This window comes from Manis javanica, chromosome 6, assembly GCF_040802235.1.
Source record: "Manis javanica isolate MJ-LG chromosome 6, MJ_LKY, whole genome shotgun sequence".
Taxonomy (NCBI): domain Eukaryota; kingdom Metazoa; phylum Chordata; class Mammalia; order Pholidota; family Manidae; genus Manis; species Manis javanica.
In genome coordinates, this window is record NC_133161.1 from 139,102,909 (window position 1) to 139,165,445 (window position 62,537).

Genomic DNA, 62,537 nt, shown 5'->3' on the forward strand with positions numbered 1-62,537 from the left:
TAGAAGTATGATTTGTATCTTTTTTGTATTTCCCATATAACTACCTAACTTGTTGAACATATGGAATGCAGTTATATTTACCTTAAATGACCTCCTCTGCCAAATCTAACATTTGTGTCATTTCTTGGTAGGTTTCAATTGATTGATTTTTATCCTCATATTTTCCTGCTCCCCGACATTGCCTGATATCTCTGATTGGACATCAGTCATTTTGAACTTTACCTTGATAGGTATGGTATAGTTTTGTATTCTCATAAATATTCTTGAGCTTTGTTTGGGATCTCAGTTCAGTTACTTGGAAACCGTTTAATAGAAGTCTTGCGTTTATGATTTTTAAATACAACAAGAGTCATTTTGATATTTAGGCTAATTATCAACAACTTTAGAGTAGGCTTTTCTGAGTACTTGATTCTGTCAAATTCCCTGTAAATTATAAAATTTTCTTGTCTTCCTAGTGGGAACAGCCCTGCATGGATGCCAGGCACTTTTCCTGCCAGCCCTTTCAGATGATTCTTTCCCTGGCTTCACATGTGTGCTCTTAAAAGCCCCCTGCTCAATCCTCAAGGGGAAGCCCCTATAGATCTCTGGGATCCTCTCTCTATGTAGCTCATTCTTCTTTGATAGTCTGTCCTGCATCTTCCAGCCAAGTTGCACTCCCTGAACAACCAGTTCTGTTTCCTCAACTCAAAAGTATTGAAATAAGTATTAAATAAAAAGGAACAAAAATCAGTAAACATAGTAATAAAATAGAAGTTTATAGGAATTAAATAAAAGTGATAAAAAGAAGTGAATATAGTAAATATAGGGGGAGTTATAAATAAGCCTGGACTGTATACAACATATTGCATGTAGAAGTAAATATGAGTAAACATTATGTGTATAAAAGTAATAATGTATAAAACATTTAAAATATATAAAATAGAAAAGAGCATTACAGGGAGTATTGTAGTTTGAATTTTCCTGAGTTCTTTCACAAAGGCAGTAGAGGAACTAGGATACCAAAAGAAAAAATATGTATCTGTGGCCAACATTTTCAGAAAAAAGTTGACAAGATACTCCTACAAACCTCAGGCTATCAACCAGTGTGGCCAAGCCAAAGGTGGGATCAAGAGCGATCAGAATGCAGGGAGGGACAGAAGCTGTGCAGGAGAAGGTAGACGGATAATAAAAGGGGCCTCTAACAATCCTAAGATCCAGAGAACTGAGAAACTGCCAACTAGTACATATCCCCAAAAGGAAATAGGCTCAACTTAGAGAGGAGAGTTTAGCTCTTATTTACAAGAATGTGGGACAAAACTAAGAGAGGTTTTGAAATTCCATGTCACAAATGAATGCTTCAGGACTGTGGGACGGTCTAAGAGTACCTGGGTAGCCAGGACCCTCAGGGCACTTGGATGTAGCCCAGGAAAGGACTGAGCAGAGCCCTGGGAAGAAACTGCTGGAAACAAAACACAAAATGATCAATGTAGAAGCTCTGGCAGTAAAAGAGAGAAAGGGTTCCGATCATAGTTCATAGAGGAGAAGGGCAAACATAAGAATGCAATGAGAAGATGAATGAATGCATGCTGAAGAAATCTTTTTTAATATGTCAAAAGTGAACTTAAAGTGAAAACATCTGTAGACCAAGAGAGGGAGGGAGGGATGGAAAATTCATATGCAGCAGATGTATGAATGTAGCCACCATGCTGTACAGTAGATTCCCAGAGCTATTCATTTTAACACTGAAAGCTTGTCCCCTTTGACCAGTACCTCCCCATTTCTCCCACTCCATCTGCCCTTGGTAACCACCATTTTACTCTCTGTTTCTATGACTTTGACTATTTTTTTTAGATTCCACATATATGTGAGATCAGTGTAAGTTATTTCAATCTTACAGTTACCAAGCTGCAAAGAATAACGTGTGTGCATCTGTCTTTTCACAAGTGTGCAGAGATAATTCCATAGAATTACTTGGCTAAGGTCGCTGTATCTTTATTAATTCGACACTTATCGTCTACTTTTCCTCCTTACTGATGTATTAACTTACACTCCTTTCAGCAGCATATGAGCTTGCTTGCTTTGCTCCAACCTCCCCAGCAGTGGTGTTACCAAATGCGGATTATTGCCCATCTGTAAAGGAAAAGTGGTACCTGGGTTTACTTGCTGTTTACATTTCTCAAACTATGAGTAAGTCTTAGCACATTCACATATTTAAGAGCCATTTTTTTAATTCCTTTGTCTGTGACCTAATGTTATTATTAACTGCCTACCTTCCTTTCGAATTACTAATCTTTTTCCAGTTACTGGGTTTTCTTTGTATAATAGGGAGATACAGCACTCAGTCTGCGATGACTTGCAAATATTTTTTTACTGGTTGTTTATTTGTTATTTGGGCTTATGAATTAGTGGTGGGTTCCTCCCCACCCCTTGCATGAGATTTATTTAAAATGCAGCCAAACATAGCAGTCCTTTTTTTTTTATAGTTGGATATTTTGAGCCATATATAGAAAGCCATCTTCCACCACAACACTATAAAAACTCCTACCATTTTATCTTTGATACTTTAATGTTTATATATACTATCCCAGTGGACAAAGGGTCCAGGATACTGAAATTGGATTTCATCTATTTTCTTTGTACCTCAGTGTAAGTAGCAATATTTGCCATGTACTGTCTTGGGATCCTAGCTCAAATGTAGGAAATACCTTGTTTTCACATCCTTATTATAGTTAGAAAAATCAATCTGATCAAACTGTTGCTATGTGAGAATGGGCTGGCTGGAGGCAGAAGTGCATGTAGAATTCATTATCATTTATTCCATAAATGTGGATTGGGTGGCTTCTATGTTCCAAGCCTCCACATACAGGGTGAGCCCTGGTAAATCAAAGACAGCTCCTGCTTTGTTCCAGTGGAGGACTCTAACAAGTGGCCAATCAGATATGCAAGGTCCCATAATAAGAATCGCTAGTAAAAAAGCAATGGAGGGAGAATGGATATTGCTATGTTCTAGAGATTCACCAGGAAATGCTGCTCTGAGAAAGTGATGTGTGAGTGAGCAAGGGGAATGTGGTAGACAGTGAGATTGGAGGGTGGCCATTGCTCAGATTTGGGAAGATTTTGCAGACTACGTACGGGAAGAGATTTGGATTTTCTTCTGAGTATTATGCAAACTCACTGGAGGGTTTTGAGCATCTATGCGTATCAAAGGGTCTCTGGTTGCTTTAAAGGAACTGTCCACAAAGGGGCAAGAGTAGATGCTGGGAGGCCAAAAAATAAGACTATTGTCAGTCCAACCAAGAGATGATGATGGGTTGGGTCACAGTAGTGGCAGTGAGGCTAGAGAAAAATAAACCCATGTGAGGAGATGTTAACAGCAGCATAGATAATGCTTGCTGTTAGATTCTCTTTGAGGATGGGCATAAGGGATCAGTAAAAAGTGATTCCCAGGTTTATTAGGACCCTAGACACCCAAGTTGGAGCAGGCTTAGTGATCGGGAAGGTTAAGTTTCATTTACAGACAGTCTGAGATTGTGCTACTTGTGAGCCTGCTAAAGGGAATAGGTATTTGTAGACATGAGTCTGGAATGCAAAACAGAGGTCTGCGATGGAGATAAAACTGGTGGTACCTTGAGCTATGAGAATGGGGCCCAATTCTCAGCCAAGCTCAGTGAATCAGAACCCAGCTAGTTCCTGGCTGCTCACCCACCCAAGGCAAATTAGACAGTTTGTTCTGAATGTGACTTTCTGTCCTCAAAGCCTGTTCTAGAAGAGACTGTCATTACCCTTCCCACCTGTAAGCCCTGGTGGAAGTGAACACTTGGTGTTGCTGACACTTCACAGCCAGGCTCTTGCCCCTTGAAGGCCAAAACCACAGTTAGAGCCGGTCCCCTCTTGGCCCCCCTTCCTGTAGGCAGTTCTCCAAGGCTGATGTTTCTGACGGCTGCCCTAGCAAAAGGGCCCAGTCGGCTCCTGAAATTGTGAGCACCACACAGGGGGTTCGTGCTTGATAGTTTTCAGGACCTTAATGAATATGAGCTTTTTCCTTTCACAAACTTTAATACTGTCCCAATACCACCCCGTGAGATATGAAGACCATTCTCAACATCAGTCGCTCCTCCAAAGTCACATAGTTGGCAAACGGCAGAGCCAGGATTTGAACCCACATATGTAGCAAACTTAAGTTTGCCATAAAGATGTCCTTTCTAGAATTCAGTATTGATGCACAGAAATGGCTGCTTTAATATCTTTCCCGACCTTGGGAAAATGACTCTTGTCATTGACATCCTGCTATTGCACAATAGTGAGCGAGAAATCCCATCCTACATGCAAAGAAATCTCAGCAGCAAGACCCGTGCCTTGGTCCTCTGAGTCTCCTCTTCACTCACATGCCATGACCTCCGAGAATAAGCGTCTCTCTCTGTGCTTGGGTTTCTCGCTCACGTGACCTGCCCTCCTCACCGGTTGCTCGACAGCTCTGTCCTCGGACATTCGCTGTTCCGCTGGGTCCCGGTCCCTGCTCACTCTTTCTCGCTCACACGCTGCTAGCCTGCAAAGCCCTGCTCAACCACCCCTTCTTCAGGGAAGCCTTCCCTGATCAGGCAGTCAACTTTGAATGCCCCTCCTCTGGGCCCACACAGCCAACTGCGCTTGATGCCTCGGGGGATCTTAAAGAGACTCTGCCCTCTGGGAGGCCACTGACTAGTGTCCTGGTTTGCTTGGCATCTTCCCTTCCTATGATCTTGGCATCTAGTATGTGGTTAGTAAATTTTTTTTTTTTTTTTGAGAGGGCATCTCTCATATTTATTGATCAAATGGTTGTTAAAAACAATAAAATTCAGTATAGGGGGGTCAATGCTCAATGTACAATCATTAATCCATCTCAAGCCTAATTCTCGTCAGTCTCCAATCTTCTGAAGCATAACGAACAAGTTCTTACATGGTGAACGAATTCTTACAGAGTGAATAAATTCTTACATGGTGAACAGTACAAGGGCAGTCATCACAGAAACTTTCGGTTTTGATCATGCAATATGACCTATAAACCATCAGGTCAAATATGAATATTCATTTGATTTTTGTACTTGATTTATATGTTGATCCCACATTTCTCCTATTATTATTATTATTTTTATTTTTAATAAAATGCTGAAGTGGTAGGTAGATGCAAGATAAAGGTAGAAAACATAGTTTAGTGCTGTAAGAAGGCAAATGTAGATGATCAGATGATCAGGTGTGTGCCTATGGACTAAGTATTAATCCAGGCTAGACAAGGGCAGCAAGACATCCACGGATGCAGAAGATTTCTCTCAAAGCAGGGGGGGTGAGGTTCTGAGCCTCACCTCTGTTGATCCCCAAATTCTCACCTGATGGCCCCCCTGCGACTGTGCCTGTCTTAGGTTGTTCCTCCCTTGAGGAATCTTACCCGTCTCTGGCTAACCAGTCATCTTCCGGGGCCATACAGGGAAATGTAAAGTTGGTAAGTGAGAGAGAAGCCATATTGTTTGCAAAGGTTAGCTTTTTATTTCTTTGCAGATTTATGCCCTGTGGCTTCTATGCCCAGCAATTGTCTCGAGGTATCTTTACCACCTGGAGGAATTATGATACTCGGTAAATTCGATATGAGGCACGAATTCTATTTAAGGTTTGTAATTAGGAAGGAAGAAGAAAAGCTATAGATGTAGCATATGAAGGAAACTTGGGAGGATTGATTATTTCTTTGACATATCTTCTTGTATAGTACCTTAAGTATGTATAGGTTTTAAACTACTAACTAATTTGCACACACATATTAACATAATAGGAATACGGTGACATAAACAAAGCAAATCTATAATTACCAGCCATCTCCAGTGAAGCCAAGAAAACCATTTAGGCACCCTAGGCATTTGTGAAAATTTATCTATAATATGATGGATATTGTCCAACTGTACTTGAACCATCAGACAAATTAAAGCAGCCCATTTCTGGGATCTGTTCACATCCCATATGTTCTTTTAACCATAGATAGTCTATAGTCATGAGATTTTGGGGTGCTACAACTTGCACCCCTCCCAACTCCTGGTTGAGTTCCAACAGTACAGATCCAGTCAAATTCGTTGTCTCACTGTATGCACATGCCAGCCTAGACATCTCCCTCCTCCTTCTTATGGCAAGTCCAGGAGACGGTGGGCTGGATGCAGCCACAACCGCAGCATCGTCCGGATCCCTGGGGAGGCTTTTTGATGATCATCCCCCGGCACGAGTCCTCCAGAGAGTGCTGATGCCGGAAGCTCCTCCTCATATCGTATCTTAGTTCATTTTCTGGGTATCCAAGCTAGGCCTTGATCTTCTGCGTAGAAACAAACAGACCCTTTGCCCACACTTTGACATGCCCTCTATATGTGGTTAGTAAATTTTTAATTGGAAATAAGTCAGTTAGTTAATAACACCTGAAGGCAAACTAGACAGATTTCGCCTCTGCTCACCTTTTTTTTCCCGAAACCTCCTTTCCTGCACCGTGTCAGGGGCACTCCAGTGCTCCCGCCACATTCAGACCACGCCTGGAGAGCCCGAGCTCAGTTCCTGGTGCCTCTGCCTAAGTGAGACAAAGACAGTTCTGAGATGATTGTGAGGGGGTGGCTAGGTTGGTGAAGGGAGCTACGAGGAGCGTAAGGCATCCAATCCAAATCTGGCCTTGAAAGGTTATAAAGCGGGAGAGAAAGTTCACTAGTAGTGCTGTGTATATATATATATATTCTTTTGGCTCATCATGAAGGAGAATTTTTAAATAGATGCCTTAGAGGTAGGGAGACAGTAGTTGGTGGCTCGATTCTGGGAACACTGAGGTACTGTCTGTCCCTGAAATTTTATGATGATCTGATTTAGATGACTAGCCCAAGGACATATCACCTGGAGATCAACCAGCACCTTCCACAGGAAACCACACAAGACAAAAACCCCAGGATGTTTGCTCCCTTTCTGGTGAGTGCGGTCCTTCTGGCTGGCACGACTAAGGGTAAGTCCTGGAGGCACAGAGGGAGCTGGTTGTGCAGTAAGAGGGGGGTAGATTCTGGGGGACAGGAGCTTTTCCAAAATTGGCTCTTGGGGCTTTGGCGGATGCATGTGAGATTATGGCAGCATGATCCCCCACCCTCTTTATTCTTCGTTCTCAGGATTGCTCTGGCTATTCAGGTTCTCTGTGGTTCCATACAAATTTTAGAACTATTTGCTATAGTTCATTGAAGAATGCTGTTGGTATTTTGATAGGGATTGCATCGAATCTGTAGATTGCTTTAGGCAAGATGGCCATTTTGAAAGACTTTTTTTTATATTTAGGAGGTTTTAAACAGTTGATCTTAGTTGTTTATTTTTAAACCTTGCTTTGTCTTTACAATTTACTTGCCAGAAGTAATTTATCTATTTATTTATTTATTTATTTTATTTATTTTATTTTGTTATCATTAATCTACTATTACATCTCTTCCAGGTGAATTTCAGGAACATCTAACAGGTACAACCACGGCTAGTCTAAATTCCTTGGCAAACAGGTCATTTGTGATATGTTTAGGAGTAAACACCCCCCACCTTCCACAAACACAATCTTCAGAGGGGCCGTAACCCATTTTCACTATGGAATCCTAGGGGTTTTCATCCTCTCTCAGACCAACTTAGTTCATTTCTTCAAGTCAAGAGGCTCAAATCCCCTTCTCTCCTCTCTTTCCCCCCCTTATTGAACAAAATGATCAGGCTAAATAAGGGGTTTGTTACTTGGGGTCCACAGATAAAATGTACAGGAACTCTGATCTCTTGAAATCATATACAACATCTGATTTATGTCTGTACAAGTTTTTTTTCACAAGATTTTCAAAGGAGTCAATGGCCAGAGAAAAGTTAGGAACCACCAGGCAACAGTCACTTTCTGTAGAGAAGCCCCCAGGCCAGGAGAACCTTCTCTAGACTGCATCGTTTAAGCATTTCTTTCTGTGTCCAACAGTGCCTTCACTAATTTGCTATAAATGTAAAAGATACCATCTTGGCTTATGCTACGACGTCATGAAGTCCTGCAGCCTGAAGTACCAGCAGTCCTGCGCGGTTGAGAACATTTACATACTTACAAAAAAAGGTCACACAGGGTCTAGAGGAGCCGAGAAGTAGCCACCTCCTCCCCTTACAGACAGTGGTGTCCTTTTGCCCTGGGAGGGCAGGGGAGGAGGAAGGGGTAAGAAGGGGGTGGTCCTGTGGAGGGGACAGCAAAGCCAATATTGAGTGAAGGAGAGATCGGTGTCCCTTACCAGTTAGGGAATAAACTCCATCCTCTGGGTCAGTAATCAGTAGACTCAGCCTTGTCGCTCACATGGGCTTAAAGGAAGTTCAGTGAGCGTCTGAACAGAGGTTATTTCTGGGAATAGGGTAGCAGGAAACCATTATTACAGTTGCATGCTCTCTCTTTCATCTCCTCAGGGCACAGTATGTATTTTTATTCAGAGCTGTCATGTAAGACCAACTGTGAGGACATCAACTTCCTGGGTTCTGGCAAGAGGACAGAGCTCATCTGCTGCAAACATAGTAACTACTGCAACCTCCCTGAGGGTGTCTAGTCCGCACCTCTCCTGGATTTTGCGTCATTCTTATCTCACCATTCCCTTTGTTCCCCCAAACCTGTATTTTGCTCTGCTCTTCTAACCATTTGTAGAGAGTGAGGAAGCCACCCGGGAGGGGAAGAGTGGCAGTCATGAAGAGAAGCAGCAGAGGGGAGCTGAGTCTCAGCGATGCAGCACTAGACTGAATTTTTGCAAATCCCTTTTGCTTACATCTGACAAGGGAATTTTTCCTTCTGATGGTGCTGCCACTCAAAGGATTGGGTTTAGAATCGGTTGTTTATTGTCTCCTATATGGAAATGCAAAGACTTGGATCAAAATAATTTCAAATTGTACTGAGAATTCTGTGGCCATACTTTATCCTCGTCTATACCCACTCCTCTGGGTTGAGATTCTCTTCGGATTGGCCCCGATACCTCCTGGCGCTCTCCTTCTGCCCACAGGTTATGGAGATAGACAAGAACTAGCTCCAGCTTCCCAGTTTGCTGGCAACACTGGTCACATCTTTCCCTGTAGAGTTCTTGGGGGAAATTGCAGGCCAGAAAAATCTGGACAGGCACAGGGGTGAGGCCTTAAGGAAAATGTTAAGGGCATTCCAGTTTGTGGAAACTAAGATTTGGGAGACAGTTTGGTATGGGTGGCATTGGCTTGGATTATCATGCCCCAGCTGACCAAGTGGCCAGGTAGCAGCTGGTTGAACCAGGTGACTGAGTTGGGAATAGAGACCCTGTGCAAGGATGGGCCGTCGGTTCCTTCTCATATGAATGAGGGGAAAAAAGTTTATAATAAAGCAGTGGCATGGTAGTTGAAGATAATAGAATAGATGCCACGAGGTAGTGTTCTAGTTACAGTGTCCTCTGTCAGAGGAAGTTACGAGTGAACAGGTGAGGAAGGTAATAACGGGGGCAAAGAGGCAGGAAGGCCCTGGGTGACACCCACAGGCAGGGAGAGCCTGAGCACCGCTGACGGGGAAGCAGTGCACCTGCGGCCAAGGTGGCCCAGGACCCTTGACGGCCTCATAGCCCCGGCATCTCTCTCCTCGTGAGGCCTGCTGCCGTTCTGGGTCCTGCATCGCCGTGAGCTTTTCTCTCCTTTATTATGCCACATGGACTTCGTATAATAAACCAGTCGCCCTTCTACTTGATAGTTTGGTATACTCTCTGTTTTTGTCTGCATCTGAGAACATAATCCTTTCTGAGAAATTACCAGTTGGGATTTCACAGAGCCAGAATGAAGAAAGACATGAAGACAACTATTCCAAAATAGACAAGCAGATTGGAAAAGCCAGTGTAAAATGGGTATTTTGAATTAGGGAAACACATTTTTAGTCCTAGTTGCACAGGAGCTCTCTCACCCATTGAATCATGGAGATGGGAGACGCCGGTCTTAAAGAGATCATTGTTTTGCCCTGGGTTTTCAAACAGACTTTCAAATATTTGTGAATCGATGTTTAGACAAAACTTGGCTTGGTTGAATGAGAAATAAATTCTAAAATCTTTCCTGATGTTTCAAGAGCAAACATTGACATCTTCAGCAATAGAGCATTGAATTTTAACTTTATGTAGTGGATGATTTTGATTTGATTTTTGGGCCCTGCCCAAATCCTCTTTGCTGATCAACACATCTGCCACTCAGCTGGGTTGAGGGTTGGCTACGCCAGCTCACAGCTATTTACTTCTCTGGATATCTGCCCTCAACCGAATGGGAGCTGCCTGGCCCAGATGCTAAGCTCCCAACTTGAGCAGAGATCTCCCCCAATGAATGGGTGACTCCCTGCATGAAGGGGGGACCAAGTCTGTAGTAGAGTTTGTGCTCCAGAGCTTTTCCATGGGATCCAGCTCAAGCTAGTCTCCAGCTGAAACCAAGTTCTTGTATCGTTTCCCCCTGACCTCCCCTGCTTCCTTTATTTCCCTTCTAAATTTTAAGCTGAGAAGACCAAGTGTTTCCCACCTTTATTGGAAATAAAGCTCTAAAACAAGATGAAAAGCTTCTGGACAGCAACGAAAACCATCAATAAAAATAAGGGATTAATATCCAAAATATATAAAGAACTCATACAACTCAACAATGAAAAATAAACAACCCAATTTAAAAAATGGGCAGAGGATCTGAATAGACTTTTTCCAAAGAAGATACACAGAAAGCCACAGGTACCAAAGCATCGAGGAAATGCCAGTGAAAACCACAATAACACCTCATACCTGTTAGACTGGTTATTATAAAAAAAGAAGTGTTGACAAGGATGTGGAGAAAAGGGAATCCTTTTAGCCTATTGGTGGGAATGTAAATTGGTACAACCACAAAGAAAAATACTATGGAGGTTCCTCAAAACATTAAAAATAGAACTAAGATGAGACGCAACAATTCCACTTCTAGGTATTTATCTGATGAGAACAAAAACACTAATTTGAAAATATATAAACATCTCATGTTCATTGCAGCCTTGTTTACAATGGCCAAATATAGAAACAACCTAAGTGTCCACTGATGGAAGAATGGATAAAGAAGATGTGATATTCTAAGAAGTGACTAGTGGTTACCATGGGGGAGGGCTGGGGTGGGTGTGTAGGGAGGGTGAGGGGGATAACGGGGCACAAAATTTATCAATCATAATATAACTTGGTCACAGGGATGGTAGTACAGCATGAAGAATACAGTCAATGTTTCTGTAACACCTTTCTGTGTTGACAGATAGTAACTGCACTACTGGGGGTGAGGATTTGATAATATGGTAACGAGCCACCTTCATGTTGGGAGTCTTAAGTGTTATATACTTGAAACCAATATTTGGTGATACTTCAGTTAAATAAAGTAATGTAAACTGCAGAAAATCTGGGAAAAATGTGATCTCTCTCTCTCTCTCTCTCTCTCTCTCACACACACACACACACACACACACAGGAATATTATTCCACTGTAAAAAAGAATGAAGTCTTTCCACTTAACCGTAACATCCGGAACATGGGTGGACCTCGTGGGCATTATGCTAAATGAAGTAAGTCAGACAGAGGAAAACAAATACCGTATGATCTCACTAATACGTGGGATCTAGAACAAACAAGGCGAAACAAAAACCTAAGCTCATAGATACAAAGAACAGATTGGTGGCCGCCAGAGATGGTGGGTGGGGAAGTACACAAAAGGAGTGAAGGGAGTCAAAAGGTACAAACTCCCAGTTACAAAATTAATAAACCATGGGGGATCTAATGTACAGCATGGTGCCTATAATTAATACTATTGTGTTGCATATTTGAAAGTTGCTAAGAAAATAAGTCTTAGAAGTTCTCATCACAAAAAAAATTGTATGGTGATAGATGTTAACTAGACTTATTATGGTGATCATTGGGCAATATATACAGATATTGAATCATGATATCATATACCTGAGATTAATATAAAATTGTAAAATTGTAGGTCAATTATACCTCAGTAAAAAAAAAAAAAATATATATATATATATATATATATATGGAAAAAAGTTAATTTGGGAGAAATAATGAGACAAGATAAAAAAAATATATGATGTGAGGAAACAAGCTTCAAGGCAGCATTGGTATAAAAATCAAAGGTAGGAACAAAATGAATCAAGTGCGATACATCCATATACCGAACTAAATATCGTGCATCCATAAAAGTGATATAATGTCAGTGCAAATTTATTGATTTGAAAATACATTCAAATATGTTCAGTAGAAAAAAAAGGTTTAAAAATCACGTATAGTTGGATCCCATTTTCATTTAAAATATAATATCTATCTACATCTCTCTCAATCAACTTTTTTATTCACCAAATTTTAATAGTGGAAAATTCTAGGTTTTTAATGTATTACCTAATTTTTAAAATTGGGTGATGCTTTTTTCTGGCATACATAAATTTTTTCCTATAGAAATAAAGCCTTCAAGAAAGTTTTAGACAGTCAATATAAAAAAGACCTTGTGATAATCCAGATGTTAGAGTTAATAGAGAAGGGATTTTAAACAACTATTATAAATTCTCAAGGACTTGAAGGAAATGAAAGGTTATGAATGAAAAGATAGGGAATCTCAACAGAGTGATGGGAAGTATAATAAAGAACCACTTCACTACAGTGCTCCTGTAACAATAATGTTATAGGTAATTAACATTTTTGTTCTTTTGTTCTTTTTTGTTTTGATTTCTAAAAATGAATATAAAATTATTTTTAATAGCTTAAAAACTAAATAAAGGACATAAATAATTTAAAGAGTAGGCTTATCCTATAAGAAACACTAAAGGGAGACCTTCAGGCTGAAATGAAATGACACGAAGAGGTAAAATCTACACAAAAATAAAGAGAAATGGTCAAGGTAATTACAAGTGTAAAGACAGTAAAAATATGTATTTTTTTATTGGCAACTCTTTTCTTCTCATACCTGATTTAAAAGAAAGCTCCATAATCTTGGTAGACTCCATCTAGAGATATATGATAAATGGACTTACTACTTGATGTCATGTTTTTAATGGACTGGGGTCTAGAGCACCTACTGAATGTTTCAAAACGTGTCCTGTCGGTGTTCAACACATAACATGTGTATTGCCTGATATATGCAGGTAAGCTGCTGCTAATGGTGACAAAGAAAAACTGGGGAAACAAAAATTATTTGTATTCTTTCAGCCACTTGGGTATAAAGGTTTTCCGTGCGCCCCAAAAGCACAGTGTTCTGTGAAACCTTTCATTAACCAAAATGGCATAAATGAAGAAGCAATTATTATTAATTTACATGGAAAATTTTTTATTCCCAGACCAAAAAAAATAATCTCTTAGGCTTTTCTGATGTTGTGGGACGTATCTCTCTAACAGATGCACAAAATAACTTGCAAATAAAGCACAGATTCTCACAGACACAGTTCCAAACTATGGCCGCTTGCTGCTGAGATGCTGAGTTCTCCGGGAAGGAGCCTGGTGGGACCTCTCTCACTGCTCTGGGCTTGCTGGACGCTAGTTTCACTTTGCACATTTTTCCACAGAAGTGAAAATCCTCTTTGGATTCTCAGTTGGCAAGCGAAGGTACTAATATATCATATAGATGTTTTGTAAAAATCAAGTGGCACAACGCCAACATTTAAAAAGTGAGGGATACCTGTGTATTTGGTTGTAGCTGTAGTGCAGACTCAGTGGGTCAGGGAAAGCTGCCCCGTGGTCCTCGGGCATAGGATGCAGCCCCAGGAAGCATCTGAGAAGCTGCAACTGGGAAGAGGCTGTGAGTCAGGAGGCTGAAGGTACCTGCCTTGGTTTATTTAAAAGCCTTGATATTTTAAAGCAGAGCTTCAATACCTTGATGTTTTAAGGTACCAAATATATCAAATACATTGAATACTTTAATATTTTGAAACAAAGCTTTAAAATCAAGGTAGGACCATGGTCTTTCAGTTGGGATGAGTTGGAGACAGCAGCATAGTGTATGATCCTCCACAAATCCTCTTAGAAAAGGCAGAACAACTAATATAGCAAAGGGAAGTGCCATACAGAATATCAGAGCCTACTAGGGTGGCCTAAACCCTTGAAGATCTCAGAAATACAGAAATCTGCCGCTAAAATTCATTCCACAAAAAAAGTTCCATTCTGAGAAATAAACTGTCAGTAGAAATGAAATTGAGCAGGATATAAAAACTAATGTTTTAGGAGAAAGTTAAAATATTGGTGTGAGGGGCCAAGAGGTAGCAAATCTTGGAAATCACTGTGCTGATTGTCATATAGAGATGAAAAGATTTTAAATTACTTCCCTTTCAACTCCGTCAACAGATGAAGCGAGGAAAGCTCCTGTGGTCCACCTCCACCCTCATAGAAAATCATGTAATCTGTTATTTGTTCCTTTCCAAACTGTTTGCCTTTTATGGTTTTATTTTTCCTTGTTGCACTGCTAAGGACTTCTAGAATGACTTAAATGCAAGTAGTAGCTTTTTCCTGGTCTAAGGGGAAGAGCACTGAATTTTTCACTATTAAATGTGATATTTGCTATAGTTTTCTTATAGTTTGTATTTTATAAAACTAAGAAAATTCCTTTTTTTTGCCAGAATTTTTATCAATTTTTTTTCTGCATCTATTGAGATGATTGTGGTTTTTCTTCTTTACTCTGTTGATATGATAGCTATATGGGTTGATTTTTGAATATTGAACAAGTCTTGCATTCCCAGGGTAAACCTCACTTGTCATGATGTATTATCCTTGTTATAAAACGCTAACTTCAATATGCCAATATTTTGTTCTAGATTTCACCTATTTTCATGAAGGGTATTGGTCTGTAATTTCCAATTTAAAAAAAATCATGTCTCTGTCTGTCTTCGGTACAGTGTCATGGTGGCCTCATACAGTGCATTGAAAAGTGTCCTCTACTCTATTTTCTGGAACAGTGGAAGTGGAATAATTTCTTCCTGTTGTGTTTGATAGATTTCATCAGTAAAGCCATGTGGGCATAGATTTTATTTGATGGAGAGTTTTAAACTATGGATTCAATTTTTTTCTGATAGATTTAAAACTATTTACATTATTTATTTTTTCTTGAAATCATTTTGACTGTCTCACGGGGTTTGTCCATTTCACTAGACTTCCAAAATTGTTGACAGAAAAGTATTCACAGTATTCCTTATTATCCTTTTAGTCATTGTAGAATCTGTGGTATCATCTCTCTTGTTGCTATTATTAATTATGTGGGTTTTCACTTTTTTTAGAAATAGAAAAAGCCATCCTAAAATTCATATGGAATTTCAAGGGATCTCAAATAGCCAAAGCAATATTGTAAATCATGAACAATGCTGGGGGTCTCACACTTCCTGATTTCAAAACTCACTACAAAACTACAGTAATCAAAACAGTATGATACAAGCATGACAATAGACAGATAGACCAATGTAATAGAATAAAGAGCCCAGAAATGAACCTTTGCATAAGTGGTCAAATAATTTTTGAAAAAATCAATGCTAAGACCATTTAATTGGAGAAAGAATAGTACTTTCAATAAATGGTGCTAGAATGTTGACTGGACTTTTGTGGTAATCATTTGGCAATATATACAAATATCAAATCATGTTATTGTACACCTGAAACTAATACAATATTGTATGTAAATTGTGCCTCAATTCTTTAAAAAAGGGGAAAAAGTTTTCAAAACAAAAAAAATGGTGTTATGGAAACTGGGTATCCACACATAAAAGTACGAAGTTGGACCCCTACCTTATGCCATACACAAAAATTACCTCAGTATGGATCAAAGACATAAATGTAAGAAACCAAACTATAAAACTCTGAGAAGAAAACAGGGGGAAACTTTATGACATTGGATTTGGTAATTATTTCTTGGCTATGATATCAAAAGTATAGGCAACCAAAGAAAAAGTATATAAATTGGATTACATCAAGATTAAAAACTGTGCATTAAAGGACAGAATCAACGAAGTGAAAAGGCAACTCATGGAATGGGAAACCATTACCTAGGAGGGGTAATATTCAGAATATATGGAGAACTCCTACAACACAGCAACAACAACAACAAAAAACCAGTTAATTAAACAAATGGGCAAAAGGACTTGAATAAACATTTCTCCAAAGAAGACATCAAATTTCCAGTGAGCACATGGAAAGATGCTCACATCACTCATCATTAGGGAAATGCCAATGAAAACCACAATGAGGTACCACTTCGCACCCATTAGGATGGCTACTGTCATAAAAACAGAAAATAACGAGTGTGATGAGGATGTGGAGAAATTGGAACCCTACTACACTTTGGGTGGGAATGTAAAAACACTGTGGAAAAACAGTATGTCAGTTCCTCAAAAAATTAAACATATCTGATCTAACAATTCCACTTCGGGGTCAAAGGAATGAAGAGCAGGGACTTGAACAGATATTGGTACACTTACGTTCATAGCAGCATTATTTGCACGGCCAAAAGGTGGTAGCAACCAAGCTGCCCATCAATGGAAGAATGGATAAACAAAATGTGGTTTGTACACACAATAGGATATTTAGCATTAAAAAGGAAGGAAATTGTGGCACATTCTACAACATAAATGAAACTTGACGACATCATAGGTGAAATTAAGGAAAATTCTGGATGATTGCCCTTACATAAGGTTTCTAATGTGACCAAGCTCACAGAAACAAAGTCGACCAGTGGTGGCCAGGGGATGGGGAGCAGGGTTTGAGGGGAACAGAGTTTCAGTTTGCATAAAGACAAGGGTTCTGGAGGTGATGGTGGTGGTAGTAACACAATGTGAATTTACTTAATGCCACTGTATATTTAAAAATGGTTAAAATGGTAAATTTATGTCATGTATATTTTACCACACTAAACAACAACACAATGATAATAGCACGAGGAGCAAAGGGAAGTAAATGGAGTCGAATTTGTATAAGATTCTTGTATAGCTAATAAGGTGGTAAACATACTGATTTAAGGTAGACTGTAAAAAGTCAAATGTGCATAACTACTGAAAATATTAAAGGATGTATAATTAAAAAGCTAATAGAGGTGGTAAAGTGAAATAAATACTAGAATAATCTGAAAGAGTCCAAGGAAGAATAAGAAAATATTCTATAGCTGCATAAAACACATAATATTTTGTCATAAAATAGGTTCTGATAAGTAAGACATTGAGGATTATTGTTGCCCTCCCACCCAGGGGGGACTAGTAAGATGCCACAGAGTCCCTGTTCGTCTTCTCTGAGCTACACTGTTTTCCCCATGACCCCACACACACCATGTGCATCCATCATGATATCCCACAATCCCCTTCTCCCTCCCTCCCCACCCGCCCTTCCTCACCCCTCCCCTTTGGTAACTACTAGTCCCTTCTTGGAGTCTGTGAGTCTGCTGCTATTTTGTTCCTTCAGTTTTGCTTCGTTGTAATACTCCACAAATGAGGGAAATCATTTGGTACTTGTCTTTCTCTGCCTGGGTTATTTCACTGAGCATAATACCCTCTAGCTCCATCCATGTTGTTGCAAATGGTAGGATCTGTTTTCTTCTTATGGCTGAATAATATTCCATTGTGAATATGTACCACATCTTCTTTATCCATTCATCTACTGATGGACACTTAGGTTGCTTCCCTATCTTGGCTACTGTAAATAGTGCTGCAATAAACATAGGGGTGCATCTGTCTTTTTGAATCTGAGAAGTTGTATTCTTTGGGTAAATTCCTAGGAGTGGAATTCCCAGGCCAAATGGTATTTCTATTTTTAGTTTTTTAGGAACCTCCATATTGCTTTCCACAATGGTTGAACTAGTTTACATTCCCATCAGCAGTGTAGGAGGGTTCCCGCTTTCTCTGCATCCTCGCCAGCATTTGTTGTTCCTAGTCTTTTCTATGTTGGCCATCCTAACTGGTGTGAGGTGATATCTCACTGTGGTTTTAATTTGCATTTCCCTGATAATTACTGATGTGGAGCAACTTTTCATGTGCCTGTTGGCCATCTGAATTTCTTCTTTGTATAAGTGTCTGTTCATATCCTCTGCCTATTTTTTAATAGGGTTATTTGCTTTTTGGGTGTTGAGGTATGTGAGTTCTTTATATACTTTGGATGTTAACCCCTTGTCGGATATGTCATTTACAAATATGTTCTCCCATACTGTAGGAGGCCTTTTTGTTCTGCTGATGGTGTCCTTTGCTGTACAGAAGCTTTTTAGCTTGATGTAGCCCCATTTGTTCATTTTTTATTTTGTTTCCCTTGACCTAGGAAATGCGTTCAGGAAAAAGTTGCTCATGTTTATAGTCTAGAGATTTTTGCCCATGTTTTCTCCTAAGAGTTTTATGGTTTCTCGACTTACATTCGGGTCTTTGATCTATTTTGAAACTTACTTGGAACTTTCTTTATGATGCTTTTTATAACATCAATTAATCCCCCCTCCCAGGCCTCATCCTACCAGTTTGTTGGGAATCAGCCTCAGTCCTTGTAAGCATGCTGGTTCCAACCTCTGTTTGTCCCCAGGGTGCTAGAATTACACCAGCGGGAGGCCTGAAGGTGTGTGGACGGAGGTGGGGGGTGGGGAGTGGCATCTGTCATGGCGATGGCTCTCCACAAGGGTTGCTATTGAGACGTCCAGTGTCCAGACCCACGTGGCCCCCTCAGTCCCACACATCTGGGCTCCTTCCACGCCGTGCTTCAGGCATCTGTGTGGCTGCTGCTGGTCTCATCTCCTGCAGCTCCTCCTAGGAAGCATCCTAGAGGTTGATGCCTTCCTGTGCTTCGCCGGGGAAGCAGGCTGCAAGGTCTGTCTCTGGAATGCCGCAGATGCCTCCTCCCCTTCTCCAAGCCCCAGCCCCGCAGAGAGTCTCATTCTAGAAGGCAGCAGACCTTTCTCTCTTCCTGATTCTGGGGCAAATTCCTTTCTACATTCTACCCTTCCCCTCACTCTAGGAAGAGCATTCGTGAACAAAGTCAAGAAGACTTGTGCCCTCTCTTTTCACCTTGCATACCCTCCCCATGAGGCCAGGGCTCTGTGCTTTAACAGGAGTGGGATAAGAAGGACAATACCAAAAGAGAAAAACATTCAAAAAATATGAAAACACCCTGCCATGGAAGGAAGGGAAGAGCAGGAAAAAACACCGACCTACCCTCTTCTCCCTTTTCTGAAGCAACTCAGGTACACCGTGAAAGCACTAGGTTCTGCCACAGCCTGCGGAGTATGTTGACCTTGCTCTCAAGGTGTTCCCCCCAAACCTCAAACCCAGGGCTCAAGACAGAGAATCTAGGAAAAGAGAGGGCTTTTCTCACACACACAGAAGGCAGAGCCATGTGTTTGCAATCTGAAATGTGCATTTGGAGGAAATCACTGTGAAGTGGCCAAGGCAATAATGTCACGCCAGAGGTTGGAGGCACCTGAGGGCCAGCATATTCTAGAGGTCCTCGTTGCACAGGTCAGAGCCCCTGCAGCACCTGAAGTCCACCAGGTAGGCACTCCATTTAATGCGGTTCACATTCGCACAGTTCTTCAGGCAGCCCATGAAGGTCAGCCAGGGGGTACCGTCATCTGCAGAATGGAGTAGATACTCATCAGCAAAGAAGCTTCTGCAAAAATCACCTCTTTCCAGCCCATTACCAGCACAGGATGAACAACTTGGCAGATTTGCAGGTTCTGTTATTCAAATGTGAAGAACTGGAAGATACTGCAAGTCAGAAACTTCCCCAAAGAAAAGCAACGGTGGAAGAGTTTTTAAAACATTTTGAGGGGTGGGGAGGTAATGATAGCAGCAGTTTCAGGGCTGGCCAGAGCTGGAGGCCTCAATCGAGAATCCTAATGCTGGTTTAAGTTAAGGGTGATAAAGGCCAAGGGTTTGCTTAGCACCAAAGGTCAGAGAAGAGACAGGGCCATTTACCGGTATCTGTGCTGACACGTGCCCCTCCGTCTGCAGTTTAAAGCCACCCACATGGAAGTCCAGGCAGGGACAGACAAGGAGCTGCCTCCCCATCCAACAAGCAGCTGTTTTCCACGGGCCACATTGTGCCTCTCCTCTCCCCTCAATTCAGCCTCCCCTGTTGTCAGCAGGCTTTTCAAAATAGGTTCCATTGCTGCAGACCCGCACCTTAGTGCCCACTTCCGTTAGTTTTCATTATGGCCTATGATGAGCATAGAGATGTCAGTCGTCCCAGGGCTGAGGCTGCCTGTAGTGAAGTAAGGTCCCTCCTTTTTCACTGTGGCTGACACGTCCCCATCTGCTTCTCTCCCCTTCCTCCGTCCCCCAGCCCCCAACTTACTTTTGAAAATCCTTCCAGTGGTGCAAGCCTCCTCTTTTGCTGCAGCGCATATTCCTCTGCCCCTGGAACACTCCTCTCCCGGGAACTGGAGGTGGCACATCCTGCACTGAACGATTTCTGTCATTTGGGCCAGAGAGCAGGGACACAAGTGAGACAGGCCCACGTGGCACGGAAGAACCGGAAGTCCGCTTGGAGCCCGAGGGCTTTGCCAGAGACGCAGCAGGTACGGGCACCTGCCTGTGCAGGCAACAGACTATGCCAGGAGAGCGACCGGAGTGACACCTCTCGCGGCCTCTCTGCACCTCTTCTCTCCCTGCAAGGCCCCTCTGCTATAGGGCTCCCCATTCCCACAGGGGGCAGCACACACCAGGAGGAGAAAGATAAATACGCTTTCTCTTTTTTTTTTGCCTCATTCCTTCTTTATAATTGACCCGACGCAGCTTTTTCTTGTCTGCCTGTGCCTGGAAGCTGACCGTGTGGAAAAGCAGCTGAACTTCACGCAGCAGTTACACTGTACGGCACGTGTAAAGTCAGCCTGCCACCGTCTCCTTCCCTTTGGCTTGCCCCTTACTGCACACGCCCTCAGCCTTGTCAACCGCTGCTCGTTATTTTGCCAAATTAAAATCAGCTCCCAGCCCCGCCCCATCCTGCTGCAAAAGGTTGCTGAGGGTTGAAATTCAAGGTCTGTCTCTGGGTTTTTTTCTACCCCCAGTGCCCACCCAGTCCCTTCATCTCACGCCTCCGACTCTCCCCTTCCCACCCCACTGAGCCATTTCTACTCACTTGCATGTTCTTTGTCTGCAAATGAACCAGATAATGCTGTTGGACAAAAAGATACACTCTCTGCAGACTTCATTTTACAACCCCACCTCACAACTTCTGCAAAAATCCTCTCAATGCCTTTATAATCCACCTCTTTCCTAGTATGGCAGGGGGCGGGTGGGCATGGTAGAGGGAAGGCTAAGGCTTTGGTGATGGCTGGGGATATGATGGCTGTGGGTGAGAGGCATGGCTTAAGAGTGACAGCTTCTGTTACCATATGGCTCATAAGAGGACCTCTGCAGTGGGAACCCCAACCCATTCCAGGATCCTGGACACGTCTCACCAACTGGCAACCCTTGGGACTCACCTCTGAAGCAGTGGAGCAGGATGGGGAGTCCCAGCAGGAGGCACTTACCCATTTTGAAGAGGGAAAGGAGCGGGGCAGGGCAGGGAGCTGCCAGGGGCCTATTTATACATCTGCCAGGTTGGGCTGCCCCAGGAAGCCCAGGGGTGGGGACACAGTGCAAGTCCTTCAAGGGAAAACAGTGCCTCTGGACTTTCTCTTTCTGGCAAGCTGAGGAGAACAGGGACTGGCTAGGTGAGTCCTGGACCTGGTTTATTCCAGTCATACCACTTAGGGGTTGTAATGTCACGTTCTATGCTTTTTTCCTTATACCACACTGTGGGGGAACACAAGGGAAAGTCAGGGCTGGGGGTGGGACTCAGAGCCATCTCCACCAAGATGCTCATTAAAGCTGGGAGAGTACATGAGGGCAAGTAGTGGGAATGCAGAAGGCCCGAGGAAGGCTGAGCCTTAAAAGAGCCTGCCTAAGGGAATGGGGAGAGAAGGGAAAGGTTAGGCTCGCAGGCATGGACAGAGGACCATCAGGAGGGGGGTGGTCCCCCACTGTCAGGCGTCCTGGAACACAGCAAGCCCTGGGGTAGAAGATGAGAGCCGGGACAGAACTGCACCTCCTCGTTCTTGGAGTTTCCAGGTGGCTGAGGCTTAGACTTTTGTCAGGAGAGAGGTTTGAGGTTACTTCTCCTGGAGGGGGGTAAGCTGGTGTCTTCCCACATGATGCCAGGCCAGGTGTTACGGACTCCGTGTTCAGAGTCCGAGTGGGACTGAGTATTCAGCTGGGGGCAGAGGTGGCTGAATGTAAGATTCCCCTCGAGGGGTGTGAGTCACAGGAGTCTAAAAACAGGAGTCTAGGATCTCATTCTACGTATGCTGTGGTTTCCTTCCGTGATTCCCACACCTTCAGCTAGTTGTACCAGAAGTTGCAGCACAGTCTCTGCTGTCCTTGCTGGGAGCTGAGGGCATGATCTGTGCCCGTGCTGAAGGCACAGCCATGGCAGCGAGAAAAGCAGTAACTGGAAGGAAGCGGATTGCACCAGGGCACAATGTAGGTCTGCAGCAGGGGGTCCAGATCTAAGGCAGACGGTGGCCAAAGAGCGAGGGACAAGAGTGACGTATGGAAGAGATCTTCCCCATGAGCTATTGGGGGTCATATTACATGGCAGAAGAGCTAACTGGCATTTCCATGCCAGGAGGAAGGAGGAAGAGAGGTGTAAGTAGTTAACGGCTTACTTGGGGCGCCTAGTACCTGGTGAAGCTTTGAAATAACACCATTAGATATTCGTGTATTACACACACACTCACACACGTGTATTCATATACGCAAATGACATCACTGATTTTTGTGTTTTGCATAGTCACTAACATATCTTTCCCATTCCCTCTCCCATTGCCCTGAAGTTTCACATCTTCTCTTGCATCTTTACCTTCCTTTCTTGGACCTTTTGAGAACCCCCCTCTTTTCCTTTTAGGAATTCCATATTTAATCTTTGCTAATGTCAGCACACAAGGAAGGAGGAAAGGTGCTCTGCCTGTGCCCCATCAGAAGCTGTCTCCTCGCCTAATTACACTCCTGTGATATTATCACACTCCTTCTCCTAAGGCAGAAATTTCCTGCTTGCAACTAGACTGATTCACCTGGACTCCTTGTTTATATTTGATCCCTATTTTATTGACTTTTCTCCTCAAATCTCCTCACATTCACACACCCAGCCTTAGTATCCCATAATACCTGACTTTCTAAGTGGACTCCCCTCTGTTCCTTTTCTCAGTCCCCCACCCCACCCCGCCACCGGGGCACCCTGAATAATTCTTACAGAATAAATTTCAGAGCCATGACCTAAAGGTATTCAGGAATGAATCCCTTTTGCTATCACTCTGGACTTTATGTAGGTCTGTGTGGTCCCTTTATTCAGGATCACAGCGTTCCAGAGCTACAATTTGTCCAGAAAAGCAGGCCAGGGTTTTATCTCAACTCTGAGGGTGACTGGGTGGCTACTCAATGATGTCTTTATGTGTGTGATTAGAAGATATTTTGATTACGGGCTAGGACTCCAACATTATCATGTAAAACAATACAAGTGATATTTCTTGAAGGGAAATACACTTTCCAACCAGTTATCATTATGTTTAAAAGAAACAGATCTACTCTGCACAGGCAATATGGCAAAATGTCCCTGAGGTTCACTGGTAACTGAGATGTTCTCACAGTATGATCTTTTGAGTAGGTCACTGGGGCTGGCGGTGAGTAGGGTTGGGAGGAAAGAGACCTCAGCTTGGGCGGATCCTCCACGTGAGGAGGTCAGCACAGTGAGGAACCCCAGTTACGTTCCAGCGCAGCACCAACGGCCTTGGGCTCCTGGGTTTTCCGAATACCCACTGGCCTTACACTAGTGATCCGCGGGGGAAGAACAGTGCCTTCTAGATCAGGGCTGAAGGAACAGTCAGGTCAGAGCGGCCTGTCGGTTTTCCCTCAGGCAAGGGAACGACACACGTCTGGGTGACTGGGACTAGCTGACTCCATAGAAGTTCCCCATCTTGGGGGATGTGAAAGCAGGAAATTTTCAGACAACATGTGCAGGTCCAAGAAGGAACGTGTAAGTGTCTCTGGGGAGCCTTTACCTGTGTATTCTTTTCTATCATGAGACTCATCCCTGAGAATTTTCTGGGACTCTCCAGACTGTGCAATGCGTGCACAGCTGCCTAGATCATTCTCCCACGATGCTGAAGAAGAGCGGGTGGCCATGAAGTGATTCAGAGGTAGGCGTAGCATTTAAGGGTGAAAAGGTAGCCCGTACTCTATCCACTGCTCCCAGGATAGCTCACAGCTCAAATAAGTGTCCTGTACTGTGCATATGCTGTGTCAGCAAATCTAGCTGTCACCAGGAGAACTCCTCCCGAGGGTCACTTGGCTAAGGAGAACCTAGGACCCCTCTTCTACTTCCCATGGGAAGTTCACCAGCACATAAAGGTCAAGTTTCTTTGCAAAGTGCCAGCACTCCCAGCGAGGCACCCAGCACTCTGCATTGCTGAGTTTATTAGTTTACTGCATACTTTTTAAATGTATCCCTTCAGATTATGAAAAACAATCTCTATATTCAGAGAGACTGTCCCTCACCTGTTTACCAAAGCAGACCCCCCCCCCTCCATGTTATTTCCTCTGTATGAGTATGTGTGTGTGTGGGGGGGGTAGATGTGGGGTTTTGGTGAAAAATAATACACATACCAAAAAAGGTATAAAACATTAATGCGTATCTTAAATTATTTTAAACTAAACCATGTAAGTGTGAAGCAGGTCAGAAAGCTCCCTCCACCAAAAGACCCTCCTAACGGCACTGTCCTTTGTCCTCATCTAGTGGGAAATGTTATCCTTTCTCCTACAGAATTTAACTATTGTTGTGTTTTATAGTTTTAACACACTATATTTTTGCTTATTTTTGAGTATCAGTATAAATCAATCAATAGGCAATCTAGGAATTATTCATATTCTTGTATGAATTCTTGCATGAATACTACAGTATTCCATTACATGAATATTAGGCCCGAGAACTTCCCAGTAGTGATGCAAAATATCTGCTCAGAGATCAAATAAGCTCAGAAAATCCTAAGCAAGAGAAATGTAAAAATCCAGCATCAGAGTGAGATTTCAAAAAGTTAAAGAAAATGATAAAATATTAAAAGTAACCAGAAGACAAAAAACTTAATCTGTTCAAAAGAGCACCAGACTGGGAGCTGAATTCTCAGTCAAAACAATGGAAGTTAGAAATTCATGGGATGACATCTTCAATATGCTGAAAGAAGGCACTGCCAACATAGAATTCCATATCCAGAGAAGAATCCTTCAGGAATAAAGTGAAATACAGACATTATTAGACTTTAGTGATGCCATCAAAAAACCCACCCACACAGAAACTGTTGTATTAGCAACAAATATTTGTTCAGTGAAATCGACATGTTCGTTTGAACTCGCAAAGGCTGGAGGTCAAGTGCACATTTGGATTCCCACGGACAAGTAAGTCTTTTCTGATGCTGACCTCTGTCCCCGCAGGCCCAGAGGCCTTGCACTTCTGGTGCATCAGGCCCTTCAGCCCTCCCATCAGCATCCCCAGCTCCAGGGCCCTCTGGGTAAGTGTTCCTTCTTCCAGGACCCCTCCTCTGATGCCCAGTTCCCCGCGTGCCCTCGCAGCGCAGCCGAGAGCCGTGACATGAACAGGCAGCCCTGTCTGATGCCTTCCTCTCTCAGCCCGGCCTGTTCTGCCTTCACACTATCACTGCTGCGTGTCGCTTCTCCATCCCCACAATGGGCCTTCTCACTGCTCACCGGGAGCCCATTATTTTCTCAGTGTGGGAGCATTTGTTGAATTGAATCCACCGAAATGGAGTCTTAGGAGCCTTGGGTTAGAGGAGAAAGCTTTGCCTCTGCTCCTCTGAGTACAGGAAGGCTGTTACCCCAGAGCTGGGACTTGGCAGCTGCTCGGAGGAAGGAAGAAGGATTGAGGACCTGGAGTGTGAGACTGTTTGGAGCACTTCAACCTGAAGGCTCAGAGGGACAAAATGATGAAACTGCAGAAGGAGGGAGGTCAAGAAGAGGAGGCCCCAAGAGAAAGGTGGCCCCGGGCCATGACCTGAAGCCAGATTGGATCCCTATTCTTAAGGAGAGACAGCGGTGCAGTGGGCCGCCCTGGGAGTTTCGTGTAGCTCCAGACAGTGGGAGGTGGGCTGTGGACACGGCCTTCAGTAGTATGTCATCCTGATAAGCCTGGGACCCCACTGTTCCAGGAACAGCTGCCATCCAGCCCACAGGGTCAGGGGAACAGGGCATCTTCTTCTCGGGGCCTTGAGCTGAGACCGTTTCTGATCATGAAAGTCCAGATGGGCAGCAGATAAGAGGTGGAAGGCTCCGTCAGGCGCGAAAAGGGAACAGCGAGCCCTTGAACCAGACAGCATTGGTGCTCCTGGCGCCCTTCAGAGGTGGGCGGGGAAGGAGTCAGAGGGCTTAGCACCCTGAGAAGGTGTGAATATGCTCAAGAACAGTAATAGCTCATATAATTTCAAAGACTTAAAAATGTGCCAAAATGCTGAAGATCCAAGGTTGGAAAGGGGGCATAGCCTCCTCTCCATGTCTCAGTACTTCCCTGGGGATGTGTGCTCCCATGCAGTGTGAGAACATGAGATGTGTGATACCTTCTCACACCCTTCCTCATCCCCCACACGCGCCCCTGCACCGTGGAAGTCCCTACGGCATGTCCACAGGCCCTCCAGCGAGGACTCTCTGCTCAGGTTCACCGGGGTACCCAGCTCCCCCTCATTTCAAAATTCATGCAATAGCCAAGAGTTTAGTATCACAGGTGTAATGGAGCATAATGTAAGTCCTACTACATATTTCTTTTTTATAATTGTCAAGTGTTTTTTTTGGGGGGGGGCGTCCTTACTACTTGCCAGGGGTTTACCATGCCATCTTCTGTCTCACCTGCTACCATTTGGTGCCACCTCTTGGTTTTACGGGATGCTTGGTTGGGGGCCTCTTTGGAGCTTCCGTGATTCCAGTGCCATCCGTCCTTCTGGGCTGCTCCTCGGAGGATGAGAGCAGGCACACATCTGTGCTCCCTCGGGAGGATTCTCAGCAGGCAGCTCAGTCGGAGCATCGGCCAGCAGGTGAAAGCCAGACTGAAAAGGCTGTGCTTCTTTGGCACAGGGTCTATGCAAACAGGTGCGCAAGAGCAATAATAATAGCGCCACTGCTGGTAATCATCATCATAATAAATGATAATACCTAGCGACTTGAGTTTTACATTTTTATTTTTTCTTTTTAGTACCCAAAACCTGAAACTATGGATGTGATATGACTTGAGTCCTTGGTCTTCTTGCCCGATTAACTATCTCCCTAGTGACTGTATGTCACCACTCTACATGCCCTCTATACTGTAGTGTTTCTGGTTCAGGCTGGCTCAGTTTCTGTGTGTATGTATTCAGCATATATGTTATTATATATTACTTAACATTACATATACATACATTACATACATTGTGTGTGTGTGTATGGCAAGTACAAGATATCTTCTTAAATCATCTGATCCCCATAGCAACTCCATGGTATAGGTATTATAATTCTGCTTTTCAGCTGAGAGTGGAGGTTGAGGGAGGTAAGACAAGCTGTGTGGGAAGTGAGGCTTCTCAGTCAGGGTGGTCTGACTGTGAAAGCTTGTGCTCTTTCTCCTGCTTCTCTAATTAAAGGAAAACTAGTTAACAAAGAACTCTTACTTAAATGGTTATTTAGAACAAAAATCAAATTACAAATTTAATACTGTACCTTTTTTTTAAAAAGATTTTATGTAGAACAGCCTTCCCAGACAATGCAAAGATGGCAACCTGTGTTACTTTGACTGGAGAGGAGCAGAGATCATGACCTCCGTCAGCGCCGTCGTGGTGATGAGGAGCTGCAGATCCGTGACCCGGGAGCAACAGACAGACAACACTTTCATGCTTAGTACTAGTGGCCGGTACAGTTCTTTTCTTCCGCCTGGATATTGCGTGGGCCTGCTTTACCCTGCACTCTGCATAGAGTTCCCGATGATGTGCAAACAGCCCTGTATACGGGCCCCGGGTACATCAAGTCCTTCAGTGACAAAACCATCAGGACAACAGTGTCACTTGGGTTGTGAAATTCCTTGCCAACCGGTCTGCTGACTGCCAACCATTTGCTCCTATCTATGCTGGCCTCTCGCTCAAGCACAACTATACAGGACTCAACTGGGGAAGGGGGACGCTGGACACTACACTGAGGTTAGCATGTGGTGCAAAGGGAGCCCGTCACCCGCACAAGCAGCTCCCTAACCCAGTCATTTCAAGGTGGAAAGTTCGTGTGGCAGCCTCAGATTGATGAGAAAAGGGAGCCCGTCACCCGCACAAGCAGCTCCCTAACCCAGTCATTTCAAGGTGGGAAGTTCGTGTGGCAGCCTCAGATGGATGGGAAAAGACCAGCTGTCTCTTGGACATTCTCTGGGAGGACATGACGCAAGAATTCAACTTAAATGAGTTATATCACCAGGCCAAGCTGTCGAAGCTGTCAAAGGCTGGAGATAAATCCCGCAGGAGCAGCTGAGGGCCCCAGCACCCACCTCAGTGGCAGACAGGGAAGCAGGAAGGATGCAGAGGACCCCTGCCTTGTCAGTACTTCACCTGTGCCAATCCCAGGTGCCTTAGAGGCCCTGCCCCTTCTGTAACTGTTACCCAGGGTAACATGCAGTGTCGTAGCTGAACTTTCACCGGCCTCCACTAGGAAATAGGATGCCAACAGGAGTCTCCCCTCCGGACCAGACCAGCTGACGTTGGTAGGATCCAAGATGGCGGCTCCCTTGACCCCAAAAGACCTCTGACTTCATTATAATGTCCTTTCCATAGTAAAGGCCACTCCCACCAGCGCCATGACAGCTGACAATCATGACAATGAGAAGAAACCATAAGAGGACAAAAGAAAGGTGGTATTCCGTTTTTGAAAAGTTTTCTGTGCCCATCCCAATAAAATTCATGAATTTTCCTCCCCTTGCCTTTCATGCCAAATCCTTTCATGACATCTGCCCTGTACCTGTGACTTCCTCTCACGTGTGCTCTCCATTCTCTGGCCATTGAATAAGCCTGCACTGCCTGGCACTCACTTTCAGTTTCCTATGTTGGCTTCGCATCACCAAACAGGCAAAGTCCCCATCTTATGGGGACCAGCTTCGTTGGTAACATAACCAGAAGCTCGCCTGAGGCCCTGGTCTTACACTTGGGCTTTCCCTGTTCCTCTGTGCCTGTGTGGGGCAGGGTGCTGCTTCTGATTTTAAAGAGGCTCCCAGGCAGTAAACATATTGTAGCTCTGGGAGGAGGGGGTTTCCTGCCAGGGGCACATTCACTATGAATTCGCTTAGACAGAAGGAAGACAAGGGCAAGAGGCTGAGAAGGAAAGGGATTGTTCCCCTGCCTCAGTCTCTCTTCGCTCCAAACCCTGGCTGCTCACCTCTCCGGGCTCCTGCTTGCCCACTGTCTCACCTGGAGGGACTCTGTGGGTGGATCCCCAGTGGAGGAGAGAATGGGTGCTCCCTCTCTACCCTCACCCCAGACCTGCCATCCCATGGCTGACCAGAGGCTGTCACCCTTAACCCTCCCATAAATGCGAACGTGCTCTTGTTATATACACAATGGGCACTATTAAGGCCAGGAGGGAATCCTAGTCAGAAAGTTCCGTTCCCCACACATATGTCCTCCCCTGCTGCGGATATTTCACTGGAGGAAAGGAGAAGCAAATGCATTCCCTCCCAGCTTGGGTCGGTGTGACAACTGCTGTCCACCCCTCGCACCCCTCCACCACACTGAGGTTTCATTATTCCTCTCAGTGGACCTACGTAGTCTACTTAGATTAAACTCTAACATAAGATGTCAGGGGTACAGAATCAGTGGTAAGATTTTTCCCCCAAGGACCCTCGCCTCATTAGGCACTTCTGGCTTGGTCTGTGGCCTTCATTAAAAAGTATAAACCCAACTTTGTAACTGGTCCCAAGCAGAAACCTTTAACCACAGTTTTATCATTGAAGATAGTACTGAATAATCTCCCTATTTTTTGGAGATTGGGAGGAAAGGGAATAAAAATTTGATTTATTCCTTTGCATAGTGGGGTCTGGAAGATGGAGCCCCTGGGCAGGACTGGGGTTTCAGTCACCTTGCTCCCTATTTTCCCCACACCCAGTTGATTTTTCATAATAAAAACACTGCAATTTTCTTTGGAAAAAATTTTGTAAAGAATTTTACACAATAAATTATTGAATAAACCTGTATCCTTCAGTCAGAGAAACACAGGCATCCAATCACACAATACATTGCCCTTCTGGAATGTTCCTTGTCTCCCAGCCCCCACCTCCCCTGTGACCTCAGCTGAGGTTTTGCAGGAAAATGAATGTGGGTCTCCAATTCCCTACCTCTGTAAAACTTTTTTCTCATTTGTTTGAAAGGTGGCTAAGATTCAGGGGAGCTGCCAATGAAAATAAAACCTGCAGTGCACTGAAAACTCTTCTGGCATTTGGGATGCTTCCTCCATCTTGCCTCACATCCTCTACTAGGTTGTGAGCACCTCTGGAGATTTAGTTTATATTCACTTGCATCCACCAAGTGCCTAGGGCAGAGCTGGGCCAAGATCAGGGGCTCATGGAGCACAAGTGAACTGCTTGTTGCCTGACCTGCAGGTAATTGTTGTGGTGCCCAGACAGAGGGAGAACTGGGAACTTCAGCTGGGAAAAGGTTGGGCTCAGTTTAGTTGTTGTTCATTGAACATATTTTGAGTAGCAACTGTTTGCCTGGACCGGGCAATGTAAATTAACCGAAACCTTCAGGCAATGGCTCAAGATGATGTCTTCCCTTTGTCCCGGTCCCTCAGTCCTGGTACAACTGGGATACACAATACAGAAGTAACATAGGACACCCTGAGCCTGGGGCCAAGAAAGAAGCCAGTCAAAGTGGGTATGGGCATCTCTACTGACAGGCCATCATATCAGCTACTGTGAACTGGAAGGCCTAGTGCTGAAGTTCATAGTGACCACCTTGGGGAAACCAGCTCAGAAAGGTGACAGAGATGCCCAAGAGAGGGAGAGGGAGCCTGGGAAAGTGAAGATGTCAGAGGGTAGTGGCATAGACCCTAAGCCTCATACCAGGATAAATGAGAAGATTACTAAATTCCAGTAAAATAGAAACAGGACAAAACCATGAAACAGTTACCCTTTGGGAACACCAAGGCCTGGTGTTCTAACTTACATGGAAGGATTTCCCCACTTCTACCTTCTCAGCACCGCCCCAGAGGACACTGCAAAGGATCCTTCTCACAAAGGAGCTGCTCCTACCTCAGGGAGTTATTTCTCCTTAAACTCCATCATCCCTTTCAAGTGATTAAAACTTAGTGCTTTGAGTTAAACAGGCTTATGTATGAATCCCAACTCTGCCACTTACTAGAAGCAACAGTAAGATAGTTAACAACCCTGGGCCTCAGTCTCATCAGAAAAGAGAAAAATAATGAAGTTGCTATGATATTTAAATGAGATAATACACATAAAACCTAGTGCAGTACCTGATGCATAATAGATATTCAGTATGTAGTAGCTATTTTATCATTTCACAGCTGGACCCAGATGCCCTCCATCAGAGTCCTTCCACTGGGTTAGCACTTACCATCCTTCAGCACTATGTTTTCTAATAAAAAGTTCCTGGAATGTTCAGATTTTTACTAACTATGTATTTAATAAATTAGAATACCCTCTCAGGGATCCTGTATCAAAAACAGGTTGGTACCTAGAATCCTTAGACGAGCCTAGGTGCCCTGACCTGTGCTCCCCTAGCACCCAGTGCTTACCTTTCTCCCTACACATACCACACTGTAATGAAATTGTTTGTGTCAGACTTCATAACTGGAAGCAACGATGTGTCTTGCTGTTCTGAGAACCTCCAGCACTCATACAATGTCTGGTAGTAAATATCCAGGAAGGTGTAAAAAGAAACTGGAAGGACTTCGTCTCCAGCCCCAGACACAGCATGGACACTTCTTACAGATTATCCTTTTGGAAAGGATTTTACCCTTTGGGAATGTCTATTAAATGAAAAATACTCTTCAAAGCCCATCAAAACGATTCCTCTCATTTGGAAGGGCTAATTGGCACAGGAAAACTAGACTAAGACTCTGACTCTATCAGACAGCATCAAAGACCAAGGAAATGACATCCGGCAGAGCCAAGGGATGAATCTGCAATGGGTTCTGAGATCCCTGTTCTTCTCCTAAAGGTCTTCAAGGAGAGAATAAGCACTCATACCAATAACAATAATAAACTCTTCTATGTCTTTTCTTATTTTTAATTTTTGGAGGGAAAGCAGAGAGTTAGGATGCAGCAACTGAACTGATTATTTGGTTATTTCCCACCTCCACTGACAGCCCCAAAAAGAGCCCAGGTCAGGTGACTGGGCCCTTCACGATCCCTACAAACGCCCCAGGGTACAAAGCGTCAGTGACATCACCGAAGGGACAGACACATTTTCCCACTCGGGATGAGCTGGCATCCTTTATTTTGTGTTTCTTTTTCTATTCTTCCCACTAACCCAGCTATGCAAACAGCTCAAATCTATTACAAGGTCCCTTGTTCACAACTCTGGATACAAATGTGCTGGAATAGTACTAAAACTTAATTCATTTTGGTGAAGGCTCTATTTAACATTCTCTTAATTGTTTTCTCAGATACCTAGACAATTATCTTATTTGTTAGTACAACGTGATCTCTTTGTCCATCTCCTAATCAAGTTATCTGTAATTATAAAGCCCAATGGCTACTTAATAGCTGAGATGTACTCTTGAGAAATCTTCTCTTTCATGACTTTTTTATGCTCCCATTTTTTTTTTAGCACTATTTTGGATCAGGCAGGAGCTAAGTACTTTGCATGCATTATAACTTACTGCCCTTCCCCCAGGTCTCCTGGTGATTTGAGCCTCCCTCTCCGTCAAGTCATACTCAAAAGCCACCTTCTCAGGGATGTTTACTTCAAAAACTGCAACTTCCATGTCCTTCCCCAGCATTCCATATATTTTCTCCCTGGCTTATTTTTTTCCAAACAAAAGCATTTCATCATTAATTTGATTATTATCTGTATTTTTCCATTATGATAAAACCTCCATGAAGGCAAGATCTTTGTTCTGTTTATTTTGTTTGAGTTTTTTGAGGGATCATTTTTTCACTTCTGAATCCCTGACAGCTAAAATAATACCTGGGATGTAGTAAGTACTCAATATTTGAATGAAGGCTCACCACAATCACATGAAGTTTACAAATAAGTAAAGGTCACAGACAACAAATAACTTGCCAGAAAGATACTGGAGTCCTACCAGGTCTGCCTACCTGTCACTGCAGCGTGAGCTCTTATCCACTACGTTCACTTCCTCAGCTCTGGCGTCTCTACCACCTCCTCTGTCTTGGTCCTTTCCTGCCTCTCTCCCCATTCCATTTCTTTCCTTCCCCTTCCCCTTTCTTCCATTTCCCTTCTTGTCTTTCTACTAGCATATTTCTTCTCTTTCCCTTTCATTTTCTTACCTCTGAATTCTGCTTCTGATATCCTCTGCTTCAACCTTTTTTTTTTAATTGCCTCTTCATTCAAGGAGGTTCAGAAACATGACTATGCAAACTGGTTCAAGAGAAGTTAATACCGATGAATTGTTCCCCACTAAGCAAAAGTACAAGAGACCGATTTCCAAGTCGTTTTTACAGGGCTTTTATGCAGAATAATCATTGTTCAAAGTCGCCTAATGTTTCATTAAATGACCATGCCAACATTGATTGAACATTTTCCCTGGTGTTGACAATTACATTGCTTCCAAACTTTTGCAGATAGAAAATGTTATAACAGACTTCTTCTGCAAGTAGTTTTTTTTTTCTTTTTACCTATTTATCAGTTTTAAGCAGACAATAGATAACAGGTGCACATAAAAAAAAATCAAGCTGGAGAGAGATGTCAGCACCGTGGTGGTGTAGGGAGTTCCTCCTTTTCATCTCCCTTTTTAAACAATGAATTAGATCCCCACCCATCCAAGAACAAAAGTGCCTTTGCAGGTGATGGGAACTAGTCCACACGCCAAGGGGCCCGGGAGGAGTCACGCCCACCTGTGCATCCAGCAATGGGCAGACAGACCTCAGTACAGGCTGCAGAACCAGCGGAGCCAGCAATCCTGCCCACGCCCATCTCCCCAGGGCCAGGGAGAAACCTGGAGAGCGCTGACCTGGACAGATTCCCACACATGAGAGAATTTTCAGAGACCCGGTCTTCCCTAGGAGAGATTCCAACACCTCAGTGGATCTACATAAATAAATAATTAAAGTATGAGCTTGGACGTAGCAGAGGCGGCAGCAAGAAACTTTCCCAGTATTGTCCCTCCCCTCCCAAGGAAACACTGCATGGGGCTGATCTAGCCAACAGGCGACCTCTTCTGTGGAGGTAAGGAGAGCAGTGAGTGCCTGGCTACCCAGCTGTGTAAGACACAGCTGGAGAAAACCATTTCTCCTCAGCAGCACCCAAGACACTGAGGTGGGACACCCCCATGAGTGGGGAGGTGGGTGGAGAGAGGATATTGGGAAAGAGGCAGATAGGAATTTCAGAGAATAATAAAGGGATTAAACTCAACAGGAAATGCACCCAACAACCCTCTGTGAGTGCAATACGCAGGGATCTCCCTACTGGGTATGAAGCCACCCCTAACGTCCCAGGTGTTAAACTCACACCTCCCGCAACTCTGCTGCCAGCAACTCGAGCCCCTTGTATGTGCAAGTACAAGGGAAAGCGCTGGTACAGCACACTGAGAAAACAGGCCAAGGGAGAAATCACCAGCTTGAGCTATAGCACCACCTTCTGGCAACCAAGAGAGAGGTTTTCAGTAGCCAACCTGGTGAGTTGTAAGAACCAGAGAAGACATAAAATCTTAAGAATCCTGCCACAAGAAAGAGCAAGAAATGCGGAACAGGTGTACTGATAAAAAACAGAGCAAACACCAAGTAATAACAACAATCAGACCGAATATACCCTCTGAAGCTGGCAAAGATGTAAGGAGGTGTCTGCTACTTCAAATGCAGAAGCGACAATGCAAATCTACAAGGAACCTGAGAAACATGCCATCACAGAAGAAATAATAATTCTCCAATAACTGAGCTCAAAGACAGAAATTTTGTGATCTAGCTGATAAAGAATTTAAAATGGCTGTTTTGGAGAAGTTGAATAGGCTACAAGAAAACTCAGAAGGACAATTCAATGAAATGCCAAAAAAATACATGATCGAAATGAGATTTTTACCCAAGAGACAGAAATCATAAAAAAAGAATCAAACAGAAATCCTGGAGCCAAAGAACTCAATGAGTGAAATGAAAAATGCAAGAAAGAGCACGTGCAATGGAACTAATGGAAGACAGAGTGAGTGAGAGGATAGGAATTTTGAAATAACCTAGTTAGAGGAAAAAAGAGAAAGAAGAATTTAATAAAAGCAAATATAGCAAATATGATCTATGGGACTACATCAGAAGGACAACTATTAAAATAATTGGGTTTCCAGAAAGAGAAGAGAGGGAAAGAAGAGCAGAAAATATATTTAAAGAAATAATAAATAATAGCTGAGAACTTCCCCAACCTGGGGAGAGGACTGTACATCCACATACATGAAGCTAATACATCACCCTATTGATCCAATGCAGAAAGACTTTCTCCAAGATACATTATAATGAAACTATAAAAAATCAAGGATAAAGAAAGAATTCTAAAAGCATCTAGGGGAAAAAAAGGTTATAACCCTACAAAGTGTTGGGGTGAAAAATTTTCCTCTACCTTTCTGGCTGGTTCTTCTGGGTGGTTCTATGAATTAACCTAACATAACAGGAGAAAATTAAATTAACTTTTGTACGTATGGGAACCCCACATACATGACAAGCTCAAAGACAGAAAGGTAAAATGAGGTTATATGCTATCTTGAGCTAAGGAATGGGATAGGGGCCTGGAGCTTCAAAGGGAAAGAGGGCAATTCACAGGCCAATATGAGCAAATGTTTGGTAGTTAGATGTCCACCCTGCCATACAGATGTGTCACTCAGATAAAATTTATCTCTGGTAAAAACTCTCATTTTGGAAAGACTCCCAATTTAAATTCTAGGTAGTAAAGAGAGGGGTCAAATTTTTCTCTTGAACACACAAGATCTCGATTGCCTTCACCTCGGAATAGTCTACCTGCCAAAGCGGCACATTCTGGGGAGACTTGTTATGAACCCCTTCAAAAGGAGCCCCCAATAGGCTATAAGCAGATTTCACAGCAGAAACCTACAGACCAGGAGAGAACAGAAGGACATATTCAAATTGTTCAAAGAGAAAACCTTCCAGTCAAGGATATTCTTCCCAGTAAAGTTATCTTTCAGATATGAAAAATAAAGACTCCTAGACAAACAAAAGCTGAAGAAGTTCATCATCTCTAGACCTTCCTTACAAGAAATGGTGAGAGGAGCTCTTTAGGCCAAAATGAAGAGATGTTAATCAGGGCATGAGAACTACAAAAGCATGCAACACACTGGTAAAGGTAAAAATACAGTCAAACCCAGAAAACTCTAAATCTGAATAGGATGTAGTATAATAGGATGGCATACTTAACTACAGTGTAAAGGACAAAGGAAAAGAATATTAAAAGTAGTAATAGGTACTACAATGTATTAATGAATATACAGCAAAAGGCATAATATATAACACTGAAATGTAAAAGGAGAATAAAAGAGTGGAGCTTTTGTATGTAGTCATAGTGAAGTTTCTATCAGTTTAAAATGGACTGTTTTATCTACAAGTTGTTTTATGTAAACCTCATGGTAACCACAAAGCAAAAACCTAGAACAGATTTACTAGTGATAAAGATGGGGGAAACCACCACAGAAAGTCAGTTTACAAAGGTAGGCAGAAATAGAGGGAAGAAGAAATAATGGAAATACAAACAAACAAGAAACAATTAACAAGATGGCATTAGTAAGTCCATACATATCAATAATGACTCTAAATGTAAATGTATTGAAGTCACCAATCAAAAGGTAAAGAGTGGTTGGTTGGATTAAAAAAAACAAGACCAAACTGTATGCTGCCTACAAGAGACTCACTTCTATTTTAAGAATACACACAGGCTCAAGTGAAGGGATGGTAAAAGATAATTCAATTCAAGTGAAACCCAAAGGAAATCGGGGTGGCTATACTTTTATCAGACAAAACAGACATTAAGCCAAAAACAGTAACAAGAGACAAAGAAGGTCTCAGTAATGATGAATGGGTCAGTTCATCATGAAGATATAACAACCATAAATAAATATATGTGCACCCAACATTGGAACACCTACATATATTAACCAAATAGTAACAGATCTGAAGGGGGAAAAGACAACAGTACTGTAAGAATGGGGGATTTCAATACCCCACTTTCAGGTATGGATAGATCATCTAAACAGAAAATCAACAAGGAAACAATGGACTTGAACCATACATTAGACTAAATGAACCTAACAGATATTTATCAAACATTTCATCCAGCAGTAGCAGAATATACATTCTTCTCAAGTGCACATGAACCTTCTCCAGGACAGACCATATGATAGGACACAAAACATGTGTTAACACATTTTTAAAGAGGAAACCGCACCAAGTATGTTTTCCAATCACAATGGTATGAAACTAGAAATCAACAAGAGGAAAGCCAGAAAATTTACAAATATGTGAAAATTAAGCAACACACTCTTGAATGACCAATGGGTCAAAGAAGAAATCAAAAGAAAAAAATCTCAAAATAAATGAAAATGGAAACATAACATACCCAAACTTATGGGATGCTGCAAAAGAAGTTCTGAAGGGAAGTATAATAGCAAAAAGTGTATATATTAAGGAAATAAAAATATCTCAAATAAAAAACCTACCCTCACACATCAAAGAACTATAAAAAAAAAAGAAAAGAAAAAACTAAGCCCAAAGTTAACAAAAGGAAGGAAATAACAAATCAGAGTAAAAAAAAAAAAGTTTAGAAACCAGGAATAATACAAAAAAATAATGAAACTAAGCAAATTTTTTAAAAAGATAAACAAAAGTGACAAACCTTTAGCCAGACTCACCAAGAAAAAAGAGTAAAAAATAAAATCAGAAAAGAAAGAGTAGACTTTACAACTCATACAACAGAAATACAAAGGATCATAAGAGACTACTATGAACAATTCTATGTCAACAAATTGGATAATGTAAAAGAAATGGATAAATTCCTAGAAACATACAATCTAGCAAGACTGAATCAGGAAGAAAAAGAAAATCTAAATGGACCAATAATGAGTAAAGAGATTAAATCAAGTCAAAATTCTCCCAGCACTGAAAATCCAAGAATCAGATGGCTTCAGTGGTGAATTCTAACAAACATTTAAAGAATGAATGCACATCTTTCTCAGACTCTTTCAAAAAATTAAGAAGGAGAGAAGACTTCCAGACTCACTTTCAAAGGCCAGACTTATCATGTTATGAAGAAAGATAAAGGTTCTACAAAAAAGGTAAACTACAGACCAATAATGCATTAAAAAGTACATAATGACCAAGTAAGATTTATCCCTAGAATGCAAGGATGGTTCAACATGTGCAAATCAATAAACATGAAATATATCATATTAATAGACTGAAAGATTAAGAAGCATATGAATATCTTAATAGATGCAGAAAAAGCATTTGACAAAATACAACATATTTGCATGATTAAACTTTTAACAAATTGGGTATAGAAAGACCATACCTCAACATAACAAATGCCATGCACAACAAACCCACAGCTAAGATGATACTCAACAATAAAAAGCTGAAAGCCTTTCCTCTAAGATCAGGAACAAGACAAGGGTGTTCACTCTCACCACTCTTACTCAACATAGTACTAGAAGTCCTAGATAAAGCAATTAGGCAATACAAAGAAATAAAAGCATCCAGATCGGAAAGGAAGAAGTAAAGTTGTCATTATTTGCAGATGATATGATCTTATGTTTAGAGAATTCTAAAGACTCAACCAAAAAATCTGTTGGGAATTATAAACAAATTTAATAAAGTTGAAGAAAATAAAATCAAAATACAGAAATCAGTTACACTTCCACATAATAACAATGAAACACATGAAAATGAAATTTTTAAAAATGTCCATTCATAATAGCATCAAAAACAATAAAATATTTAATAAATAACTTTAACCAAGTAAGTAAAATATCTGTATGATGAAAGCCACCAGACCTTTATGAAAGAAAAAAAAAGAAGATACAAATGGAAAGATATACTGTGTTCATGGATCAGAAAAATTAACATTGCTAAAATGTTATACTACCCAAAGGGATCTACTGATTCAATGCAATCCCTGTCATAATTCCAATGGCATTTTTCACAGAAATAGAAAACGACAATCCTCAAATTTGTATGGAACCACAAATTACCCCAAATAGCCAAAGCAATCATGAGAAAGAAGAACAAAGCCAGAGGCACACACTTCCTGACTTCAAACTATACCACAAAGCTGTAATAATCAAAGCAGTATGGCACTGTCATAAAAATCCTGAAAAGAGACTAACATGTGTCCCCAGGACTCCATCTCAAGTGGTTCTGATACACCTGTGCCTGCCCAAGGTGATGTCACAGAGAGGACTGAGCCACCCGCTAGCCTCCTTTTCCCTCAAGAAACACAGAGAATTTAGAAGCCATTCTTCCAGAACTTCTGGATTTAAGCAGAACATGAACAATCCAGTTATAAATGCTCATTTAAAATGATATCCTTGCTGTCTTGAAACTACTGTCTGGGGGGACATGCTCCTTTCCGTTCTCTGGGAAGGCCCTGTCCTCACCACACCTGCAGATTCTTGGAGGAGCCGAAGTCCTTTGCCCTTTCATGTTATTACACAGCACAGTAGCTCACCAGCTTCTTCTCAGCTCTGTGTCTTATTTTTCCTATTCAAAGACTTGTGAGAGCAGCGGTATGGTGTTGCCACTAAGGAGGACGTTCTGGAGGAAACATGCCCAGGTCAAAATCCTGTTGCTGCAAACATTAGCTGTGTGACTTTGAACAAATTCCTTAACCTCTCTGCCTCAAGTGTAGCATTTGTATAACAAAACCTACCCAGCGGCATTGCAGAAGGGGAATATGAAACACTGCCTGCCACACGTAAGTGCTCATAACAGTCAGTGGCTAGCAGTGCTCATGTTATTGGAATGTCCACTAAAGCAAAGAACCATTGGTTCCAAGTCTTGGCCTTCAGCAATAGTAAACAAACAGATGTAAGTAAATAGAAATGGAGTAAAGGCTTTCAAATGTTTTCTGCTTCCTCAAAAAAAAAAGAGGGAAGGGGTTGAGACAACAGAGAAAAATCACTGTTCGGTCAACACTATCCTGTATGTGGCTGCTTGACTCACACCTGGAACAATAGAGAACATCTTCACCATCCTGGGGCTTCCTTTAAGGAGCCTTCAAGAGAAGTCAAGAACCTGCTTATCCTCTGAGGGCTGAGAACCTCTGCAAGTCTGGGCTGCCATCAATTCCATTCTGTGCTACATGCTGATGGGTGCAGGTGACCCTCTCCTGCAAGCCCTCCTCCTCCCACATTAACCTCAACGATGGGAGAATTCAGGGTCATGGCAGGCAGAGAAATCTTACCCCTTATGCAGTCAAAACAAATGGAAGCGAGACTGCAACCTGTATGCAGCCTGTGCAGCTGAAAGCACAGATCCAGTCTGGCCTGTTGTTCATCTGGTGCACTGTGCTGGGCAGACATCCCTGGTCACGCCATATAACAGAGGGTGCATTTTGACCTAGAAGGCCCAGATCTCTCTGGTCGTCCAGAAAACTCCCTCTCTGCCTCCTTCGCCTCTCTGCTTCACCAGTTCTGCCACATCTTTGTAGAGATGTGCAGTTGACTGAAAATCTTCCTCTCTAGTCCTTGGCTCTGTACTTCCCAAAGAAACACCCATTTCAGTATCCTCTGTCCTCTGGCAGATGCTGCCTGGATGGGAGCCCCGTGTCCATGGATTCTGTCTCTGCAGATGAAGCCAGTCAGGAACCAGGGATGAACCCTAGCATATCCGCCGAGGACCTGCTCTCCCTTAACCAGGAAGGCCTCCAGTTTTATGTGGATAAACATACATCCATGCATGTGCGTGTAGGCAGCACTTGACTCTCTCTTGCCGTCACTGTTGGCTCCAAGTTCTTCCTTTCCCTGGACTGATGACCTCAGAGCATTTCACCTTCCTCAGATCCCTCATCCCTGTGCTACACCCACCCCTGCAGGAATTTGTCCCCTTTTCTGAAATCACTTCTTTATCTCTGAAGTAACAAATGGCATTTCTGTGCATGGGGTCTTTGAGAGTGTGGGCATTTAACAGAAGGGTTTTATTCACCACGATGCTTGACTCAGCCCTTGGGACTCTTCTCCTACCTCCCCTCCTCTCTTTTCTCCAGAGAGATCCACAGATCTGGCCAGGATCTTCCTCATATCATTAGGGAGAAAAACTTCATTCTCCATCTCCTAGCTTGGCCCTAGTCCTATCTTCCAAATCTACAGACTCAACCATTTCTCAATACAACAAAGGTCTCAGCTTTTAGAAATAAAAAGATTGAGGGTTTTTTCCTTCTTCCTGGTCAGTAGAGCCATTAAGCAGTCTAAAGACAATGGCAATTCACTTAGAAGCCAGTGTTTTCAATGATTATGTTTGTCTCTGTTACATGAAAAACAACACATTCATTTAATTAACCGATAGTACACATTTCTGCCAATGTCTAACAGGTTTCTCTAAAGACTTTTTATCAGGCATCCAGAGAACAGTTTTTGAATTCCTACCATGTACAAGGCCTTCTGCAAATCTCAGATACAGCATGTATGGAGAAGTTGTGGGAAGGGTCTGAATGTTCACACTATGGAAAAACACTCATCTGCCTAGTTCAGACTGACATTTCTTACATTAATCATGGCAGGCTTCTGGCTGCTGAAGCTCATACTCTAAACTGACATGACAGGCTGTACTGTAGATTCCTATATTTAGCTTTTAATTAAGCTGTTCTTTTGAACATTAAATGCAAACTACCTGACCTGCCTTCGTAGGCTGAGCCCAGACTTTGGTCCATCTACCCACACATTTCCAGATGCCAGGGGGTGCCACTGACCAGCTCCACCCAGCCTAATTTGAGCAGCTTGGTTTCAGCAGTGTTTGAAATATTATTTGAAATTTGTTCCACTTTGCTTCTCTTGATTGCAAAATCCAACACTGTACCTCACTGTGCTGAAGTTTTCTTGAGGTTGGCAGGTGACCTTGTGTCAATCTAACAAGATCCATGACCAACTTACCCTAACAGGGGTGTCTTTGGGTTTGATGGCAAGCTCTCTGATAGCTTTAAACACTCAACCTGTGCCCACTAATGTTCGTAGCTTTTTGGCCTCTGAGGTCCCCATTAGCAATAGACTTTACTACACAAAATGAGACAAGCAAACACATGCACCTTAATATAGGACAGTAATCAAGAGACGTTACTCTTATCAAGGCCAAGAGAAGGCTCTATGCACACCACCAATTCCCAGGAACCCTGGCCTGGGGAAAGCACCAAACCAGCGGCCCTCAATACCTGGGGACTGCTGTCTGGGGGACCCACATGGATGGGAAACTGTGCACTGCCACTAACAGTTCCCATGCGGATCTTGGGACAGAATTAAGGGCTGGAGCCTTCTACTCAAAAACCTGGGAATTACATTAAGAAAGACTAGGGCCCTAGTTTCAGGCAGAACCGTCTGCCAGCTCAAGTTGACCCGCCCCGTCTGGGAAAGCCAATTAGATCACAAGCTTGACACAAAGAAAGTGGAATTCAGAATCAAGAGGGAACAGTGAGAAAGTGAACTCAGAAGGGATTTGAGGGTGCCGCTCCCGTGCTTCTCATTGTCTCCAAAGCCATCGGAAGTCTTTTTTTGGTTCTGCTCTATTAAGTAACAAAATCTATTAAGTAACAAAAACTCAATGAATTTGAAGATCAAATTGGCTCTATTTGGTGATTCATGAATCAGGCAGTTTCCCATCTAGCAACAGAAAGGAGCTCTGCCAAGCTGTAGGAAAGAAAAGGTTTTTAAAGGTGGAAAGGGGGCAGAAAAAGGAAATTACTAGCAAAGGATGCAGTTTCAGGCACAGCTGGCCTCCTAAGGGAAGCAGAAGGGCCCAGCAAGCAGATCACCTTACATTGCTAACCAGGTAATTCCGGGCTGGCTGCTTAAAGGTTACATTCCTAGGGGTTGACACTTCAGTTCGGTCAGGTAGTAAGGTCTTGGTTTGCTGACATGGGGCTCAGCACAAGTGATGTCCTTTTGGTCCTGTTGTCTCCTTTTTGACAGTCCTTAAAAGCTCATTTTTTTTTTACCAGTCCTAAAACCTCCACTATTTACCTTAAAGTTACCTGCCTTCTCCCCTGAACCTTTGAGATTTAAGTATTAAAGTGTGAACTTTAGAGAACTAGTGCTTATTAGATGTAAAACAAAAGCGGGAGAGCTCATTTGGAACTTTGGCTACTGGGAAATCTGAGGTGTGCAGGAGCTCGAGGGCTGTGATTTCCCTGCAGCCTTAGACAGCACTGGCCTCACCGCATCCTCAGTCCTGGACCTCCCAACCCCTGTCACTGAGAAAGCGGCCTGTTCCCATTCCCCCTGCGACCACCTACCCTTCATGGATGTGTGCACAGCCATAGCTGAGCACATCGGCCTCTCCTATGGTGCAGAGAGCCCCTCGTCCTTGAGGGCATCTCATGCCCGTCAAGATACTACATCTACCTCCCTCTCAGGCTTCTCTGTCTCCTTCAGGATCAGGAATTGAACATTACATTTGGGCCTCTCACAGATCAGCATGAACTCCGGGTGATAGGACTGGAAACATAGAGACCAAAGCCCTAAGGGACCATCATTGACCTCTGACCTTAATATATGCATAGTTATCAAGAGATGTGACTCTTGTCAAGGCCTGGGAGGAACTGGGTGCAAGCCATAGAGAAGCCACCCAGAAGTTGGGTCCCCTGCTGCCTTGGGTCCCACAAGCTGATGCACACTCTGACCAACGTCGCTGTCTTCCTGTAGTTCCAGGGACACACTCAGAGCCACAGGTGTTTTCTTGGAGACCCCTGCTTTTCCAAGCTCCAGTTGGCCCAACATCCCAGAGGGCAGTTGGAGTTTCTAGAAGCAGCTGGCTTAGGTGGCATTTCCTTTGGTGGATTCTCTGGGAAGAACACTCGCCCAGCAGCCTGCCCTGCAGGAGAGCACAGGCCCGTCCTACCTCTGGGTGTTGGGAGGGGGCAGGGCCAGCAGATGGCCTCTGCCCAGAGATGTATGCTGTGCTGGCCGCTCACAGGATCCGAGGCCTCAGGAGGGACCCAGGTGGGAAATGGACACATCTTGCTCCTCCTCACTTCCCAGGTATAGAATTCAAGTTGGGCTGAAGGTCAGGAGGAAGTTTTTACCCTGTCCCGATCCTTCCTCACATACCCATCATATTGCCCTGTTTAGCAGAAAGACACTGTCCAGGGTGAGGACAGGACCAGGGTTGGCACGGGGAAGTGCGAGGGCCTTCGTTTCCTAAGCATTCAAGTGAGGCATGACAAAGAGAAGGACCGAAGAGGCTGGGAGGGGATTCATGCTCACCTGAATCGAATCTAACTCTGCTCGTATGTTGGTTTTGAGGGCTCTCTGACAGCTCACCTGGGCAGTAAGTATTAAGTGCAGTAGGTATGGATTTACCATGACTGTGTGCAGGCGGTCAAGAAAGCCACATTTTTCTAGACTCTACTCAACTTCAATCTGACGCCCAGCCCTCATGTACCTCGTTGGCAGAGAATTCTCTCTCTGTCATTACTGGGGCTTTTCCCACTCTCATCTCTTTTGAGAGGAATGTCTTTAAAAAATACATCCGTGGAAACCTGTCGGTATTTGTCCAAACTGAGGGTCAAATGCCCGTGCTGTGGATCCGTGGTCTGTTCTTGTTCCATTTTTGTGCCACACTGATTCCAGCCACGTCTGAAATCCGTGGAAGAGGCCACCTTTCTGAGTGTACCTCAAGCCAAAGCCCTCTGAGGTCACTGGGTCTTTCAGGCGGTGCCAGAATCAAGAATGGGGCCCTGAGACTCCCAGTTCCCTTCCCCTCGTGGGAGAAATTTATGCATCATTTCAAATATTTATGGAGCAGTTGTGTGCCAAGGCATTGTTCTAAGTATCCTGGGATACTTAGTGAACTGAATAGAGAAGGAAAAAACGTTTTTAAACCCTTGTCTTCTAACGTGATGACAGAATCATTCAATACAATAAAGAAGCAATAGGCTTTTTAAAGATAATAACAACTATGAGGGGAAAAAATAGACTCTGATAAGGGGATTTCTGAATGCTGGGAATATGGACGTACTTTTAAATATCTGGTAGCTTAGGCCTCTTAGAGGAGGGAACATTTGTGCCAAAAGGGAAGAGAGGGAGTTAGCTGTGCAGGTAATTGGAAGGGGAGAGTTCTTGTAGAGAAAGTAGTGGGAGAGAGAGAGGGAGGGCAGGTGTGAAAGTCAGCGAAGGTGTACTCCAGCGCGACTTAGCTCTGGAAGGGCGACTCCGGTCACTCTTGGAGAAGAGCCAGTTGAGGTAGGCAGTGCTGTGCAGAAGCAGGGAGACAAAATAGGAGCATTTTATAGAAATCCAGTACAGAAAATGGTTGCTCAGACCACGTAGCAGAAGTGGTGTGGTGACAAGGAACCAGATGCTCAGAGAGCTCCCAAGGCGTCCGCTCCTCTCTCCTCCTGTCTGTGAAATTCTCCTGAAGGAGTTCGGAACAAGTCTCCACACAGTGTGCTATTTTGGCATGTAGACTATTTTGAGCTGAAGGCAACTGAGGCCCTGTGGGCTCAAGAGAGGCTTTTGCTTCTCCCTTAACTACGTGGAAGAATCTAAATTAGGGATCTTTCCCAAGAGTGAGAGTTTTTACCCGATGTAAGTTTTATCTGAGTGACCTGTCTGTCTGGCAGGGCAAACCTCTGCTCTCCTCACTGCCCTGTGAATTGCCCTCTTCCTCTAGGAGCCCCAGGCTCCATCCCATTCCTTAGCTCAGATGGCAGATAAGCTCCTTTCACCTTTCTGTCTTTGAACCTCTCATGTAGGTATGAAACTGAATTTGATTTTCTCCTGTTCATCTGTCTCCTGCTGGTTTAGTTCATAGAACAAGTCAGAAGAACCTTTGAAGGGGACAGGGAAATTTTTCCTCCCCAACACTCACAAGGATTTCAGGTTTCCAGATAAAAAACTCAGAGATAAAAAGACTGTCCTCAAACAACTATTTATGTTTGCCATATAACCAGCCCGGGGGCAAGGGAATGCAAAGGACCTGGAAAGTTCTTAGGAGAGAGTTAGAGATTTTCTGAGGAGGAAGGTGAGGAAAAGGAGACAAAAAGAAGAATACTGTGTCAGCAAAGTTGTCCCACCACACTTTTTTTTCTTGGTCTTTTATGAAATATACATGATAGGGAAAAGGGTTGTGGGGAAGCTTCGTAAAGCCACAGCAACTGGCTGGCAGAATCCCCTTGTTTGTCTCCCATATTCAGTAAGAGGAAGGGTGCTGGGCAGAACCCCCTGGTCATGGCATAAATACGTGTCCCGGTGAAAGCTAACGGGCCCACTGCTGGGTGATGTTTGGGCGATACTGTATGCGTGGGAACTGAATGAAAAGGCTTCTGTTATTAAAAAGGAAAACCATGGGCCCATAAGGGACTAACTAAAGTCTGGGGGCCCATGTCAGAAAACCATGATTTAACACTTAACCGAACTGCAATTTCAGCCCCTTAGGAATGTAAACTTTAACCAGCCAAACTAGAATTTCCCCAGGACACCTTTCCCCTGAGGAGGACAACCTTCCCTAAACAATGCATATCTTGCTAATAAATTCCTTTTTCTATTTTAATGCTCTCTCTCTGCCTTTAAAAACCTTTCCTTCTCTGTAGCTGCTGGGATTTCCCTCTCCTTGCTAGGTGGGATGCTGCCTGATTCATAACTTGCTTAATAAAGCCAATTAGATCTTCAAATTTATTCACTTGAATTTTGTATTTTAACACTACCTACCAGCTCCATTTGCAATCTCTAGGTTCCCCCCACCCCACAAACCTAGGAGAAGAGCAGGTCCCCTGTGCAGCCCAGGACCCACCCCAGCAATCCACAGTTCCTACCAGGGACCCCAACGGGACTTAGAGGAGGTCTTTTCATTCTTTTAAGTAAGACCTTCCCACCCATTTTGTAATTATAAATATTTCACAAAGTAGGCCCCCTTCTCCCAAATATCACCAAGATGACAAACTGCCTAGGGGACTGTAGTTTCCATCTTTCCTTTGCAGGCCTGCCTCACTCCAGAAGTCTGAGGTAGTCGTTCTCCTCGTCGGTCTAAGAATCAAATTGACATAAGACAGATTAACAGGAGAAAGTCAAATTAAAATTTTTCATGTATGGGAACCCCACATACATGAGACCTTCAAAGACAGAAAGGTAAAATGAGGTTTATATGCCATACTGAGCTAAGGAATGGGATAGGGGTTGGGGAGTTCAAAGGGGAGGAGGGCGATTCATAGGACAATAAGAGCAGATATTTGGTAATTAGATGTCTGTCCTGCCACACGGATGGGCCACTGAGATAAAACTTACCTCTGATAATAATCTCTACTGGGGAAAGACACCAATTTAGATTTTTCGAGTTAAGGGAGGGGATGTTAAAAACAAAGACACAGGCCCAATATGCTGCCACTTCTGCTAGGCCAAGTCACCCAACCAGGGCTTCTAACCCAACTACAGTTTCAACCTCCCCCAGGATTATAGTCAGTGGCGAACTCTGTGGTTGGTATCATAAGGTAATCTGTCACATGTGTCCTCTCCGTGTCCCATTTTGTCCCCTAATGAAGGTAACCCCCCCCAAAATAATTCTTTTTTTTCTGTTTATAACTTCCTTGTCCTGTTTTTAAAAACCTCTCCCTTTCTATTGCCTTTCAGAGACTCTCCCTACTTCCTAGATGGAGCCCTATGCAATTCGCGAATCACTTAGAGAGGCAATTTTAAATTTAAATTAAATTTTAAAATTAGATATTCAAATCTACTTGGATGAAATTATTTTTTAACAGATTGTTGGCAGCGATGGAATCCAAAGTGAACCTTCTGCGGCATTTAGGGACGACGAGAGACACAGGCGTGGTGCCTTCCAACCCTTCTGAGTGTACTGTCCTTTCTTGCCGTTTCCAAGGGCGTTGGTGAGTTGCTCTTCATTGAACTCTGCCATTTTTGCACTGAGTTTGGGTCTAATTGGCTTTCCTTTACAGGGCAGGTCAGTCTGAGCTGGTGTAAAGTGCCACCCAGAGTCCAAATGAGCTGAGCCCAGTTTTGCCTGGAGTTCAACTGATACGACAAAAAGGTCTACCCAAAGCCAAGCCCCTAGCCTTTCATCCCACAGTTTCTTGGGTGGAAAACCTTAGCCAAGGCCCCACGGATTTGGTGGTGATACACACAGGACAACGTTGTCTTGGACAGGACACAGAAACATCTCTTGGTTGCTGTTGGTGTGTGAGATTCACTTGCTTGTTTGTCTTTTTTTATGTAAATAAAGGCTATTGCTAAAGGGATCTTAGAGGCCACAAAATTAGTGGGCATAGTTTGAGAATGTAAAGACTACTGGATCTCTTACCACCTCAAGAAGACTCCTGTGACAGGAAAAGCCGGTCATGGAGCAGCCCAGATTAATACTAAGTCACCCACCAATCTCAAGAAAACGTCCATGCAGTGAGGCACGCTGTAAAACATGCACAATCCCCAGCCCTGTGGCACATCCCTTTCAGATACTGGTTCCAGTTCCAAGAAACCTAAAGGCTTTGGCTAATAGGGTCTCGCAGTTCTAAAGAGTCAGTCAGGCAAGGATTTGTAATAACTTCCTATGCTCACAGATAGTAACTGCACTAGTGAGGGTGACGTTTTCATAAAGTAGTTGAACCACTGTGTTGTATACTTGAAACCGATATAAGATTGTATATCAACTATACTTCAATAAAAAAAAAGTCAGGCATGACACCTTCTGGCAATAAAAACTATGGATCTGTATGCTGTGAATATCTAGCAAAAATGGCAGAATCATACTAAGCTTGCTTTGTGTCCTCAGAATGTGGGTTAATAACTGTCAGGTTGAACAGAAATGTGAGTTATACCCATTTGTGACCAAAGATCCCTGGAGAGAAGTGTGTTTTCAACTTCATTTTTAGGTAGGGTCCTACCAACTTGCTGCCAACAGTCAGGGAAATTACAACCCAGAAAAACTTGTGACCATTATGAGGAGCATTTCAATTAGATCAAAACATTTTTAAAAATGCACTTAAAAGCAAAGTCTTCAAGATTCCAGAGTGACTTCATTAAAAGTTTTATTGCAAAAAGCTAATGAGAAATTAAAGGTACAAAGTACCTAAAACAAAAAAAATATTATATGACTGCTCCTCTCTTTCCTCATTTGAGTACCCATTCTAGTAAGCTTCTATTTGAATTGTTTTCTATTCCTGTTAGAAATGTCATAAAACTAAATATGATTTATTCCAAGAGTAATTAATGTTTAAACAAAAGGGTATTAACAAGAACCGTTCATGTCAGAACATGTACCAGGGAGTCACTTAGAGGGAGATTAAGAAAGTGAAAGTTTGAGAAAAAAATCGCAGAAAAGTTTTAAACCAGCCAAAGAAATTAAAACAAATGTAAAGAACGCCTAATAGTGATATAATTTGCTTAGGTGACGTCAGGGAAAGAATCTGAACCCTGTAGTACTCAGCCAATGAGGAACCAGGGGAGGGACTCATGTGCCAAGGAATAAATTGCTTGTTGTAACCACCCTGAGTGAGCCTACTCACCAGACACCCGATCTTGCAAGTCCGTCATTAAAGTCTTGCTCTGCTGTTCACTTGGACTAAGTTTGGACCGGTGAGTGCATTTCTCACACTCTAAGAACTTAATGGCCTTACAGACACCCCCATATGGGCCCCTCCCAGAATTCATGAAATTGATGGAAGTTTCTGGGGAATTGCTATGGTCCTTGTAAGTCCAGGGAGAAGAAATCCCAGGGAAAAATACCTCTAAAAACCAAAATCAAAGGGAGAAATAAAGTTTAAAACCCGTTTATTGCTTACAAACTGCAGTCCAGGGCCGTCTCTCTCCTCTGCTCCTGAAGAAGCAAGCCAGCCAGCCAGCCCCTCCCTTTAAACTCTCAGGTTCAGACACGCCCTCGGTTGCCTAGGTAATTAGCCATTGACATGTAGACGAACTTCTCTCCCGCCCTGAGGATATGCAAATACACTAAAGCCAGGAGAGATACTCTGGAAATGTTACAATTTTACCCACAGTCCTTATTCCCTTAAACAGCCAAGGGGAGACTCTTGTAGATATCAGAACCTGTTTTCACTGGAAAATTGGTCAAAGCCAGCAAAGGGTGAAAATTATTTTTTGTTGTTTTTGTTGATATACAATTATATTAGTTCAAAGTATAAAACATGGTGGTTCTTCACCAGTTACCCACATTATTAAATCCTCACCCCAAATAGTTCAGTTAGTATCTGTCAACATAGAAAGACGTTAGAGAATCATTGGCTATATTTTCTTATGGATCCTTTCTGTGGGTAAAACTATAATATTTACAAAATATCTCGCCCTCATTCGTGCACCTCCATCTCAACAGGCGTTCCTAGGTGGTGGAGAGAAGCAATTCATCTCCATATCAATGGGTAATTACCTGGGCAACCGAGGGCTTACCTGAACCTAAGAGGCATGGGGAGGTCTTGCTTGGTTCTGTCTGAGCAGGAAAGAGAAACGGCCCTGGACCGAGGTGGTAAGCAATAAATGGGTTTTAAACTTTATTTCTCCTTTTGACTGATTTCGGTTCTAGAAGTATTTTGCCCCGGGATTTCCTTTCCCCGGAGTTACACTTTCTCTCCCAGTGATAGCTATTGCCTTCTTGCTAGTCCTTGTTTTATACCCTAAGATCTGGGCTTCCTGCCTGTGACATTGATTCTTTCTTTTGGCTATCCTTGGGAGTGGCTCTGGATCTTGGGTTGTGTTCTTTGCACCCTCCTTAAGGAACTCTAACACCCAAGGGGTGTTATTCAATACTGCAAAAAATATTACCATTTTGTCTGGCTAAAACCTGACAAGATGTTTGAAAGGATTTAATAACTTACAAAGTGGAAGCTAATATTCAAAGCCTACTGGAATGTTTTTTAGGCCTTTCCAACCCCAAGTTAAATGAACCCAGAGGGAAAGAAAAACACTCTAAGTGACTGGGTGTGTCAGCCCTTTTATGTCATTTGGGTAATAACCAAATTCTTTGAGGAATTGAAACAGTTGTCCTTGTTTCTAGTCTTAACAGGACCAGAGATGTGCTCTTCTAACCATTTAAAGTCCACCAATCCATTACCAGTTCCCCAACTTCCCGCTATTTATTTCAAAAGGCTTGTAGGTATTGTAAAAATTATGGCCTGAAAGGGACAAAATTCCTTCTGGAGGAACTTGCTTTTTTTTTCTATGCTTTTGAGATGCTTTTGACTTTCAAAAGGGTCAAAAAAAATAATAATAATTTGGAACTTGATTTGTCAAAGACAAATACAGATACAAATTTTAAGTGTTTTATCCACATTTAGAAAAAGGTTTAGTCATCTAGACAGGTAACTCTGACTTACTTCATCTACCAGAAAAACAAACTTAGATCCAACTTCTTTCATAACTAGTGAGTCTTCTATTAGACTGAATTCATGGTGGTAATTTAAAGCTGTAAGTTCTCAGAATCTGTGTTTGTGTGTCCATATATATGTTGTAAATGTGTGGCATTGATGCCAGGGTTCTTGTTCATGGAGTTGAAGAATGAATTTTGAAATACTCAAAGTAGGAGAGCAAGGGAGAGGCTATTATTTAGAGATAAAGTGAGGACAGAGCTCGTGGCTCACACCTGGAGAGGACAAGAGAGTCTGTGGTCGGGCACTGTCTAGGGGTTTTATAATGTGATAAAGGGCTAGGGGTGTGGACCTGTTAAGTGGTCCTAGAATGTTCATCCTTGAGGAGACATTAAGTCTCTCTTCTCATCAGTCTTCCAGATAATTCTGCAAAATTAACATTAGAAATTTACTGCAGATTTCTTTCCCAGAATAGCAGCTTTTTGGTCTGGGGAGCATATCAATCATCAAGACTGCCTGCCCTGCCCTCAAGGTGGGTTGAGTTATTGTCTGTTTGCTAAAGAGTGTAAAAGGAAATCTAAGATGGAATCTTTCTCGCTTTCACTAGTTGTTTATGGCTGGGCTTGCTTGCCATTATTAATTGCCCAGGTTGCAAATCACCTGATCAGGTCTAAAGGAGTAAAAACAGCACATAGGCCTGGGCCTTTTAGCACGCTAAACTGAATCTTACACATAGTTACAAATGATTAGCATAGTAAAAAACACGGGCTACTTTCCTTTATCTGGGGAATATTAACTGATCTCACTGAAGAATGACTGTAGAGCTTAAAGTTTAACCCAGAGTTTTGGTAGGTGGTTTCCTTGCATATTGTTACACTGCTCTGACTGTAACTATCTTGCTTTGCCTTTTTCAGGGGCCCTCACCCTACTAGGTCTAAACCCATGGTCCCTGTCTCAGTATTTTCTTTGGATGACATAGCTAAAATTAATTTGTAAAAAGCTCCATTCAATTGGTTTAAAAATAATTGCTTGTAAATTAAGCATTTCTAAATCTCACAAATATAATAGAAACTAACACAAATGTTTTCCATTTATCTAAGATAATTTTCAGTAAATAAAGGCGAGCTTAAGTTTGTTGATTTAATAAAAAGACATTCTTTAGAGATACCTAATTAAGTATACTTTTTATTCTACCTAGGTTTACTAAGAATAAGCTCAGGGTGCCTCTGCTATAAAATTTGTTCACAGTAACTTGGTATGATGAATATTTAAAAATAATAGCTTCCAAAATCTTTTTGGTAAGCTGAAACCTTAAAGTTTTGCTAAAGTAAATTAAATGATGGGAGTTCATTCAATATCTATATCATTTCCAAGTTAGATAAAATACTTATGCATTAATTACTAAGCAAGTCTAAATTTGCCCACTTTTATCTTTTTTTACAGAGAAACTGAAGATAAGTCTGGATCTATTGGTAAACATTTGTTGTGCTTTATTACAAGATTATACTGTGAAGAAGTATATGTTTCTAGAAATGACTAAATATAATCATAAATTCACCAATGTAAAGAATGCTGATGTAACAGTTCACAACTGCTTTCTACTTAGTTTTCACTAGAAATTAAGGTTTCTAAAAGTTAAGAATTCTAAAGTGTAATTAAAGCCATTAGAAATAATAAGGGAAACATCTTTGCATACAAGAAAAATAGGAAGTGTACTTGTGGTAAAAGAAGTCATAAGGAATGGAAATGCATATTTTACTGAGGGAGAAAGAAAATAATTTTGTCCTAAAAGTGAAAGGCTGGTTATTTAAAGAGGGAAAACTTAGGACAAAATCTGAACATAGAGAAGAAACTTATAGAAGGTTTATAAAAAGGACTTTTGAGAAAAGAGTTTTAATATGTGATCAAGCTGGCTAAGATTAAAATGAATTTATTTTATGAATGATTTTTAATATCAAAAGTAAGTTGGTGCAAAGTTAAAGTTTTGTTTTTTCTCTTTTAAAAGAATAACATTTTCTTAGATAATTGGTATGCTCTTAATAAGAAATTGTAAATGAAGGTTTTTCTTTGCCTTTAATGTAATCTGCCTAAAAACAAAGATTCGATGTCTTGTCTTCATCAGATCTTTGATATTTAAAAAAAAACGGAGTCTCTTCAACATTAAAAGAACTAAGGCTTTTTAACTTTCTGTGTTTGCCTACAAAGTCTTTGTTACTGGTTAAATGGATAATTAAATTTTCTTTCACAGTGACCTATGAGCCTATGTAACCAAATGCTTTAAAACCATTTTTACTAGTTATCTTAAAACATTACGTGTCACAAAAATAACTGAATTTTCTTGTCAATTCCATTGAGGTGAATTCTCATTAAATCTTTAACAATGGACCATACATCTATAAAGATTATGGTACCTGTGAATAAAGTCCATTTTGCTTCTGCAAAAATTGGCCCCTCACTGCCAGGCTTCGCCGTCATGATATTCTTGTAACATGGCAACAGTCTGCTCCTGAATCAGAGAAATTAAGATGAGTAAACACACAGTTAAGCACACATCCTCCCTAGCAAACTCTCTCTCTTTTTTTTTGCATTTCTTCACCCACCTTAATTGCATTTAAAGAAAACTATTTTGGTCCCAGAGGCTTCAGACCTTCTCCCTCTGGACCTTTTGAACACCTACTGCTAAACATCATTCAACTACAATCTAGTACGGGTTATCAAAATGCTCTTATTAGTGTATGCATATTTTCCAGATGGGTTGAAGCTTTCCCTTGCTGCAAGGTTGATGCCCTCATAGTGGCAAAGAAACTGTTGGAGATTGTGTTTCCCACTTGTAATGCCTTCCATAGTTTCCAGTGAACAAGGCATCTACCTCACTGGGAAAATTATACAAGCCTTAATGAAAGCCATACAGACTTCTTGGAATTATCCCTGTCTCTATCACTCTTAATCATCAGGAAAGGGGGAGATAACTCCCCTCAAACTTAAAGTTTTTAAACTTGTTGAAACTACTGGATTTCCCTGGCCTAAGGTATTGCCTTTGGTCTTGCTGTTTTCAGTACTCCCTTTGGAAAACAGAAAGTCACTCCACATGACAGTCACTGGCAGACCAGTGTCTACTGGTATACAACTTTCTGCTGATGCCTCGCTGTCTCATGCTAGTCTGTAAGTCCTTAATGTCTTATGCTCAAGCCAATCATCAGCAGATGAAAGAAGCCTTCCCAGATTGCAGTTCAAAGGATTATGTTGGTCACAGACTGGAGCCTGGCAACTGGGTGTTCTGGAAATATCATCAGAGGAGACAACTCTTGAGTTCTGTTAGAAGGAACATTACCAAGTACGTCTGACTATTAACATAGCTGCAAAATCTGAAGGAATTCAGCCTAGGGAACATTGCTCACAGCTAAAGAAGGCTCCACCTGAGACCTGGTCCTTTGCAGACCTAGGACACCTCTGAATAAGGTTAATGAGGAAAAGCAGCAGCTGACATCGATGGAGCCTGCTTCCACCCAGGACGATTGATCAAGACTCCATATTTTAACTAAACATGAAACACTTTCTTCTTTTTCCTTTCCTTTACTCTGGCATTGGCCTGGGAAGATCACACCCTCATCCCTATCTCCCAGGCCATTGCTGGGGGTGTGGGGGCGTGGTGGGGAGAGGGCAACCTCTGAGATTTAGAACAACCTTTTATTTCAGTCTAGGAAAAAAGCTTAATCATTCCCTTAACTTTTCATAAGCAAAATAAGACATCTATGTCATTGGTAGATTCCCCTGATGCAACATGTCAAGTTAGAAAGCACCTCCCAGAGGTTTTCATGATTCCTTTTGGCAGGCCCCTGCTTCCCTGATTAGGGATAAATGTAAATGAGAATATGATCAGAAATCTGTTCTTAACTCTTGAAGATACTACAGAATTCACTGCTGAGACAATAGCTGGCCTAAAAAAGATCCTTAGACTCTCTGGCCAAAGTTGTTCTTGAAAGCGGGATAGCCCTTGATTATCTTTTAGCTGAGCAAGGAGGTGTCTGTGCTGTGGCCAACACCACCTGCTGCTCCTGGATTAATGTTTCTGGGGAAGCTGAAACTCAGTTATGAAAGATCACTGAGCAAGCCACTTGGCTTAGAAAGGTGACTCCTTCAACAAGGTTTTTCTGTGATTGGTTTGGGCCTTGGGGATCATGGCTCCAAAACATACTCCAAACACCTGCTTACATTTATCCTAATCACCTCTCGGCTGTGTTACAGTCTCTCAAAGGCTTTAAATGCATACTTGCAGCCATTAACTACCAAGCAACTGCTCTCCCTATATCTGGAACATCAGAAAGGAACAAAGAGCATGTCTCACTTCCATGACCTGTGAATATCACAGGGGTAAAGCAAAAAGGTCATGATCCTCAGACATCACACAAAAGGAACAACAGGGACTGAGAACTTCAGAGCAGTAGCTGAGTGACATTAATGCCTTAAATTTTGCACTCATCTCACAGGTAAGCCAAGAGTCTGATCAAAATGGGGAATTGGTAAAAAAGAAAGCCACACCCCCACAAGTGAGGGCTAGGCCAGGTCATCAAACGGGCTTACCGCCTAGCCCAATTGCAGTTTCTAACTCCCTGGAAATGTAGTCTTAGTCATTCAGGAGCTTTCTGGCCAGCATCTAGGAGGTAACATGTCACATGACCTCTCTCCAACCCATAAAAAGATGAGGTTCATCTGCATAAGACCCCCCTGTTCTTCCCCCAAAGGGAGAATGACCTTTCCTGAAACAGTCCCTTCTTTTCTTTTGCTAAGAACTTTTTGCTCCACCGTCCTGTCTATAAAAACTTTCCATTTCTTACAACTCTCCACTTGCTAGACAGGATGCTGACCGATTCATAAATCACATAAAAAAGTTACTTAGATCTTCAAATTTACTCGGTTGAATTTGTTTTTTAACAATATTGAAATACACACACACACACACTCAAACATCATGGGCTACTTCTGCTTTAATAGCCTGGAAAAATATGCCTGGAAATGTAAAAAAGGTGTGTCTCTGCATGAGAGATGGGAATGCTGGTGATGTCTGCTTTTGCCACAATTTTATAATTTTTCTAAGCTGAGTTTGTATTTTACTCATATAGTTGAAACATTAAATAATTCCTAACAACAGTGACCTAAAAACAAATGAGATTTATTAGGAAAAAAGCTGAACATGGAAAGGGGGAATGATGGAGGAAGAGTATGTGATTGTATAAATAGAGGGGTTGGTGAATGAGACCCTTTCAGCCCTAAGTTCTATGAATAAGAGGGAGGCAAGATACTGAAGCCACTGTGAACTAGGTCAGCCTAGCAGAAAATGAACCACTAAAACTGAAGGCACCTTGGGGGCAGAGGTCAGGTCTTACTCACTTTTATGTAATCTGCATCTAATTGCAGGGTTTAAGAGTCAGAAAATACTTGTTAAGGAGAGAGAGGATGGAGAGCTTGCTACATGCTCATGGTGACAGGGGCAGGAGGAGTCATGGAGGCACAGAGAGGGTAGGGGAAGGAGACAGGAGAGTCCCAGAGGGAGCAGGGGTGATGTGAAGGAGAGAGCGTCTCTCTGGTGAGTCAAGCTATGGGAACAGCAATGCCTGTGGCTGAGGAGGAGCGGGTTTCAGGGCTTGGACACTGCTGAGGATTGATGGCCGGGTCCTTTGAAGCTCCAGGAGCACAGAACGGGGCTAAAGGAGCAATGGAACAGGGCAAGAAGGGCCAAGTCTCTAAAATCTGTTACAGAAGGATGTGTCACTGCAGCATTCAAAATCCAGCGTATCACTCTGTTTGAAGATAGACATGGAGACACACAGATCCCCACAGCCCTGGTGTGCATACAGGAGCCTGCCACCTGCAGAAGAAAGACAAGACAAGAGCCTCTCAGATTTGTGTCTTCCAAGTTCAACTGCTTGCCACCTAAGAGGTAAACAGTAAATGCCTACTGAGTGAATGAGCGATTCAACAAATGAGGAGTAACCAGCTGCTCATTGTCCTGAGGAGTCAGGCTGTCAGGCAGGAAGGGACATCAGCCAGCTGCAGGCCTGGGTGGGGCCCTAGGGGCCACCTTCCCCCAACCCCTCATCTTGCTGCCTCCAGTTCCCCAAAATGCTACACAAGCTCCTGAGGAATGTTGGTAGTCCGACTGTCATCCCTGAGCACGTATGGGGACTGCAGAAGGGTCCAGTGAGCCCTGGAAGCATTTTTTCCCCCCATAGGCCCCATGTAAGGCCGGTGGCAGGCCAGCACTAGATCCGGAGGACCCTTTCCCAACTCTGTAGGGGAGTAAAGCCTCCCCCCAGGGCCCCAGAGAGAAATAATTCCCTCAAGTTCAGCAAAGGTCACCCTAGGAGCCTTGGCAGGCGCCCCCTACCTTCATAGAATTTTCTCAGAAAGCACTGTTGGCTGCCTTGAGTGCGGCAGGAACTCTCCCCAGTCTCACACACGCCACCGGCGTTGACTCGCTCACACTGGAAACACTGCACAGCTGCGGAGGCAGAACCAGAATGATGAGGCTCCTCCAGCCCCACCTCCCGCCGGTCGGGAGAGGCGGCCTCGGGCAGGAGCAGCGGGACGGTGACCCGTTCCCTCCGCACGATGCCTGTGCTGAGGCAGGGGGCTCCTCGACCCAGGGCATGTTACCTGGGCCGTGTGCGTGCCTCTGGGTGCAGAGTCTGCACCTGGGGACACACAGGGTCTCCCTCTGCCCCTAGGGATGCGCTGTGTTGCGGGAGGGAGGTCAAGTCCTATACTGGGGCTCTGCCGGACCCCACCTTGTGGCCCGGGGCCACTCCTCCCGGTCCCTGGGGCAGCCCGCAGTTTTGTCCTTACCGCCCACAAAGAACCTTCTTTGCTCCCTTCCCACTCAAAGGTAGGGCCTTCAACAAGAAGGAGCGGGGAATCGGGGAATCGGGGATTAGAGCTGAGGTGGGAGGGAGGTGGAGGAAGCAAAGGAGAGAGGAGGCGGGCAGGGGTGTGCTGCGGCGCGGGCTGGGCTGGCCGCCCAAGCAGGTGAGGTCCCTGCGCCTCGCTCCTCACCTCGCTCCGGCCCATGGCCTCTGCCCCTGTGTGGTCTGCTCACCTGCGCTCGGCCCGTCCCGGTCCTCCCAGACTCCCCGCGGGGCTCACCTTGCAGGAAGCCCAGCAGCGAGGAGAGGCTCAACAGCACCAGCAGGACGCGCGCCCCCATCTCAGGCCCAGGCCCAGGCAGCAGAAGGCAGGAGAGCCGCAGGTACCCAGCCCCTTAGAATCCGGCTTTATAGCCGGCTGGGAGGGGCAGCCAATGGGAGCTGAGGCCAAGGGCGGCCCCTGCAGACACCTAGGGGGCCTGAGGGGAGTCCTGGGTTCTTGCCGCCTCAAAGGTCTTCACCTCCGCGAGCCGCGTTCTCTCGGGGCTGCTCTTGGTCTCATTTCCCCGAGCGTTGTTAAAAGGGGAGAACTGGAGACGCCTTACTCAGCCAAAGGATTTGTGAGATGCAGGGGCGCTGATGAACCTGGAGGGGTGGGCACCCCTGCAAGGATCTGCCATACTTAAGGGGACTACTTCTCTGAATATGGTGCGAGTCCAGATCATGAAATCTCCCGATTTCATGGAAATGGATATGTGCCTAGACTGTTGCTTAATAAAGCATTAAATCCAAAATAGCAGATTTGGTTTATCTTCCAGTCAAGCTGCATTCCAGACTAGGTAGAGATTTTTGTTCATTTATATACTTGATGAACGTAATTTAAAAATACGAATCTGGAGAAAAAGTTTCATAGCTTTGGCTTCAGGCTCCTCTGCACCTGGGTCCACCTTTACCCAAACACAGGGCTCCCAGAAGGTACATATCCCCTGCCCTTCTGCATTAGCCTTTTCTCCCAACTCGAGAACAGGAAGCCCATTAAAATGGAGGGCTTACTCCATAGGGTATAATGATTCCCCAAACCAGCTCTGAAGTCTGAGGAAGTTGTGTGGCCTACCCCACCCCAAAACAACATATGACATTGATTGAGAGCTTGTGAAATGGCAGACATAGTGCTAAATTCTTGAACAATGCCATTCCATTCAATTTTCACACAACCTTTTATGGTAGCTATTAATATCTCAATTTTATTGATGAGAAAACTAAAAGGAAGCAACTGGTACCTGGTGACAAAGAGGATAACTGGCAGATTCAAACCCAGATCTGCAGATTACATTGCCCCTGTCACTCTGCCAGGGAAGCTGTCTTGATGGGGCCCAAGAGCCTCCAGATTAGAGTCTGAGGACCAGAGGGCAGGATTCCTGCTGCCAGAGATGGCTCCTTTAGACACAAAAGGCCTCTTGCACTAGCTCCACATCAGGAACAATAGACATGTCTCAGCAGAAATAATTTTCTATACTAAGATTAGCCCAGCCCTAGGAGGTTCTTTTCCTTCCACTCCTTGGAGCTTCTTTCTGACAATCCTTTTTCCAGGGGGCCCAGTTGTCCAAGCTCCATAAAGCCAGAGACTACCCCAGGGTCCTACTCACAGCCCCTCCTACCCTGGAAAAGATAGGCAAGACTCATTTTCACCTATGGGATGCTGAGGGACCTAACATTGTGCATTGTGCTTGAGTTAGGGTGGGAGCAGATAGCATCAAAATCTTAGGATGGGAGAGTATGCATCATTTAAATAAATATATTAATATAATTAATATGATACTCTTGAAAAAAAAACATAACTACTTTTTTAGTACAAACTACACAGAACTTGACAATCATGTCGGCACGTGGAGGTATCAGAAAGCAGTCAACACCCTTCTCAGCCATCATCAACGAGGCTTAAAGGGGGCCCCCTTCCTTATGGTATAGTAAGTTTTTATGTTTACCAAGCAATGGCATGCATTTTTTTGAAGAGTAAAAAACCCTTCCTTTTATGCTATCAGTGAGTTGAGTGGAGGCAGGAACTCAGTTCTTCCCAGGCTGATGCAGGGGTCAGGTCCAGACTCTGCAAGAGACTCATAAAGGAAAAAGCTTGTCAATCAGCTCTGATCCCAGCAGACAGCATCTCCCCAGACACATCCCCCACATGTGGCCTGCAGTCCTGGCAGCAACTTCTGCATCCTCATTCCCAACCACGATTCCTTGCTGCTGCTCCTGAAATATCTACCTTAAATCTTCCCTCTTTCCTCCGTGCAGGGAACCAAATAATCTGGGAGCCTCCCAGCCAGTCAGTGTTGCCGAGAACACTTCACTATAATCCTCTTCTCTGTTATATGACATAAACACAAGAACTGGTTATGTACTGTGGTAACTTAATGAGGTATTTCGTTTGTGTGTTGTTTAGTATTCTCCTCCCTACCCTCATTTACAAGAAGGCAGCTTGGTTCTCCAGCAAAGTCCCAAAGAGTGAGAGGAGGAATGGCTGAGGTTGCACCCAGTGAAGATAGAGTCTTGGGCATCAACGCTCCAGCCTCAGGAAACATTCCAGGACAAGACCTCAGCTAGCACAAAGGTGGCAGAACTCCAGGGATACAGGGGAGTGCAGGCCCCTGTATAAAGGTTACTGATAACAGTCTAGGCAAAGACTATGTACATCAGTCCCAACCTTTACTGCACATTATCATCCCTCATCTGGTTACAAGCACAGCAGAATTCCTGGCTGTTAGTTTTAAAAACACTTATCAGTTGTCCTGTCAGATATAAATTCCTATGCTGAAGAAATTTGCAAAGTGTTACTGTCCTGAAGAGAAATCGGTCAACTTTGCCAGGTTCCAAGTATATGGATTTAGACCAGAAGGATGCTGGTAAACGTTAATAACTGGCTTATGTAGTGAGAAAGGGTGGGAAGAGTCTGGACTGTAGCATTTGCAGATTTCCATGGTGTAAATGGCAGTTTCAAGCTACCATGCTGACAGCACTGAATGGAGAGTTGAGATGTGCCCATTATATAGTATTTCCAGCTAACAAGTACAATAGAAATAAAAAACCTTAACAGCACAGATAGCAGTAAAAAATTAAGAATTGATCAGGTTTTGAGTATTTATTATCTTTGTTTCTAATATAATTTGTCAGCTTATATGTTAATTTTTAATAATATCCATGTTCAACAACCTGCTTGTAAAATTCTGAAACTTTAATGATCAGCTTTCAGGAAGCCAGTTCAAGTAGCTCCCAGCACACCACTACTGAGCCACAATTATGAAAAGCTGGTCAAGTGAAAGGGAGAAATCACTGTACCCCTTTACTCACGTAATTCCATGATAATATCACCTGTCTATCCTAGATGACTTGATTTGATATGTCACAGAAGAACAGATCTATGTGGACAGCCAAACAGAAGATTTCCCCGCCTTTGAACAGACCTCTCCTTCTTGGGTTCATGCAATATTCAAGAAAGCACTGTCTTGAAGGGACTGTGCAGACATGTCTAACCATCTGTTTGCATGCTCTGCTGTTGGCAGGGATGTAAGGCTGTGGCGCTGAAACTGGAGCATCCTGATCTTGGATAGCTTTACGTGGAATTTCTGCAGAAGATGAAGAGGAACTTTATTGCTCAGAATTTTAGTTCTAGAAATCAGTTTTGGCAACAGAAAAAGAGGGAAGATCTGATGAGGACAATGGAGACCGGGAGGGAACTGTTTCAGTAATCCAGGAAAGGAAGATGAGAGCCTCAAGTTGGGTTATGTTAGTGGGAATTAAGAGGAACTGATAAACTGAAGAACTAGTTAGAGGTAAAACTGGTATAATGTGTAAGGTGAGGGCAAGGGAGAAGTCAGGGGCTGAAACAAAGGTCTGGGGCACAGATGATAAATTCAGTATTATACATGTTGTGTTGAGGTGTTGTGGGATATCCAGATAGAAATGTTCAGCTGGTAGTTGCATACATGGGTCTAAACTAAGAGGAAGGTCTGT

At 43.1% G+C, this 62,537-nt stretch overlaps 3 protein-coding genes and 1 pseudogene across 3 annotated transcripts; 2 read left to right on the plus strand and 2 right to left on the minus strand.

Moving 5' to 3' along the window:
- The first annotated feature begins 2,045 nt into the window (after positions 1–2,045).
- On the plus strand, positions 2,046–9,877 carry PATE2 (prostate and testis expressed 2). Its single transcript, XM_073239968.1, has 5 exons — positions 2,046–2,166; positions 6,844–6,973; positions 7,445–7,468; positions 7,952–8,080; positions 8,419–9,877. Exons 2-5 carry the CDS (start codon positions 6,844–6,846, stop codon positions 8,553–8,555), a joined length of 420 nt encoding a protein of 139 aa, XP_073096069.1. The 5' UTR covers positions 2,046–2,166; the 3' UTR covers positions 8,556–9,877.
- A 7,518-nt stretch (positions 9,878–17,395) lies between these two features.
- On the minus strand, positions 17,396–21,483 carry PATE1 (prostate and testis expressed 1). Its single transcript, XM_017666722.3, has 4 exons — positions 21,403–21,483; positions 21,057–21,092; positions 20,274–20,390; positions 17,396–19,548 (listed from the first exon to the last, which is right to left on the minus strand). The coding sequence occupies exons 1-4, from the start codon at positions 21,452–21,454 to the stop codon at positions 19,415–19,417; spliced, it is 339 nt and encodes a 112-aa protein (XP_017522211.3). The 5' UTR covers positions 21,455–21,483; the 3' UTR covers positions 17,396–19,414.
- A 6,226-nt stretch (positions 21,484–27,709) lies between these two features.
- LOC108401032 (thioredoxin-related transmembrane protein 2-like) lies at positions 27,710–28,900 on the plus strand (annotated as a pseudogene).
- A 27,796-nt stretch (positions 28,901–56,696) lies between these two features.
- Positions 56,697–59,385, minus strand: LOC108401036 (protein PIP-1-like). The gene is made up of 3 exons (XM_017666725.3): positions 58,807–59,385; positions 58,052–58,165; positions 56,697–57,532 (listed from the first exon to the last, which is right to left on the minus strand). Exons 1-3 carry the CDS (start codon positions 58,865–58,867, stop codon positions 57,408–57,410), a joined length of 300 nt encoding a protein of 99 aa, XP_017522214.1. The 5' UTR covers positions 58,868–59,385; the 3' UTR covers positions 56,697–57,407.
- Positions 59,386–62,537: the final 3,152 nt, after the last annotated feature.

What these genes read in the sequence shown, in the direction of transcription:
- PATE2 (XM_073239968.1), top strand. Translation starts at nt 6,844, where the DNA reads ATGACTAGCCCAAGGACATATCACCTGGAGATCAACCAGCACCTTCCA. An exon ending in TCTGGCTGGCACGACTAAGG is followed by an intron (nt 6,974 to 7,444) that starts GTAAGTCCTGGA and finishes CATCTCTTCCAG; the next exon opens with GTGAATTTCAGGAACATCTA. An exon ending in ATTTCAGGAACATCTAACAG is followed by an intron (nt 7,469 to 7,951) that starts GTACAACCACGG and finishes TGTGTCCAACAG; the next exon opens with TGCCTTCACTAATTTGCTAT.
- PATE1 (XM_017666722.3), bottom strand. Translation starts at nt 21,454, where the DNA reads ATGGGTAAGTGCCTCCTGCTGGGACTCCCCATCCTGCTCCACTGCTTC. An exon ending in TGCAGACAAAGAACATGCAA is followed by an intron (nt 20,391 to 21,056) that starts GTGAGTAGAAAT and finishes CCCAAATGACAG; the next exon opens with AAATCGTTCAGTGCAGGATG. An exon ending in CACTGGAAGGATTTTCAAAA is followed by an intron (nt 19,549 to 20,273) that starts GTAAGTTGGGGG and finishes TCCATTCTGCAG; the next exon opens with ATGACGGTACCCCCTGGCTG.
- LOC108401036 (XM_017666725.3), bottom strand. Translation starts at nt 58,867, where the DNA reads ATGGGGGCGCGCGTCCTGCTGGTGCTGTTGAGCCTCTCCTCGCTGCTG. An exon ending in GCTGCTGGGCTTCCTGCAAG is followed by an intron (nt 58,166 to 58,806) that starts GTGAGCCCCGCG and finishes CTGCCTCCGCAG; the next exon opens with CTGTGCAGTGTTTCCAGTGT. An exon ending in TCTGAGAAAATTCTATGAAG is followed by an intron (nt 57,533 to 58,051) that starts GTAGGGGGCGCC and finishes TTTCTTCTGCAG; the next exon opens with GTGGCAGGCTCCTGTATGCA.